The 72,089-nt window shown below is 39.6% G+C and overlaps 1 long non-coding RNA gene across 1 annotated transcript; it reads right to left on the bottom strand.

Annotated features, from left to right (window-relative positions):
* Nucleotides 1–53,752: 53,752 nt before the first annotated feature.
* Nucleotides 53,753–58,649, bottom strand: LOC309683094. Its single transcript, XR_014270189.1, has 3 exons — nucleotides 58,623–58,649; nucleotides 56,373–56,463; nucleotides 53,753–53,782 (listed from the first exon to the last, which is right to left on the bottom strand). It is a non-coding gene; the product is annotated as an uncharacterized lncRNA (long non-coding RNA).
* Nucleotides 58,650–72,089: the final 13,440 nt, after the last annotated feature.

Below are 72,089 nucleotides of genomic sequence, written 5' to 3'. Positions count from 1 at the left end.
TCTACAAACTATATCAGAACAGGTTTAGGTGCTACCAGCTGGAAACAAACAAACAAACAACAGACCTCTGTGTGCTGAGCCACTGATGTTAACATCTTCTATTTGCAAGTACTTCTGTGTTTTGGGGTAGTTTACAAGCATCAGCAGAAGTGCAAACAAACTCCACAGTCATATATCTGTGTATACATGAAGAGACCTGAAGTTAAGAGAGCAATTTGTATAGTTTTTCTTTGTTTTCTTTCATTCAGCCAATATCTAACTTAAGTACAGATGCAAAAACGCCCACTGCAGGTTAACCTAAATTTAATTAGTGCCTTGTTCCTGTTCTACAAGTCATTATACTTGGTTATTTATTGGTCACACACAACAACCTAAAAATATTGCCGAACATTTGCATTTCAGTTGCTATGCTATCTACAGTACAGCTATGGTGTTGAGATTTCTCTCCTCCGAATTGTGCATTGAAGGAGCTCTGTGTGTTATAATAGAAAAACAAGCAGCGTCCAATTAGTCTATTAAAATTGATGTTCCAGATTAAAGTAAACTTTTCATGCCTCAGGTATCATTTACAATTCTCTCCAAGAATGTACTGAAACTTCTATCTGTTTGGATGCTTTTTCAGTTCACTCTGAAAATAACAATAAACAAATGAAACTTCACCTGGGAAACAAACAAAGCAACCAATGAGTTCATACGAGCACGTGGTTAATTCTGCACTAAGGCAGCCACTAACACAGATTTAGAAACACAATGAATTTAATGCACAACTTAAGAATCTTACATGAAGTTTAGTCTGTCCCAGGTGAGAAGACAGCTTTCTTAGCATGAACATTTTATTCTTTTTGGCAAAGTGAAGAGTGCACACCCTCTCTAATGAAGGACCAATTGAGATGGCCAATGTGCAGTCAGCTGCGCGCAGTGGGAGAAGCAAGGAAAAAAGAAAGAACTAGCAATAGGAGTTCATACAGGCTTCTCTCCCTTCAGACAAGACAGTGGGAGAAAACATTTACACCTGATGTGTAAAATGTTCTGGATATTTATTTCTTCTGGAGGACACAAAAAAAACCTGGGCACAAACAGGACCCTTAAGAGTGGCAGAACATGAGAAGCTCTAGGCAGTCAAGTCAACCTTTGTCACTGTCTGCTTTAGTTTCAGTGAAGTTAAAGTCCACTTGTTTACTGGAATGAAGAAGCAAATGTGGAAAACCTGTGTTATATTGTGTTAATGGAATATATCTTGATTTATATATAGCCTCCTGGAGTAATCTTGTTTTGGGAGAATCAAAACGTGTCATTTTAAAATAGATTCCAGACCAGTTTCTGCAAATGTATTGATGTGTGAGCAACAGCATATAAGAAAAAAAAAAAAAGGGGTCAACTATGAATTTTATTTTAATGTTTGCTTATTTCCTTTAGATCTTGACTCATGTTTTTCAAGATGCGAGTCTAGTCCAGCATGTTCCTGTCTCTTGATTAGTTTGCAGGTAAATAGCAGAGCTGGACAGAAAACATAGTTTTCTCTTCTGAAAGAAACCAAAACGCAGCTGGGAAATTGTCTCCAGACAGGAACAGAAAAAGGAAAAAAATAGAAGCTACAGCCAAAAATGGGCAAGATTCTGAGAGAGTAAGAAATGAATTCATGGGCCTGCTCCCACACTTTTTGACTCCCTAAGCACCAAATAATCCGGGGTGCTCATGGGTAACTAAGCAACAGAAGACTGGACAGAGAAACTGGCTCTTCTGTTAGTTGGCATGAAATGATGTGTAGACATTGGTGTTCTCCACAGTTTTCAACAGAAAACAAGCCCATTAGAAAATATGTGACCTGCTCTGCTACATAGTGAACACCTTTCTTACCAAGCCTTGAAAACACACTGAGATGAAAATCAGTTTGTCAACTGGTAATAAGCAAAATTCATGGATTCACTCCAGTGTTTAGATGCAAGGCATGTTCAACTCTTGACCCCAGTCAGGGTTTCTTCCCTCCAGAATGTGATTTCAGTCTGTATGTGTATGTTTGAGATGTTTGAGTATATAGCACTAGCTACATTTCAGTGATTGTTAGAAGAACTCCCTGTAGGTCATATCGGTAACAGTAGTTATCTCACTGTAACATCCAGTGAAACTGAAACAATCCATCACTCAAGCAAACTAATAGAAAATGTTTAGAAGTGGATGTTTTGACCACACAGAGCTGACCAGGCTGCAGAGTATCCTAAACAAGTTCCAAACAAGCTGCCAGGTCCTTGAAAAGCATGCGGAGCAAAGTATGGACATCCTAGCATGCATGGACACACCATGAAAACATGATTGTCCTACTGCCCATCTTATAGATTGTGTGTGGTTCCCTATACTGCATGCACTATTTTGTTCTCTTTCCCCACTCTGTAAGCTTCAACATCCTGACCCTCAGCGCAGAATTAAGTAACCAATGAAACTTGTTCTCATATAATGGAGAAGGAAGTGGGTGACAGTCCCATTCTGGGCAATAGGCAGCTGTTAGACATCTTACATAGGGTGTAGAGAGGTAGGTCCACATTCTCCCCCTACCTGTGTGGCTCTGCACTGATAGGCCCATGAAGACTTTACTTCCCCCCGTACTGTGGCAGAACTGTGGCAGAATTGTGTTCCTTCCATCTGTCCTGTTGAACTTCCTCTTTTCCATCTGGAAAAAAAATTTGAATTCAGCCAAAATCAAAAAGAATGACTGTATCACAGTTGTAAAGGCACTTGTTTGAAGAAAAACACAGTTGGAGTTGAATCCATAGCAAGAGGAGAAACGAGCAGTAGCTTGCAATCAGGTATCCCATATCCTGGAGGCCTGGCTAGCTTTCCTGCAGGTAGGTGGTCCCTCAGCATCAGAGCTCTTCAGTGCCTGCATGTCTGGAAAGAAATAGTGTTTGGAAGAGGACTAAAATATCATCTAAGCAGAAATTGCTAAACATCCCTGCTGTAAAGAGTGGAGGTGAGGAGTTCACAAACACCTGCCAACTACAGTGTGTAGGAGAGGCGGAATTTGTCAGCCCCAGAGAGCTTGCATGTGGTTTCGTCTGAGAGGGGGGGAGACTATCCACTGTCCCCTCTAAGCTTTTTTCAGAGGCAAAGCTTTCCAGGATCCTATTCTTCATGAGACAAGCTGTGAAGACCCATATTGACTCCTGGGTGTATGGTGGGTGACAGGAGTTGTTGTCTGGCTCTGCATCATGCTCAACCTAGTCAAACAGTCTGTAACACACTGTATTTCATGCTCATGAAAGGATCTAGGTAAGAATGATGGAAAAACTTGGAGCTTTCCCAACCCTCACATGGTTCTTGGTGCTTTCCAAAAGCCATAATCTTTATGCACTTTGAAGTTCTCATGGTTGCTGAATGGTATTTTCAGAATCTAGAGTTTGGTCCTGAGCACCACAGAGGCAGGTGCTTTTTGGCTAAAAAAGGCTAAAGCCTTTTGCATAGCCTTCAAATGCAGGTTTATGAAATGCTGCCTTGTTCAATCTGTAAGTACTTGCATAACCTGAAATGTTCCAGGATAGGCTCCAGTACAAGAAACTGGATAAACAGAGCAGTCCTCTGCCTCTAACAAACCAACAAACGAACAGCAGTGGAGATTACAGAACTGCCCTGTTGGTGCCAAACACAGTGTTGGAGGTTCATGCCCAATCTTGTACTGCATTTAATTCATTGATGAATGATTGGTCACAAGGGAAAGAAGAAACATTATGCTGTCCTTCAGCTGACAAACACTAATGTAATCTTTCAGAAATAAGTGGTACACCTAGTAGGAACAACTTACCCAACCAGGTACAATGAGGCATAAACCATTCTTTCTCATTGGCCCTGGGAGTTCAGCTCTTTCTTGGTGCAGACTCTTCTGAATGACTGAAAAGTTTTCTGTACATGACGATACCCTGTGTGTGTGCTGTAATTGGGGTCAGTGAGCCATTCAGCTGGATCAGTTCTCCTCCTTGTAGATTTCTGTTACTTTTTGGCCTATTTTTAAACCATTCACTCAGGAAATATTTTGGTTCAGATTAAGCCTAAAAGGTAACAAACTCACTGCTTTACATCATCAGGCAGGCAGGTAGACACCCCCTTTACAACGTCAAAATGAAATTCTCCTTATCTTGATGGCTCTCTTTCAAACATAAGCATTAGTGCTTACAGACCTGCACGCAGCAGGGACCCTGCCATCAGTTTTCAGATGTTGGGGTAAGAGCTTCGGTTACATTTGCCTGACTGCTAACACTGTGGCAAAGACAATCATAGAATCATAGAATGGTTTAGGTTGGCAGGGACCTTGAAGATCGTGTAGTTCCAACCCCCCTGCCATGGGCAGGGACACCTCCCACTAGACCAGGTTGCTCAAAGCCCCATCCAACCTGGCCTTGAACACTTCCATGGAGGGGACCTCCACAACTTCTCTGGGCAATCTGTTCCAGTGCTGTACCACCCTCAGAGTGAAAATTTTTTTCCTAATATCTAATCTAAATCTACCCTCTTCCATCTTGTCCTATCACTACATGCCTTTGTAAATTAGTAAATTAAACAGAAAACCATAAGACTGATTTGATACTGATGCGTTTTAGTCTATCCTCACATGTACCTGCTTGTGACCACCACAGTAAAAGTTTCTGCTTTTCCTCACTTCTTTTTCCTGAAGATGAAGGCTGGCCTTTCCACAGGTATGTGGATGTGTGGCTCAAAGTGCAAAGCATCAGCCTGGAGAAAAGAAGGCTCCAAGGAGATCTTATTGCGGCCTTCCAGTACCTAAAGGGGCTACAGAAGAGCTGGGGAAGGACTTTTTACTAGGGCATGTAGCGACAGGACAAGGGGGAATGACTTTAAACTAGAAGAGGGCAGGTTCAGATTGAACATTAGGAAGAAGTTTTTCACTTTGAGGGTGGTAAGGCACTGGAACAGGTTGCCCAGAGAGGTTGTTGAGGCCCCATCCCTGGAGGTGTTCAAGGCCAGACTGGACGTGGTCTTGGGCAACCTGGTCTAGTGGGAGGTGTCCCTGCCTATGGCAGGGGGGTTGGAACTCAATGATCTTCAAGGTCCTTTCCAACCTAAACCATTCTATGATTCTATGATTCTATGAAGACATTCCCATGCAGTGGAACATATTAACCAGACAATTAAATCATTCTGGCCCAGTTCTTGGTGGGATAAAGATTACCCTCTCAGATGATCCCCAGGTACTGGTCAGTAGTTAACACAGAGTCAGACCCAATAAACACACAGTTTGGATGTAGGTACAGTGTCCTGGAGTTTAGTGATATGGACAGAGCCTACGCTGTTGGTGTTGATGCTAGAAAAAAGTCCTGCGTGTGTTTATTTTACTCATACAGATGAGGAAAACAAACCCCAAAGAATATAACACTGTGCTCTGCCTTGTGAATTATTCTATTCTCATCAAGATCTCATGAGGCCCAGAGCTAACTGGCCATGTGTACAGCCAGGAAGGACTGCCAGTGCATTCTAGGACAGCATTAGAAAGCAAAATTATCTGGGTAAATTAAAGTAGTAAGTCCTGAGAAAAGAAGGTCAGATACAACGAACTTATCCGAAATATAAGACTTCTTTTGTCAAAGGGCAATCAACTGTACCAGTTCGAGGTGGAGTACAGTGATCTAGGGAACAGTTTAGAAGAAAAGGGTCTGGGCCATACAATAGGTCATAAACAGATGTGAATCAACAGTGCCGCACTCTTGTGAAAAAGGCAAACAGTGGCTCTATGAACAGGAAGACTGTAAGACTCACAAAGTACTTTTACTTGGCCTTGGTAAAACCCCACCTCAAATATGTTGTATGTATTGGGGAAATATAGGGAATTTCCTTCTTCCTCTTCCCTTCTCCCCTTTTCAAACAACTGTGGAGCAAGAGAAGAAATTCCAGATTAAAAAAAAAAAAAATTCTAGAAAACAAAGATATCTAGAAATATGATCTATGTGCAGAACTTGAAAATGTCAACAGTATTCAGTCTAGAAATGAGAATACCAGAGGACTAAGTGATAACAGTCTTCAGATATGGAAAAGCCAGCAGGAGGGGAATAATCTATTTTCCACATTGACCAGATAGGACCGAGCATCACGAACCTCCTGCAGCACTGGAGCATGTTGTCTATGGAGGCTGATGATGTGCTGAGGAGGGTGCCCATGTTAAGAGGGAATTGGGTAGTAGCTGCAGGGAGCAGCATGAGCACACTGTTTTGGGCTTGGAATTGACCTCTTGAGAGATCATGACTTATTTTTTACGATTTCCATATGTACTTCCACCCCATTGGTGTGTGCCTGGAATAAAGCTAGAACTAACACCTGACTCTCTGCAGCCCCACTTGGAGCACCTCTCTACTCAGTGATGATCCCTTAACAACAATTTTTTTACATTTTCAGTTGACCTAGTACTCACTTTTCTCTATATTGCATAGTGTGTGGTTCAAATTACGCACATTACAAAACCTCTAGTATATAGCATCCATACAGTTACATTTCAGTTTAACATTTGGCTTCCCCAGATAGTGCAGTCATGTCTAAAGAAAAGATTCTTATGCTTTAATCCTTGAGTAATCAGAACTCTTTCTTCCTCATGAGAATTTAAGACTTGTCCTCTGTACAGCGCTTAGAAAGCTGCCTGTGTAAAGCATGACCCAAATCCACCAGGCGTTTATCAACTGCCATTTGACAGGTAAAATGGTTTGAAAATGATGAGAACATCCTAAATACTGAAGCATGAGAAAAACAATAGCATCTCAGGCTTTGCTTTAATCCTGTTATTTAACCCAGTAAGGCAAGACAATCAAATACATTCATTCAAATACGTGCCATTCAAATACAGAGAACTATTCTTAACCCAGGATTTCTATTACATTTTCTGTTAAATCACCAGATAAGAGATAAACCTGCTGCTTTGTTCAGGCTCTTCACAGATCGGGTTTCAGTTTTAGTTTCATATAGACATATAGGGGACAGGAAGGACTGAGAATACCAGAGAGAGAGAGAGAGAGAGAGTTATATATATATATAAATATATGTATGTTTCATTAGAAACAGAGAGACTTTAACTGTCAGCTACAGACTGCACTGCACAGACTTCATCTATTCCCCAGGAGGAAGCTGGTGTCCCCCTTGCTCTGGGATTTTATCAAGCACAGGAACTGTAAGTCACGTGCCAGGGTCTTTCTCTTCTTTAAGAAACAGTAATATGGAGGAAACCACTGAGAAATAGGTGGACTGCAAATAACAACTTTTACTAACCATACCGCATTTGGTCATATTTGTTGCTATTCTGATTGACTGCTGACAGCTTCTAAAAATAAACTGTTGGTTTATAAACTAATAAAACTGCAGTCTGCTCTTATACAGACAAGCTGGCAGATGTAGGTCTGACGTGGACCAGCCTCCGGTGCAGGAAACTCATTGCGTGTCAGATACAGTGGCTCACTTTGCATTTCCTCGTGTTTCAGTACCCACTCTATCGCTTCCATGACAAATTACTGTCCTTTTTAAAGAGCACTTTGTGCTGTTACAGGCTCTTTCAAGCAAACTTTTTGCACCGAGGAAGAGTAGAATGATTGATTTATGTCAAAGCACTCAGGACAGATAGCAAGGCTCTCCGCTTCTTGATGACTTGCTTTCACATATGCTGTGTGAGTTTGGCTAGATCATATAACCTGTGATATCTGTAAAACAAGAATAATGGTAAATCTTATTGCCAAAGTGGATTTGTGGGGATAAATTTATTAGTCTGATGTAGTCCTGAGACACTACTGACCTTACAGCATTATAAATATCTAAACAGAAATTTTGCAACAGAAACTGACCAACTCCCCATGTAAATCTATTCTTGTATGAACTAAAGGACAGAAATACCTTTTTTGATTGCCATTGAAACAATGGTCTTTTAAGTCAAGCAGCAACAAAGTTCATTGTTGCTAACGTCTGTTTCTTCCTTTATCCTCTCTAGTTTTTAAGTCAGTCAACAAGTTTATCCACCTTTATTTGGACTTGCTTTCATGAGCTTTTCCATGAGATTTTCTAGTGAAGAGGCAGGAAGCATTTTGTGCTAACCAGAAACAATCCTCTGTTAACAGTGTTGCTAATTAGGCTAAAATAACAGCCTTGGTGTTGAATCATGAAGGAACTATTCTCAACAAACCCCACAAATCTCTGAAAACAACATTTCTTTTTAGTTAGCGTGCTTGACTCCGATATTATCCTGATCAAAAAGGACAGATACAGCAAACCACAGGAAAGCTTTTCAAGTTATCTATCTTCCTTGCTTTATAAATCAGCACAGAATAAGAAAGATAATTTATACCTGGCCTCATTCTCATGATGTCACTGCTACTTTCTCTGTTACCTTCTCCCAACAGGAGTCTCACTTGCCCCTTCCTTATACCTTCTTCAGTATGTTCATGCAAAATGAGCAGGTACTAACCTATGCTGCAGGTAATTCCCTTCTCAAAAGCTGCTTGCCCACTTTCAACAGTAGAGAAGCTTGGCATGAGAAACGCAACCCCAAGCTGGTTCCACTAAGTGCCAAATGGGACAAAGGGAATTTTTTACAAAGGCCTAACAGGAACGGGATGGAGATCACTGAGGTCACTTCACAGCAGTCATTGCACAATCCTTACATGGTAGCTATTTCAGCTATATCCTCAATGTAATAGGAGAACATCAGGCTTCTGAGACTCTGATAAACAGACCTCACCACATCCTGATTTGTATCCAAACTCCAAAGTTAAGCTCCATTCATTGCTTTTTGCTGTGGTTCCTTTATACAGTGCTTGGAGGAAAAAAAAAGTTGTTCAACTGACCTGATATTTTGCAGGTCAAGTCCCCAAATTACAAGAAGTTGAGCAACATTTTGGCAAAGATTTGGCATTTTGTTTCCTTCTTTCTTGCATTTATCTTCAGTCAAAGCAGAATTTCTCTATGATTCCTGCCTCTGCACAAACTTCTGTTTGCTAAAGGAGTCTTCACCTTCTTTTAACCCTACCTGAACTTTGCAGCTTGCTTTTTGTTTAGTTCTCTCTTCTAGCCAATGTCTTGTCTTTTTTTGACCAATGATCTTCTGCTCTCTTTTTGGAGCTGTTCTTTTTTTTTTTTTTTTTTCTCTCAAGAACTGTCATATCTCCTTCATCCTTCTAAAGGATTTAACATTTTTTTGTGTACTTTTTCCTCCTTAGAATGTCTTCTAAGACGGACTTTTACAAGTAAATGACTGTGTTAATCAAGCACATCTGGAGAAGACACTCCTAACTAAAACTAGATTCCAGTTTTTCATGTAAATAATCTGCATTTCTGCGTAGTTCTGAGAGTGCAAGGGGTGACTTCCATATCCACTATCCTTTGACAATTACATCAGTGAAGAGCAATCTGAATTCCTCAGAAACTGTGTGGGAGCAATCCAGATAGAGACAGGAGTAGGAACATTGTAGCTATTCTGATCCTTGCCAGTCAGTGCAGGCTGAAATGCTTTGGGGTGAATTCATGCCACAGAAAATGGAAGTCATTCAGTGACACCTGAGTATAAAGAACAGATCTCTTTTCCAGCATGTTTGGACAATGTGAGTAATGGCAACCGTTGAAAATGCAGCTTATGAGAAAAGAACACACTCACTTTCCCAAAGCAGCTAACAAGCTCTCTTCCATTTCCAGCAGGAAAGGAGCAACATCTGACACGTTGTTTGAAATAGAAAGCAAGTTGAAAGGCTCAGTAACCAGGTCTGTAGAAATGAAGCAGATATATTTGTTTTGAGATTAATGTCAAACAAAGTGCCACACTTCCACAAGAAACATTTGTGCATGCAGATATGCACATCCACACACACTTTTGAACACGCCTGTCTTCAGTCAGGTATGAGGAGTTTGGGCAACAGTGCTCAGAACTTTGCAGGCATTTTGATAGTCTGGCTTCATATCAGATACTCTTAGTAAAATACTGGGCAAACTGGGATTTTTTTATTACATCAAGCAGACACTTTAACTACTAACATTTAGTTTGGGAAGATCATAAATCTTACAGGTTTTCTACACTCCTTATACATACCTTCATCCAGAAGATGTATGCTGAGATATCTGCTCTGTAGACTGGAAGCAGTTTAAACTGCCCCATAACGCTGCATCACAACAGGTTTTGGTATAACGTAAAAACTTGTGGTTAATTATTTCGCTAGATAGCTATTTACCTGTGATAGATCACAGATGACGCAACTATAATTCAGTCTGTTTATTCTCCTACCAAGCTTTGTGGTAAGTTTTAAAAAGACCGTGGCATGAGTAAACAATTCCAAGTGCTCTAATGTTATTTCACTTTGAAACTCAACTGAATTTGGCTATATGTGTTTTAAACATTCTTTCATCAGAAAATATGAAATTGTCTTCATTGTTTGTTGGATTTTCCATGGAAGTGACCCAAATGAGCATTTGGAATAATCAGAAATACCAGTAAAATCAAAATCATGTTCTTTGACCTTACTGAAACAGTAAGTTTCAGCAATTTTTCAAAAAATAGTCCATGGAAACATTGCTTTTTTAAACCCATTTGAATCAGAAGGGAATTTCTTATTCCAAGATTCGGCTATTTGTTATCAACCAGTACCCTATTAGCATGATATAAATACTCAGAAATCCCATATTTCAAAAGCTTGTAGTACATAGCAGCTTGAATGACATGATTTAAAGGGAGTTCCATGGCTATTTTTACCCTCGCATTTATCTTCTTTAGACCCGATGCATCCTATGCAAGGCCTTCAAACATGTCACTAGGGAATTACACCATCAACAAATTCCTGACAGTACGTGCTGTGCAGCAATACCTAGTAGCTAAGAGTTCCAAGACACACAGCATACACCCTGAAGAGCCAAAGAGGCAAACACTGGTAGTGATGAAAGTTGGTACCAGTCCTCCAGGATATTATACTGCTAAGACAGGGTTGGGCTAAATGGGAACCAAGGCAACCTTGTGATCTGGTCTTTAGCAGCATTTAGCATTATTTGCTCATCTTTTTCACAGCAAGGAGTATGGATTACATGATAGTCCCTGAGGAACACTGCTTCCTGATGCTCAGGGGCTTCCTAATTCATAGAAATTGTATTCAGTCTGATCATAAGCCATAAGTGGCAGCCCCAGTGAGTACCCTCCGGCAATGGCTATATATATTTGTATGCACATATACATATGTTCTGCCATGTAAGGAGTAGTAGAGTCTGAGTTATTAGGCAATGCAACTGAACAGCTACAGAAGAGCCCAAGGACCCATGAAATATCCTGATTTATGTCTGAAGTAGTGTTCAACCAACAAAAGACTCCCAACAGAAAGTCTTTCTTACAAAAGCTAATCAATACCCCTCTGGAGCTCCCCAGAGCTTGCTCTGTTTGCTGAAAGATAATAACTGTGTCTTATTTGTCTCTGGGATCTACTCATCACTCGTTAATATTTGTATATAGTATTTTAACCTATTATCTAGTAAATTAACTAAAAATCACAAATGACTTTACTGCGGGGCATTCTTATCCCTCAGTGGAGGGACAAGAAAGATAGTGCGCCTGAGAAGTGTCACTGAGGTTCACCCTCATCACCCTACCAGGGGACACTTATCATCTCTTAATATACTGCCAATCAACAGAAAACATGACTATCCTCTTAATCTAACCTCAGCTCTGATAATAATGCCATGCCTTCTCCTTTCTAAAGCTCAGAGTCTTTCATCTAACAAAAGCAGCCTTTATCGTCAGTAGTTGCTGCTCAAACAAGTGCAGAGAGAAAAAGAGCAACATTCTCATAACTAGAGATAAATTCATAGAAGGAAAAGGTGATATAGCTCTGCTTTCCAGCACACTGTGTTCTTCTTTTAACTTTGCTCCCTGAATCCCACTTCTGGCAGCTCTGTTTCTTACCAAAGGTTGGAAACAAGATACCCAGAGAAATTATCCACCCTGCGTAATGTATTAACTAATTACAGATCCCTATATTATTATTTTTTTTATGCTTTTTTAAGCTTTGCTGCTACGTCTGCTTGTAGTTTTGGGGAAACCTTTAGCTGGAAAATTGCATATCTTTGATTTTAGAGTGAAAGGCTACATTTTCCTTCTACCTCTGCACCTTCAGAGCAGTATTTGCACTAGCCAGAAGTATCATCACATCATGCCTCCTCACCTTTTACTTTTTTCCAATTTAACGGGTTGGTTGAAAAAACTACCAGTACTTAAGGCAATACTATCCGAAGTACAGGGTGAAAGAAATGATAACTAACAAGTCCACGCAGACCAGGCCTGGGTTCTGCATATCGTTAAAGCTTCATCAGCCCTCAACACACAAGAAGAGTTAATAAGGTCTTGTCTGCTGACATTTGTACAGAGAAAGGGCAAGAGGTCATGGTCACAAGTGGCAGCAAGTGAAATTCCAGCCAGATAGAAGGAAAAAATGTTTCACAGTAGGAGTAGTTCAGCACTGGAACCAGCTGCTCACAGAAGCTGCAGACACTCCATCCCCTGAGATTTTCAAAACCAGACAAGGCAGTAGACAGCCCTAAATGGGGTGGATTAGAGCCCACCCGAATTACTCCATTCCCACCTGAATTACACTTTGATCCCATTATTTCACAATCAGTCTGTGCAGGTGAGCAGGACGGAGTACAGAGCAAAAGCAAAGACTGAGTGAGAATGTGTGCGAGAATAAGGCAGGTACATTCAACTGCTACTGTAGGATGATAGGTAATATTGCAAAAGAGGCTCGGGACTTGAAAGAGCTTGGGGTGGAGGAAGGTGGAGGGAGAGAAGGGGGAAGCACATAGTCTTCCCACCACTTTGCCTAAAACCCTGGGGCATCAGACCCCAGCACGGTGGGAGCAAGGCCAATGGCAGTAGAGATTAACCCCAGTGCAGGAACCAGCATGCATACTAACTACACGTATAAAATTGTCTCTGTCTCAAGACCTCTAGAGATGCATGAGAGATTGGTGGTTTCTTGGCAAAATTAGGAATGGAAGTGCAAACTACCAATCACAGAGAAAATGTGGGAAGCATAGCAAGAGAAAATCTTTCCACCTAAAGCTCAAGTTAAAGAATGCAGGTTTTCAGACAGGGCATTGGTTATTAAAACTTATTATGAACTGTGCACAAGGCAGAAAATAAACCCCAAACTTATTGACATGTCCAAACAGAAGTTTCATATCTGAGGCAGAGGGAATAATCCTTTCACTTCACAGGCTGCAGACAAGCTCTCAGCCGTTTCTCAAGGGAAATGCAGATTGAGTGGAAACAGTGCGGAAGAGAGCTAGAAACAGGTCAGAGGTCAAGAGAACATGACCCGTGAGGACAGAACGGCATTTTTTCATTCTTAAAGAGAAGAAAGACTGTGGGGAGACGTGATAACAGCCTTTAAATATGCAAAAGGCTGTTGCAAAAGAGGAGGTAATAACGTCTACTGTGGACAGAGCAAAATAATGGGCTTAAATTGCCAACTAGTGCATCTAAGTTAGACACAAAGACATATTCTGTAGCAGTGAAGATAGCAACAGGTTGTATCAGGACTTTGTGCCAAACTTATCTGTCAACAGCTGTAACAACAGAATCGGGGCTGTTTTATGACTATATCAGGAATGGTTTAGAAACAGCTGATCCTGCCTCAGGACAGAAAGAGGACTTCTTAGGTCTTCCTCAGCCTTTTCACACCTTTGTTTTCTCTTTCTGTAAGAGAATCATACAACTACTAATAAACATCTTCAACAGACACTTTAATTTGTAAAAGAGATAATAACAAGAGGGAACAAGGGCAGTGCCATTATTTGTTTGAAACCTGAGTCCATAAAAAAATGAAATGCAAAAGGTTTTACTTGCCTAAAATGTTGGGATATCTTTTAGGAATGATGTCTCCTTAAGTGTTCCCTCAATCTCTTGTAATTTTGAGACATGTCCTAAGTCTGGGTATACCCTACAGTTCCGAGCAACTGTCAGATGTTGCAGAGCCAAGGACAAGATCATTTAAACGGGACACAGTATTGACCCCCTTTGTTGTACTAAGTCAGGTATCAAAAAAGAGATAATCTGGCCAATTTGTCCTTGTACAAGTTGCTTCATTTCTCTGAATGCCTTTTTATGCCACTGATCAGCAGGGATAATTATGCTCAATGTCTCCAAACTTTGTGCCATCAGCTGAAAGGTAAAAATACTTCTCTCACCACTAATGAGAAGAAATAAAACAGTTCTTAGAAGCAGTGTGGTCTGTGGTCTGAGAAAACAGTGAAACCCGAGCTACCTTCCTGCCAAAGTAAAAAGTTACCCCTTAAGCACTGTGGTTATGTTGCAGAAGGCTTATTTTAAAAATATATGCCTTCAGATTTACAGCTAAACCCAGTGAGTAACAAACTGTGTTTTTAATGAGTCCACTTACTGGGGGCTTCTCTACCATGGAAAAATACCCTGCATGCCTGTGTTGAACTATTAAAACTGTAATTTAAAATCAAATACCTGACTGCTTGCAGGGTTATCCATAATCGCAGTATCATGGCTTTTCCTGAGCCCACTTGTGTGCACACAGATAAGCATATCTTGCAAAAACTTGCAGAATCATGCCCAATGTAAGGAAACATGATTGTTAGATGTAGCATAGAGATTCTGATAGTTTAGATGGTTGTAATTGATAATAAGTACTCGTTAACACAAAAACCACTGTCAGCTCTGCAAATATTTTCTGGGTCAGTAATTCATTGCTTCTAACTGTGGTCTGTGGTTTTTGCTGAATTTTTTAACTGTGCAGAGGCCTCATTTTTCAGGCAAGAGAAATGAGGGACAGCCTGTTTCTCTCTGTCAGTTTTGCAAGTGGAAGGCAACTCAGATGAGTTTGTAAGACCGAAAAAAATCAATGCCATAGTAATAAAGTCTGTCATTTTAACAGTGGGACTTTGTGGTTTTGCTCTGTTGTTGTGGATTCGTTGCTGACAACAGTGAATTCATGCCTTCAAATCTCTCCCCCACCAAGGTCTTCAGTTAGAAACCTTGAATTGCAGTTAGGTTAAATAGCAGCTGGTTGGAGACTTATGGAAGGAGGAGCTGGAACTCTGTCCTGGCCTTCATCCACAAAGGCAGGCACCTGCAGACAAAAAAAAATCCCAAGTACCCGCTGGGAGAATGAGCAAAGACAAGCAAGAGGTCTAAGTACCCCCTTCCTCCTGCAGCCTTGAGCACACCTTCTGCAAACCCTGAGAGGACAGATGGTTCCCCTAAGGGCTACAGTCCCCATCCTGTTGAATCCAAAAGGAAATCCTCATGGACATCAAAAAGAGAAGGCTGAGCCCCATAAATAAACAGACGTTACCTTTTTTGTGTGTGTGTGTGATAGAATTGTTTATGCTTTAGAAAAATGGGATTATTGAGGCGAAGACTACATAGGTTCAAAGAATTACTAGATAGCTGATGTCCATACTTATGATGAAACCTTAAACTTTTTAGAAATGAAAGTATTTTTTCAAGTTTTCCTTAAAAGAAAATTAAATAATGAATAGTTACATATTTTTTGACTGCTATCTGATCACTCTTTTTGAAGACTTGCTCCTAGATGAGCAGACAGGTGGAGATTTGCTGGGAGTGGGAGAGAGGGAAAGAAGAATCCAGTACCCCTCTCAGTAGGGCCCTGCCAAGATCACAGTTTTTAGTCTGGGGTTTCACTGAGCCATAGAGCACTTACCACCAGTTCAGCTCTACATGGAATATGGTCTATTGCTACTCCAGGAGGAGAGTTCATTTCTTCTACTAGCTTAGGTCTAGAGGTCCTGCTCCAAACCCCGGCACATTAGCCAAGGTAATGGTTGTTTCAGACGAAGAAACCTTCCGACGGATTCTATGTGTAAAGCCAAGATGCAAGAAGCCTACTACTCACAAGCAACGTGCCGCAAGTAACAGCCATCAGCCCTCCAAAGAAAATGCTCTGGTTCCTACCATCATCACTTTCAAGGGGGACCCTGCAAATTTGAACATTCTTTGCACCACAGCTGTAGCAAGGGGAGGTAGTGGGGTCCATTTTTCACCCCTGTCATCTCCAAGTCTGTCACCTGTGGCTGAAGAGGGCACCTGGCCCTTTTAACAAGCAAACATTTTAAAATGTGACATTGTTAATCTTTAAAGTAAAACCTTATTAAACACTGCAGAACTGTTATGAAAAATGTTATCCTATTTAGTTCTAGGGTTCAAATACTTTGCAGGTGGTTGTTTACAGACAGGCATGTATCGAAACCAAAGCAGAGGCAGGCAAAGGACGTTTCCCAAATCATCCTCATATATAGAAGTGCTTTGCTCTTCTAAAGTTTCTCCCTTCTGAGTATCTCAGAGCATTTTATAAACAAGCATTAATATAACTTCAAGCCAGCTCCTGTGTTAGTTATGTACTCTCCTTACATTAGCCTGGGTAAGTACATGGGTAGAAGAAATAAATGTTCTTCACCACTGACCGAGTATATATGCATTACAGACGGAAACTCTCTGCTAAGAGACTGCTGAACCATCACGTTTGTTGCCTTGTACTGAAATCATGTATTTCTCAAATTGTAGTAAAGTTTCTAATTTCATTCTAGCCTGATTTTTTCACAGCTCTATCAATAACGCTTCCATTATATCACTTAGTAACACCCTAAACCAAAACCTTGATTTTTGATTCACAGGTTTCTGCTAAAGTACTTTTTAGTAGAAGTCAGTCCCTGCTGAAGTACAGCCTTTCTGTTGTCAGGAGCTGAACTTCCCATGCTTTGTCACTGAGCTCTCCTTGAAGAAAACGGTTTTGTGGCCACCTGACTGGGCTATTTCTGTGTTATCATATCAATCAGAATGTCATGGGTAAATAAATGAAAGAACAAACAGTGAAAAGAAAAGCTGGTTTAGTACAAAAAGGAGGGGGGGGTAGTTTTCTATTTAAGTAATGATTTATTAATTGAAAACTTTATCAATGGGAGCCTTGAACTTCAGCCTATTGCTGACGTTTTCCAGCATCTGTGTAATTGTGATAAGGTGGTATGCAGCTACCTTTGCATAGTATTTTGCTCAATAACCAGATGCCTGTCAGCAGTTGCTGATCTGAATACCTGAGCTGTATCACACTGTACTAGTTATTATGTCTTCCTCAACACAGAAAATCAAACTCGCCTGGAAATTATCCAGTGTTTGTAGGCAAGATATTTTAAATCAGCTTCTTGGCAGATGTTAAAGCCCAGTTCTAAAAAAAATGAAGGTGCTTCACTTATCTGAATATTGTGTTATGCGTGGAAGATGCAGTTTAATGTACACATTAAAGAATTTAAACCATGCAAACCCCAGAAATATTAAAATTAGGCTGTCATACACGGTGTCTTTAGTTAGTTCAATAGGAACTAGGCATTATCTAGTGCTACTACATAATTCGCTGGGAAGGGAGTGGCAATTTGAAATATATTTAATGAAGGGATGTTACTGTGATCTGCACAGATTACCAGCATGTCATCTGATACTTCTGCTGTTACATATACAACGTTCCCCTGTATTTTCAGATCTCCCTTGTGTCTGTGAAAGAGCTGTTTCTGCATCAGGTTTCTAAGAGCTGGGCAAGGCAAACGTCCTGGCTTGGTTACATACACATTCTGCCTACCAGCTTCAATGAGGCAGCAGATGTAAAGACTTGAAAGAAAAGCTAATAGTGGTTTTATCTTTCTTTCTAAACAGCAAGGATGTTAACAAAATGATCAGGATGCAAAAAGGACTAAAAAAAAATCTTGCTGGAAAAGCATCATGGTGGGCTTTGTTCTACGAAATCATCATTTCCTGTCATCCCAGCTATCATTTTGGATTCCCTTGGTTTTGGAAACTTCAGTATTAAGTATACTGGAATAAATTCTTGGCAATAACTGCTATTAAGAAAACAACACATTAGCATAACAGCAACTTCGTTTCTGATGATTTTACAAATGACAAAGTAAAAAGCAAAATAAAAAAAAAAAAAACAAAAAACAAAAAGAATTTCAATTTGAAATACATATCTCCCAACCACAGAAATAAAATCATTTGGAACTACGACGATAAGAGCTTCCTGTTGTAGGCATATTAAACATAATTTTTTGTTTCAATTAAGAACATCTTGTGCTGAAGTAGCAGAAGTTTTTGTGTCAATGATAATAACTCTCCTTTTTCCAGTCCCATAGAGAAAGGCAGAAGCATTCTGCTTCCTGATCTTAACCACGGGGGCACAGAGGCTACCCTGCTAGAGAGATTTTTCCCACAAACAACCCTCATCCTAAAAACATTTTAATGGCTTATGGTAAATCAGACTGTTTTGATGATTAGCACATCGCTTTTAGACTGATTGCTTTCTACTTGGTTTTCTGGCTTGTTACTTCACAGGACTTTCTTTCTTGTGAGGTAACTAAATATATGTCTGGCTGGTGAAAAAGTTGGCTGTCAGGATAATGCCAGATTAGGTTAAAATTATCACGCTGAGGATCATATCTTGCACCCTACCTGCTCTTTTTTCATCCATGAATCACTCTTTGTTTCAAAAACTTCAGAACCCTTTTATTTGTTTAAGAATAATAACTTGCCCAATAACAAGGTGCTTGTTCAAGTCTTCGGTAAACAGGCACTAACATTAATACCAAACATGATATAAGGAAGTGAATATATTTTAATGAGGTTTCACATAAGAACATTAGAAACTGGAGGAGCAAGAAAAATTCCCACCATTTGTCCCCTCTTCATGGTTTACCTTGTTTTCCTTTCTTTTTTTTTTTTTTTTTTTAAGTTCTCCAGAGTTCTCCAATGTCAAATTAATTTCTTTTTTATTTTTTGCTGTATTTTAAGCAGTCAATGTATGTTATATATTAAAATACATAACCTGGGAATCTTTATTTCATGTGTTAACTGAAGAACTTGAAACTAGATCTCATAAGTAAACCTCCAGAACTTTTTGAGAGGTGATTATTTAACTCGTATTAAAAATGTCATAATGGTAAACAAAATATAAATCAGCTAATTTCTCAAACAAAAGGTTTGTTTCATGGCCTGGATGAACAATATTTAATTTCAAATTTTCCAGTAGGTAATTTCTTTTCTAATGTGAATAAATACCATTTTCTATCCAAGTATTCACAGCTTTGCTGCTTTTTTATAAATCCTTTAATAGAAAACAAAATCACCTCACTTAAGCTCTAAATCTTGTCATTGTAGGATGCCAAGATGCGATATGCTGTGCTGAGTCCATATGATATCTGTTAAGCAGGCTGTCCTTGCCCAGACCCATTTATGGTCTAAGTATACCAAGAGATTCAGTGTCAGGTGAGAAAGGGTTTTGGAGTAAGGGGATTGCAAGAAAAAAACATGGGTTTATGATCCTCTAGACAAAATTATCTGGAAAAAAAAGGGGGAAGTCACTGAAATGCCTGCAATTCTCTCCTAGGCTGTTTTCAGAGTGGCTTCCACTTGCTCACTCTGGCTGTTTCTGGCAGATGTTCGTTCAGGGATTGACAGGATGAGCATGTATTTGTTCTTTGCACCCATTGAATAACAGTGATGGGATTTCCTGGACATTTATGGACTGAGGAATACCCTATGGGAACCAGGAATGTTCCCCAACATTACAGATGGACTCAAAGTATTTGCAACCACAAAAATCTCAGCTAATTTAAGCTATATACTTAGTTGCCTGCTTGTATGGTTAGGAAAGTTTCAGATATTTTTCTTAAAAAAAACCCTCTGCCTCCTTTTTCTGAATACTCTTTGATTGACCTCATCTCCTCTAGCTCTGAGATTATGTGGCGTAATGTTTACACTTCACCCAGTCACCAAAATAATCTATGCTCTTTTGAACTCACTTGCCTTACATTTCCTCATTTATTTCATAAGGTTAATATCTGTGAACGGACGTCTTGCCATCACCAGTCAGACCATTTATTTGTGCCATCTGGGATCAATTTAGTACATTACTCTGAAATGGCTGAAGTCCATTATGAATAACAAAATATCCTATAATAGACTTACTCTAGAAGGTCTGTAATCAAATATATTTCTGATAAGCAAATACTATATTGAGGTGACTCCATGGAAAGATTTGATCTTTTTATTAAATAGTTCTTTGACAGTGATAGAATTTGAAATAAATGATGGGCTGTTTTTCATTGCCCAGTCTAACAGGAACATTTGTCAAAAGCTTTACACAGCCTGGTACAACAGATGAGAATATAATGTCTGTATCTTCAAGTAGATATAAATGCTTTCAGAATGAAGTAGTGTGATCCTGATGTAATATGTTTTTTCACATCGTCGATACACATTTCTGAAAGTCATGCCTTGCAAAAACAAATTTTTACGGGGTTTCCCATTTTGCCCTTCTCATGGAGCATCCACTCCCTGGTGCTATGGCAAGCTTTATGCAAGGTGTAGGAAGAACCTCAAAATGAGCTTCATGACAGCTGTTGTAGGGCTCTTAAGATCTGTTCAGAGAGAGTACATTCTGCCCAGGCCCTGCACAAGAGGAGAGGCACTGGGTCTCTCCAGGGCTTTGGCATCTCACTCCAGGCAGGGTGTCTCTCTGTCCTGGAACTTTTCCTGAAAATGGATGCCTTTCTCTTCATTGCATCCAGATGTGACAAAAAATGTGTTGATTCGGGTAGTCAGTCTAATGAAGCTCTAAGAAAATTTGGTTTGCATTAATATGCCTCAAGCATCAGCTACAAACTGGACATAGCCCCCTGCTCCTGCTGTTGAGAAGTCCTTGCTCAGAGGGTGGGCTCCAGCTTCAAGCAATGAGGGCTGAGAGCTGGGCTTACATATCCGTCCAGCTGTGAGAGACTGTGACTCTGGCTTCCCTCTTGCCAGGCAAGCATTTTTACTTGACGTTTATTATGTTAGACATGGCCCCTCACACTGCTACTGCTTCTTGGAAAAGGGTGGGCCCAGCCTGGGTCTTTCGAAAGTCACCAGCAAAGCTTACTGTCTGGGATGAGTTGGAAGCAAAAATCCTAATGGATGCCATTGGGACACCCATTATAGCTATAGCTCAGACAGATAGTGCTGAGAGGTGGGATGTGTTGTTTCCTGCAATCTCACTGTAACCAGATGCCTTCACAGCACTGGATTTCTTATACTACATTCTTAGGCCACCCTGTCATATTTAGGCACTTTTTATAGAATCAAAGCTCCTGAATGCTGAGTTTTGTATTCTCTGTTTGGAGTCCAGGTTTGTAAAATGTATGCACTGAAGCATTTACAATTGCACAGAGCCATGCTACCACCATGCCTTGCCAAGGGCTGCCTCAAGTCTGAGCCAGCTCTGGCTAGGCTTGCAACCAGCTATGTCACTGTGGCACCGTGTCCAGGAAATTCAGCTTTCTTTAGAAGTGAGGTGTATTAACCTGGGAACAGCAGTGCCCTGGCTTTTGGCACTCAACCTTTGCTGACTTGATGGTATGCTGTATAAATCAGCTTTGAACCTTAATCAAAGTTGTGCAAGGGGTAAAGGCACAAAGTACATTCAAAGGCCAGCTCTAGTGTTGCTCCACAGCCTCTCTATATAAAAGCTTTTATTTACCATAGTTAAAACTCCTTACCATGATTTTACTATAGGGGACAGTGCCTGCTTGTTCCTACTGCAAGCCCTTCCCAGAGAACTTTGAAAGGCACACTATGCCAGCTGCATTCAATAAAAACACGTGCCTTCTAAGCAGTCTTGCTATTATTTAGAAATGAAGTAGCTTCTACTTGCTTGGAAATGCCAATAAGCCTTTTAGAGAAGACAGATGGAAAAAAATCATCTGGACTTTATGTTGCGCTGATCGTATACAAAGGAGGGAGTGACCTGGGGACCCCATGTTGTGCTTCTCACAGACAGTCTTTCTGCTGATGTTGAACAGAGCTCTCCCTGCGCTGGGACTGCAAGGCAAGTGGAGGCAGCAGGGTTGGCTTTCCACAGCACTCAGGGAGGGGTGACACATGCTCCTGGTGAACTGGCACAGTCCTGTTGCAGGAGGAAATGGCCAGCTTGCAGTTGTCGCCACTCCTCCTTGCCTCAGGGATAAATTAAGGCTGGGACATGGGACAGCAGTGGAGGAGAAAAAGTGGAAGCCTTGGTTATTCAGTGCTCTAGTTCCCTCTTTTGGAAGGTGAAATCAAATATACTCATGGGAACATTTGTGTTCGATGGCAATTGTAGTTTAAGTCATATATATAGACAGCATCTTCTAAGCAATAGAGCCTACATGTATCAGCAAGATTTCCATAAAACACTCATCTAATATGCTCAATTCCAAGTATTCTGAAAATAATTTGATTTAAAAAAACAATAGTACATTTAAGGACTGTCTGGTACATTTAAGGACTGTCATGTTGTGAACTTTTATTTTGAATATTTGGAGTGCACATAGAGCTCTCAGTCTTGTAACAGCAAGAGCTGGAAACACTTAAGCAAACAAACCTAGATTCTCTCATGATCACCTGACTACAGATGTGTATTAAGAAAAATCCCAAGTAAAATATGTCTTAAGCTCAGAGCCCTCCATTAATCAAAACTGACTACCCTGTCTCAGTGTCTATATATATAGCAGATCTCTCTGCCAAACTTGCACTCTAAACACTTCTTGCAAAATGCAGTGTACTCTAAGCACTGCCCTAGCAGTACTGTTTCTTCTCTCCAGTTGTTATTAAAGGAGAACATTTTTGTTTAAGTTTGAAAATAAATTAGCTGATTCTCTCGTTCCCTGTTGACTCCCTCGTATGCTAGGACCCACTGGAGGGCAAAGGAGAGAAGTTTTACAACACCTAAAAAAGTCTGAACAACCACCAAAAAAAAAGCAAAGAAATGTGTATTCAAAGAGCTAAGCATAACCTTCTATTTGACTTATCTGTCTTCAGAACTTATCAATTCCTTTTAATTTCTAAAGGTTAGGGAATGGGGAAAGTTTCAAACTTAATTCTCCAGAGTTTGATACGTGAACTTTATCACAAGATAAGCCCCCAAGAAGTTGTTTATCACATCTGATACCTACTGCTTTTCTCTGATTCATTTGTAATGTTAAGACTGAAAAGAGAACGATTATCTACTCTCTTTAAATGCACAAAAAGAAATGCATGTAGCATAACAAATATTATACAAGACATCCTTTAACTCGCTAATGAAACCTGAATGAAAAAACAAGCATTAACATGTATTGAACTGCTTGCCAAGGTATCAACCCAACTGGACAAATACACACAGCCTCAGAATATTAATAGGATTTTCCTGTGAAGTTTTATGCCCAAAGACTTTGGATAAAGTGCTGGCAGGATGCCTTTCAGAAACACCACAGACTGCAGAGAAAAAACAAGTAGCTAGTTTTTAACTCATTTCCACCTTCCATACAGGAGGGAACCTGCCAACGAACTGCTGTGTATAGGACAAAACCACTGGCAAGGCACTCTGGGATGCAGCCTGACCCTGAGCCTGACATGATCTTGACCCACCAAAGGCAATTAACACCAGGGAATTGTCTGTTTGGTAGCTCTTTGTGATTGCTTCCTGCAATAACTTTACAGAAATAGAATTCAGACATACACTTGTCAACTTATCATTTTTAGAGCTGAACATGAAGGGCCTCGCTCTGTCCTCTGAATTTGCTTCCCTTCCTACTGAATTAATCTCATTGTCCACAGAGTAAGCTTGTGAGAGCACAAGCATCCCAGACAGCACACATCAACTAATGCAAAGGCTGCATGCAAGTAGGCAACAGGCAGTTTGGTTTGCAATCCCCTTCAGTCACTTCTGCAAATGTCTCAAGATGTCCATCTGTCTAATGCTGTAGGGGACATACTAGAGGAGGCAGCACTAACCCTCCAGGGATCACCTTAAATGAAGTGATTCCAGGCCAGAGTCCATCCCCTTCGTACTTCCAGAGTGATATAAGTCCTCAAATCTCTCTCTTAGGACTTTTAGATGATAGTAGTTTTATCTATAAACACAAGCCCACTACTTTTTGACACTCTAAAATATTCCACAGTTGTCTCTGGGGTTGTTCTACGTATGCTTATGCAAACCCAACCTGGCTAAAGAAAACAGTCTCTGCCACTCACTGCAGACTGTAAAGAAACTTTTAAGTAACGAGTCAGACCTGAGGCTCACATCACTCCCACTTCCCAGCCCCTATCCGAATCAGCTTCAGCTTCTCTAAATCACTTTGGTTCAGTACCAGTTGCCAAGCATCCTGATAGCTGGGAGATTTCTACATTTCCTCACAGATCTGCTTTTGCTTCCTCAAGGAAGTGAGAGGCAAAGGCTGGTGTTTAAGAAGGGATATAAAGACAGCATCCTTCCAGCTTCAATGTAATTACTGGTGCAAAAATGTCGTTGTATCTAAGTGGAGAAGCTAGAGATATCTGGTATTAAAGCATAAAACGAGCATATTTGATGGCAACTGAGTTGTTGAGCTTGATCTGTAGCTCTTCGGTTTCTCTGTAGCTTAGCTATTTGAAAAACGACTTTGCCTTTTTGAGGCACCACAGCAACTATGGTTAGTCAGGTTTTCTCAGGCTAATGCCTGTGCAGTGAGCTACGTGCAACTGGGAAGCAAAGGACTGACAGTAGCATTCCCTTAACCTGGGATTCACTGGAGCCAAAATTTGGCAGACACAAAATTTACTGATTCTCTGGTTGCGGTGCAAGCCTTGACTATTGGCTCATGTTTCTGTACACAGCTGGATAGGACTAGGTCTTCTCAATACTTGTTTTTAGTCTCTCTGTGTGATTTTAGCATGTGTTCTGAGGGTCCAAAGCAAAAGATCTAAATGCTCTGCTTTCCCAGAGCCTTGTCCTCCTTGCTCTTTCCTTAGTTGATTGCCACAGCTGAGGCTATCTTTATCTCATGGCTGAAAAAAAGACTCTTCCTTAATATACTACAGGAAAGAGCACTGAAAATAAATCAGTAAATCAATAAGGCTAAAATCTCTCAGTATTGTTCAGACCACATCAACATAAGGAGCCTGGGAGGCTGAATAAAAATCTACTTCTGAAATAGGACTAGGAGGACATATCTTAGGTCTTAGCATGGGCATCTCTGTGCTTTATGAGATTTTATGAGTTAAAAGGAGTAGTTCCTTTCTGGAGTCTCTGAAACTCACAAACTCAGAGACTGGCGCCTGTGAAAATCCCTTTGGGATTTAGAAGTGCTTGGAGGTTGTCCTTTTTTTAAAATTATTTTTTATTTTGTCCAGGACATTTTGAAAGTTTTAGGTTTATCTTTTTTGGGGTTGGGGTGAGATGCAGAGATAGAGTAAGTTTTGGCATGTGAGGGACAGCAGCATGCCAAGAAATTTCTCCAGAGACGTTTTCCCCACAGAGAACCCTGCCAGTCTTATGAGCAACATAGGCTTTACCTAGCAGCTTGGTGTCACCTCTCTCCTCCTCCTCTCTGCTTTGGGTTAGCATAGTACAGGAAAGCTTTGATCTAGACTAGCAGCAAGGTGTTGACAAGAAAGCTGACCTAATCACAGTTTCCAAGAGTTCTATTTTTGATTCTTGGATCTGTCATGTCCATACACAGTCAGGGAAGTAATTTAGGGAGAGGTTTTCTGAAGCAGACATGGAGAGAAAATAGTCAGGTTTCATTGGCTATCATTGACAGCTGGAGACACGCCTATTTTTTGCACCTCTGAAAAGCTGATTCTACCTCTGTCTACTTCCCTATTTTGAAGACAGAGATGATAATCAAATTTTAATTTCTGTGTCTTTTAACTTAACTTTCAAGATCTGAAATAAAATGGTTGCTCTTCATTTTCAACACTGAAAAGCACAATGCCTCCCTTTGCCCTTCCCAGTTTTCCCTCGAATCATGTAAAGCATGTCAATGTTTTAAATATCTGTTGGTGTCTTAGTTTTCATGATCTATCTGAAGATATAATATATGGCACCAAGCTCCCAGAAAACATTTGAGCATAGGAGCAGACCACAACAACAAATGACTTTTTCACTGGACAGGTACTATGTAATCTTCACTTGCAATTTAAAATACTTAAGAGACAAAGTCTATGGCGACAGCCCTGTTACAGCTCACCCTTGTTCTCAGTTGGAAGTAAAAAAGTAGACTGAAAAAAAGAAGGTGGTCAGACATGGCCTGTCTCTGTCATTTAAACCATGAGCCCATGCCTAATACATCTCCTTGTGACACTTAAAAATTACTTCTCATTTTGTATCAGTTCATTCAAAGCAGAAAACCATAAATGGAATTTTCAGGTTACCACATTAACCTTTTTGCTGCAAACTTACAAAGTCATGATTGATTTGAGGAGGCTGAACAAGAAGGGTAGGCTTATAAACGCAACTTTAACAGGCAACAGGGTAAAACAAATGCATGCCCTGTAAAAAAATCTATTTATTTAAAGGGATCACAGAACTAATGACAGGGAGCACCATACTGCCTAGCAGTTCTGCTCATTGCCTGAAACTTTATCCCCATGCAGTCCCACTGACATCTGCTTGTGGAGTAAGATTCTGAATGGTGTGAACAAAGTACAGAATCTGATGCTTCCTAATTAAGACATAAATAAGGAGGAGACACAGAGAACCTTTTCCTCCTGACACACAAATTTTCAGTGTCTCATGTTCTGTGTCACTGGGCACAAATCTGTTAGCAACTCAGCAATGATGCGGCAGGCCAGCCCTGAGGACTGTTACTCATCAGATGGTACTTCTTTCCCTAGCTGATCCTCATTCTGGGAATTCAGTTTATCAGTCAGATGTTATAGAAAAAACATCCTAAGCCCTCATGATCTGTCCGATACACAATGTAATTCTCTGTTAGTACTTGTCTGTACATTTCCAACCTTCCCTGCTGCCTTTCTCCCTTTTCTTTTTTTTTTTTTTTTTTTTTTTTTTTGTGTGTGTGTCAGTTTTACATAATCTGCCATGGGACCTGTGAGACTTCTGCACCAATTAGAAATTCTGCCTCTCAATTGAATTAAGCACTTCCTAGCAGAGATTTCCTCATTATTTCATTTATAAAAGCTGTATTATGTTGGCAACTTTTGCCACTCAAGTGTCCCTAAAAAATTATACCACCATTTAGCATGATTCCCTGGTTGTCTCAGTCGTAAACAGTCATGTTTCATTGTTTTTTAGATGAACACTGCTAATTCAAATCAAGTTTTTGTTGGACCCACATACCAAAGCATCATTTACAACAATAAACAACTACAATATTACTTTTTTTCATGGGCACTAGCCAGCACAACCTAGCTTTACCTTAATTACCTGGACTTTTTGTGGTTTTCCTTCACTCCCCCAAAATGTAGGTACGGAGGTTCAAAGAGTCCCAATCCATTGCAGTCGTCCTTCATGGGAAGGAAAGAAGATTTCTATGCCTTCAACTGTGCCTCCCCATTTTCACCCCCATCTGCTCCCCAGCTCGGTAACTGAACGAATTGCTAACTCTTGTCTATCATAAAGACAGGGACTTTTCAATGGTTTGGGTAACAGAGAAATTTTTACTTTGCTGCTCAATATTATCACAGAATCACAGAATTTTCAGAGCTGGAAGGGACCTCTAGAGATCATCTAGTCCAACTCCCCTGCTAAAGCAGGATTGCCCAGAGCACATTACTCAGGACTGCATCCAGGTGGGTCTTGAAAATCTCCTGAGAAGGGGACTCCACAGCCTCCCTGGGCAGCCTGTGCCGGTGCTCTGTCACCTGAACCGTAAAGAAGTGTTTCCGTGTATTTGAACAGAACTTCCTGTGTTCCAACTTGTGCCTGTTACCCCTCGTCCTGTTACTTGGAACCACTGAAAAGAGCCTGGCTCCATCCTCCTTCAACCCACTCTTTAGATACTTGTACGCCATAATGAGGTCTCCCCTCAGCCTTCTCTTCTCCAGGCTAAAGAGTCCCAGCTCTCTCAGCCTTTCCTCATAAGGGAGATGCTCCAATCCCACAGTCATCTTAGTTGCCCTTCGCTGGACTCTCTCCAGCAGTTCCCTGTCCCTCTTGAACTGTGGAGCCCAAAACTGGACGGTTATGCTACAGCAAATACGTCAAGAGAAGCACCCAAGTATTTAGAAGTTTACTTTGACTCATCTGTCAGCTAGTCAGCTAAAAGCTAACACTAAACAAGATAGCCTTTTGTTCCACTCTCCATCTGCAATCTTGATAACCTCGAGTGTTGATTCTCGGCTGGTTTCCATGCAGAGACAATCTCAAGGATTTCAAGGGAATCAGTTTTGCTTTGTTTCCATGTAAAGAAGATCAGATTGATGTATACATACAGTAACACGGGACAGTACTTTGGTCCTTTAAAATCATAAAGTGATTCAGAAAGCTGCAAAAACCAAATACTATCTTGCTTATGGAGAAATAGAAAATGAAGGTAATGTTGCCTACACTACTGGAAATCCCCAGTTCAGAGTAGTGTAAGATTAACTCTGGAACATTACACCGGTGTTTCTTAAGGCAATTTTCCACTGTCTTGTCATAACTGTGTCTCTAATAGAGATAAACTAATCTCCCTGAATAAAAATAAAAGCAGGAAGAACTGATCTAATTCTTCAGACAAAAAATAAATTAAGTGGTTTCAAGGTATGAGAAGAACTGTAGCATCTAAAATCATTGTCAAGTTCAATGCTTACATTCCTTTAACTACAATCAGAAACACTACTGAAACAGGTTAAACAAGGGTGTTTTCCTGTGATTTTTTAGCCCAGATTTCAAAGCAAAGTAGTCATATTAGCATTACAATTCCTTAAAATGAGACAAACAGAATTAGCAGTCTACTGCCAAGAAAACGCTAAGCCCCTGCTTCTGCCTTTCATCCCTGCTTTCTCACTGGGAAAACCTCCAGAGCAAGCAAAACTCTGGTTTTACGGTACATCATTGTACTACACTTACTAAGATATCACAGAAATACAAGTTTGAAGCTGACTTCCCAAACTGAGCCTGTGAATTGCAGCTTTGCGTAGAGCTCACTGTTCCCTTTGGCTGCAGAAGCAGAGGATATGCCCTCAAGAAGGAAGCTTTTCTCCCCCAGCCAGAGGTATGCTAGTTGGTCAGTGCTGTGGGTAGGGAACCTGCCTGCGGTTTCAATCATCTGTGAGGCACACGGACTGACGTGGTCCTATACTGTGCATGCACTGCCCAGCATGGTTTCTCAACTTCTCCTCTTTGTGAATTTTGGCCATTGAGAGGGGAAAAAAAAAAAACCCAAAGAAGGACGGTGCTAGAGTGAAGATAATGCTCATAAAATGGCAGAAGAAAGAAATGAAACCGTTTCCTGTGTAAACTGCTTGATGAGTTCAGAGCCTGGGGTGTTTGGTGCCGAGCTCGAAAAACAGAAGTGGGCAGTGGTGAGGAGATATAACATCCTCATCCTGCACTCCTGGCTGCTCAGTACAAATTAAGCTGTCTTGGCTAGTATCTGAATACTTCAGAAATGAAAAATAATTTCTAACATGTCTTCACAGTAGTTTTGGGTAATTTTAGAGTTGCTATAACCTCAGGAAGAACTCTGAATGCTTTAGTTTGCATTATTCACAATTTTATTTGCACTCAGGAGTATAAAGCCTTAAACACAAAGACCAAATACAAAATGTAGGCTCAGACAGTAAAAATTGACTCTGACTGTTATCTGTAATTCTTGGGGAAAGGCTAAAGAGCGAAAGGTTGTTTTAAATAAGTTACGTTTAATAAAAAAAATATCCCATTCTTTTAGGTCCATGACTTCTCAGTAAACCTATGCCTTCAACCTGGAGGACTGATCAATTCTCTGAGAGAAAAATCAGATAAATATTCATAGCATTGGTTATGAAATTCTTACAGAAGCAAATTAAGCAAGTTGGCAATTAACTCGCTGTTCTCAGTAAAGCACTCGCTCTGAGGAACTGCCGGTCTAATCCAATACTCAATTGATTAATATATTAGTAGCTGCTAAATGTCCTTTCTCAAAGCACTGGGACTTTCTGGGTATGTACCCAGTCTGGAACGAACATGTATACGAGCTTAGCATCTCAGCTTCAGTAATGAGAGGGAAAGTCTGGGAAAGAAACCAGCTTTGTTCTCATCTGTTCTAGAGATTTAATACATCCACTTGTGATTTTGAGAATTCACTCACGGGAATTGACCATCTGCAGTAAATACATGGTTACATTTACATGTCTGGAAATTCATTGGTTTGTGCTCACAAAATATAGCAATTAATTTATTGACAAGTTGTCTGTAGCAGTCACCAAACAGACATATTTGATATGAAAATGCTGTCCCTTGAGGATAAAGCTTAGCAAGGTTAGACTGTATCTGTGAAGATAATAAACTAAATTGTGCTTTGTACAATAGTCATTCACTTCATGTTTTCATCACGAAATGGGGCTGTGATCTCATGATCACAGACTTAAGAAGTAATAAAAAATTAAGAAAGTAAACATTTTTATAAGACAATCTACCTGGGTCAATGTTCTATTCTACATATATACCTGAAAAATCTTAAAACCAAGATTAGGTAACATGAAAAAAATAGATGTCATTACTGTTTCCCTTCCCCCTTTCCCATTTTAAGGATGTTAGAGAATATAGATATAGGATTTACTTTCTAAATTTAATTTTTAGTTTACACAGACAGTGTAGATGAAAACTTTTTGTTTTACCTGGTTATGGTCCTTTGTAAACTGTCAAACTTTTCAGAAAGTTGTTATTTAAAAAAAAAATTCCAAACCAGGTAGATTCTTCCTGCCTATGGTCTCTGTTAAAAAGAAATCATACAGTAGAAGGAAAATGGATAAACCTGTATTTCTATACCATTACCACTTTCCCTCTGATACCAGCTTAAAAGTCCCTTTGTATATTTTTAACTTCTTTTTTCCTCTCTTTTGGGGTTTTGTTCCACCCACTGCACTAGTTAGTTTATGCATCAGAATTTCTCTGTTATCTGAAAGATCTAAACATCTGCGTTTTCTTTCTTTTCCAACTCTATACTGGAAAGGAGTTATTTACTCAACTAAATGTTATGTTTCCAAATGCTTATACGAGACCTAAACGATTGGTCTGATTTCACTCTTCCCCTGAATACAATGTTTGTAATTATTCCAAAATAACTGTCATTAGCCATGTGGAAAGAGCAGAGTAAATGTATATACACCACCGCTTTCTCACTCAGCCCTCTAATTGCATCTATCTGTAGAGTTCTGCAGTTTGCAGCCCTTGACTGTGAAGGCAGCACCAGAAACCACAATATATTGCAGTGAGACGAAAAGAAACTGTATGCTATACATCAGCCAGGAGTGAACGGTTGAATTATTAATTAAGTTCAACTCTGGTGGCAGGAAAACAAAAGAAAGGGAGAAACATAAACAATAGTCTTTCTTTTACATAACTTTCATTGTTAATATTTGATGTTAGCCTCCATCTACAAAGCAACTTTCCTGCGTGTTTCCTTTTTCTTATCTTGAATTATGAACTCGTTAATGCATTTGAAAATTAAAAAGCCATCTCTCAACAAAGGGAGACAGTGCAAGTCACCGGCTTGAAGAAACACCTGGCTTAGGTCCATATACGAAAAGACCTTGTTTCAGGCACTCAAACACTGAGTGTACAAGTCCATCCAGGCCTTTACAATCCTCACCTGCCCTCTATAGTTTGGAACAAGGTTTCACAGTGCAGTGGGCTGAATGGCATGAGATGTGAATTTGCAAGCAGCTTTGTGTGACTGTGGAGACACTGTTTAGCCATTTGGAGCATATTTCTAAATGAACGCCTGTTGTATGAAAATACAAATGAACTTTTCAGGCAGGAAAAACTGATCATAAAATTTGGCAGATTTTTCTTTGATGGGGCACAGGCCACTGGAATGTATATTATTTCTGATGCATAATGAAGAGGGCAATTAATTTTTAAGCATCTAACAGATAAAATAAGCTTTATAATCAATTCCAAGTCTGACTTGGTTTCACAGGAGCTGTACTGCAAACTCTTGTGAACATCATCCACCTCATTACAAACTCCTTCCTAGAATGATTTGCAGCCAGAAGGATTTGTGCATGGCAGGTCATTTATTCCTAATGAATACGAATAGTTCAGTTTGTGCCCATTCATTTCCACTGTTAGTGAGGCCTTTTGATTTTCCATGCTCTTTTGGTCTGTGTTAAGTATTATTTACCACTTGCATATCTGAATGCATCTGTGTGCTTTCTCTGGGTCACTTCTGAGTTTTCATGTGGTTACGACAATTTTCAGCATATGAGTCATTGCAAGAAGTACAGCGTGTGCACTGGAGGCAAGTTGGGAAAGGACAGCTGCAACTGATACGAGAGGAAGATACCAATTCTCATGACACTAAATGAACTAATGTGGGGACTGTTCAGTTAATTACATAAAGATAAACAGAAAACAGCCAACATATGCAAAGATTAAGGCATCAGGCATGCTCCATCTCACTGAAAACAGGGTTACCGTGGCTCTGTCTGGGATTTCCTGTGCTTGCTTGAAGTCGAGGCCTGTCGGGAGGGCTCTGCGTATGCAAACATGTTCAGCGCTCGGGCTGCAGAGCCAGCGTTTCCTGGAAGCATCCAACTCACTCCACTTCTATGTAAGCTGAGTTGCCAAACTCATGTGGATGTATGTGACAACAGCGGATATTTGGCAGCTAGGGAAAAGTTACTGCTCTGACACAACCACTGTGCACTTCAGTAATTAAGTGAAAACTTCAAAGTCTTCCAGGGAAAAAGGTCTTGGGAAACTCAGATAAGTGAAATGCTACTTGGGAAAAGAGTAATCCCGTGTGAAGGAAGCAATGTTAGCGGGAAGTATGTACAGAGCACTTTCCCCTTTTTCAATAGATATGATTATTCTGCTGCAACGTAAGTCACTTTGGATATATCTATGCTGGTCAGTGTGAAACACTGAGCCTTGCTTGTCCACGCTGATTAGCTGGTCGCCCTTTTTGTTCCCTCCCTTGCAAAGGCTGGAAAGGTTTCTGATAACAGCTCGCCCTCAGGACTGCTTCCAAGACTGTGTGGAGTCTGAGAGATTGGTTCCCTCTACCACAATATCCACAATCCTTCAGCTCTATCTGGGCAGACTTTGAACCCTCAAAGCTCCCTTGCTCCCTTATGCCGCAGCCCAGAGGTATGCAATATGTGTAGCCTTTTTTTTTTTGCTGTAACACCACTGCTCTGGTGGCCTGCAACCTGCAACACAGTTCTCAACGTTCTCTCAGACAGCTTGAACTGGAAAAGCACACATTAAATAGTGCCTTGGGCTGCAAAGCTGTCACACAGGGCCCAGAAGAGATACAGAGGTTGTGTTGCATGGACATAGGTATGAGCTGCAGAAGGTGGTGTCTCTGTGTAATCCTTAAACTGCCATGGGTACATGGCAGTAGCACCACTCGGCCTCAGGGTCGGGGACTGCTTCCCGGCACCCTTCAGGATGCTTTAGGCAGAGATGTGCACCTTCATACAGTTCACCTACACCGCCAGACTAATTCTGAACAAAACTCCGACCAGCTGATGTCCATATGGCTAAGCTCTCTCCCTGACCCAAACGTATGGCCCCTTTTCCATTCGGGGAATTGCCTGGGCTTAGGCTATCCCACAAACAGTATGCCAACGTCGTCAGGGAAAGCTGTACCGGGCAGTGCTGTTCCAGGCAGCACGTTAATGGCAAGAACAACATCGTTGCGGTGCTCGTGCTCTGACCCTGCGGAGTTTGCCATGTATCCTGCGAGGGTATTTAGCAAACCGGTGCGAGTGTACTGCTAGGGAGAAGCCAGGAAATCCTGTGTGCTCGGTCTTTTTTGAAGCCAGCTGGTAGTTTTTATTCTATCTGCAGGCAGATAAGGGTGTGCAAATTGATTAAGCTAAAAAATCTCATTTAGCCTTTACCTCTGCCAGTGGTGGGTTATGTGGGATGCACTCGCCAGAGAAAATTACAGCTCTAACTCCATCAGTCATTGTTGACAGACAAAATATTTGGAAACTTCACAATTGGAAAACCATCTGGAATGTGTTGATTTGTACTTGCTTATTTTTAAGTTTTACTTTGAATTGCTAACAGCTAATGTTATCTGTGCAGTGGAGTGCTGCGCAGATTTCACCATGTGACTGAATCAAGCTATTTCTGAGCCTGGGATATCCTCTCAAAGCACAATAGAAAATAATCTACCATCTTATCATTTAAGATTTTGTGTGCAGATTCTGAACGCTGAAAAATTATTTTAAGTGATATTAACAAAATGCTATAGAGGAAAGGCAAGAATATATCAAAGTCAATATTCTGTTTTAATTTTTGCAAAAAATTCAACATATTTTAAGGGTATTTGAACTGTCATACTAACAAACAATTAAAGCAGCTTTAAAATTTGAGACAGAAAAATACAAAGATATAGGGCAGGAAAGGGGCCATAGGTAAACATACAGGATGTATTTTGTGGTATTTTGCAAGAAAATCATGATCATTTAATAACCCTCCTACATAGCATTGATAAAAATCTTCACCTGAATTATCTTTGTATAGGATAAAGAAATACAAAATCTCTCTTCATCACTGTACCATATATTACAAGTAGTCATAACAACCATGTGAGCTTTCACTCTGTAACAGTTATGAATATTGCTGTTACGACGATTTCCTTAAATCATGTAACTTCGGGCTGTCCAGTTGACAGCCATTTCTGTATGATCTATAACCTAATAATTTTCAGTATTTCTTCTGCAATTGATGTTTTTATGTATTCTTCCCTATATTCTTCAGAGAACCACTGCTACAAGTTTATGCTATTGTATTTCAGTATAAAATTTGTCCTGATCTTGCTACGGTTCTACAAATAGGTACTTCTCAGATAGATGTAGTCACAGTGTCTCTATCTGCTTTTATGTTTTCTCATTTTACAGGGATTAAGTACAGGTGGCATTTCTCTAGAAGATATTAATTAATCATTCAGGTTATGGATGATATGATAGATTTAGAAATTGTCCTGGATATTATCCTTATTCACACACAGTATTTTATAAATAAATGTTCATAGATATTCCTTATAGAGAGGGGTCTGATGCCATTTATTTACCATATGAAATTTAGTTCTCAATTAGCTCACTTTTTAGGGTACCATTCCACACTAAAAAGCCTTCAGAAGCAGAACTAATGTACAGTCTTGTATTTACTTCCATTCTCTTTCCCTGTTCAGTCATATTAATTGACCGGTTTTCTTGGCCATATTCTGAACCAGAAATTCTGTAGTTCAAAATCACACACTTTTTGGAGTTATTTTTTTGAAAATAAGTTTCATTGGTCTGAGATGAATACACAGCAGTAGATTTAAATAATTTCTGCTTTGGAGTGGAAGTGTTGTACCTGTTCTTTACTTTGCTCTAGGGAACACAGGCCAATTACAATGTGTTCACCCTCTTTCTATACATATATTCTTGTCAGCTGGATAACGAGAGACCCGTCTTTAAAAGTTTATGTAGCGTGTTAACTAGAGAAACGGTTACTGACAACCTTATTCTTCAGCACCTTGTGCAATGGGAACTTTGCTACGGACAGGAGCGAGGACGGAACTTGGCTGGCAAGATCACTCTGTCACTATTAACAGGAGAGAGACACTCAGAAACTCAGGTCCACTCCGTCCACAAATGATGACAGAAACAATGATTATATGACTGGAAAAATAAAATGGAGAATTCTTTTCTTTTCTAGAATCCCTATTTTCTAAATAGCCACCACTGAGGGAGGACTAAAAAATGTTGCACCTTTCTGAGTTCAGGATGTTTCCTACATCACTGAAGAGCAGCCGTGTTTTCCTGATTCCATGCATGAATCAACAGTTATTTACTTCATACCTCCACCCCACTGGAGTTTTTCAGAACTTATCTCTGGTCTTTTAAGGTATTTTTATTGTAATATTAGAACTGTGACATGCTCTTGCATTTACTTGGTAGATATGGGGTTCCCTAGCACAGGGGCTGCTCTGGTCCAAATTTCTTCCCTGCCTGCAGAGGACTATACTCACTTTTGAGATTTAGAGTTCGGCCCTTTTGAAAAGAAAATTCTCTGTTATTTAACTTGCCTGTCACCACTTGAATTAAGTCTCATCCAAACAATTACCAAAATCACTAATTGTTAAAAGAATATTCTCTTAAGCAATCTCATCAGTTGTCATGAAGGACAAATCACAATTTTCCTGTCACCATCACTAGGCTTTTCTATTTTTAAAAAGAAAATGCATAGGGTTTGGGCTGGTTTTTTTTTGGTTGGGTCTTTGTTTCTTTTTTTTTCCATCTAAAAGTTGTACTGCTGCTGAAGTATTCTGTTCTAATTAGGAAATATTTTGTCAGTACGTTTGCACTAAAGACAGTGTGTTCCAGACAGTGTTTTCTGTGTCTTGAAATAACAGTCAGTAGATAACAAAACTGCAATGAAAGAAATTAAAAAAACTGAAGAATATTTTAAAAGACATGTATGCAATACCAACAACCAATCTTTTTACTCTCCATAAAAGGATATCAAGTTCTACTCTACACCAGTTCAAAAGTTATATATACACTATACAGCTCCATTTTATTAACCTTTAACTACACGATATGTATCTGTCTTTATATTTTTAGAAGAAAAGATTCAGATTCTTTTTCAACATGCCCATCTTTTCTGAATAATATAGATGGATGTAAATGGCTGTAGATGTAGCCCTGGTGCCAGATGAGTCACGCAGAGAGCATCTGTGGAGGAGGTGAAACAGAAGCTTCACCCACTTGGCATCTTCCCAGCCTGAGGAGAGCTCCAGCCAGCCTGTGTCTACTTGCATAAGTGCCACAGGGAATAACATCCCAATGGTACCACACAGGCGTGTTAATCCTATGGCTTCCTAGAGGCCACCAGAAGCAGTTGTGGAAGACAGCGCCTACCAGTGGACCATTAGTCATCTAGTTGTTTTCCGGATTTCCTATCATTTGTCACCAAAGAGTGTCATTAAAGAAAAAAAAAAAAGAAAAAGACATCCATGAAAAAAACCCTCCACCTCCAAGAAAAACAAACAACAATACCAAAACCCAAACGGGAATCATAGCAAATTCTGGATTGTAGAACTGGATTTTCCTCTCTAGAGCTGAAGAGAAAATTATCATAGCCACCTTCCACAGGTCTGAAATAAAATCTTTCCTTCAGGAATAATGTGCTTTCCTCAAGACCAGATGTAAATCCCTCTTAAAATATTTTGATTTTGGATCCACAAAAATGAAACCAACAACAGCCTCTTCTGTGTTCACCAATCTTCTCATGTACGAAAACTCATCTTGTATTGCCCCATCCTTTATCAAACTATTGGGAAAGCATTGGAGGTGTACCCAAGCAAATTACAGAGCTGGAGTCTTTCCTTAACTCCCACTCTAACATAGCCTGTGGTGTACTCTGGCCTTCTCACTTGTAACTGAGGCTATGACAGAGTTGTTGTCTTTTTGTTAAATCCAGTGTCATTCCACTCCTAGACCTATGCAAAACTGAGTAAAAACATTTTCAAGGGCTATATTTGAATACATAGTGATAATGGGAACAGGGATCAGTCTACCAATAGGAGAGATTACAGCTAGCATTCAGATGTCAATAAGTTAAAGGTAACTGGCTAAAAGAATATTCAAAATATGTGGCATAGCCAATTTGGCTTGAGTATTCTTCCTTCTGCACCAGATGAAACCAGCAAAGTGCTAAAGTATGGACAGAAAGGACAGAAATGCTGAAGATACTCATTGAGACAGGGCAATGTCTGCTTCAGTGACCATAATCTCAAGAAAGTTTTCAAAAGTAGAGTGGGACACTTTGGAGTCTTCCCTTGTGATTTTTCATTCTGGAGTACTACACAGCTTTGGCTCTTGATTCTGGTTAGAATAAAGTCTGAGGTGAAACCTCACTGCAAACTCAAATAATATTGGGTTAACATTCTGCATATTGGGTCTGTGAGAGGAAAAAAGGAGCAGACAAAGGACAGATAAAAACATAGGTGGGAGGGAAGTGATAAGTGAAGAAAAAGGTAAGAAATCAAAAAGAAAGGAGGAAAGTAGAGACTGCAGAGACAAAGCTTCATCAATGTTTGGGCTGCAACTAGCAGAGTCCATCGTGGGCAATTCTGGCATTGCCACAAACACGGATCAGGTTCAGAGTGTTTATTTAACTTACATTCCCATGTGCCCAACACTATCCAGGTTCTCAGCAGAGCTTACTGCCTCCAGCACTGTGCCACACTAACCTTGTGATGTTGCTTCTAGATTTAAACTGATTCATTTTCAATTGTATCACAGAATGAGCAGTTGAAATTTCAGTCTGTCTGAATGGGTGACAAACCCATAGCTAACACCCAACTTTTATCCTCTATTTAGTTTAAACTAAATTAGTTCATATTCACTCGGCCCAAGATTCCTAGGACAAGATAAGGTTTTCTTTACTTACCTAAGCCAAGTGTAAGTGAGCAGGTTGTTCCAATGAATACATATGCCAGGGTTAGTTTTGACCTCCCAAAGTGACATTTCTAATCATTGCCTTCCTTCCACGAATCTGATGAGTATTTTGAGCCATCTCTCTGAGTCCAGAGACATTTATTCCAGCAGAAATTCTTCTACATCCCTGCTAAAGCAATTTTGACTGATTCAGTTTTACCGACATTTTTTCCCTTCATAGCCCTAGCTGCCGATACTATTCCATCAGTATGACCATTATTTCCATATCTCCTGAAAAACATACCCACTTCAGTATCAGCATGTAAGTGATTGCTGGTATTTTGCCATTCTGTTTTGCCAGACAGTCACGTCTCTGCCTGAGCTTGGCTGCATGGGTCACAAAAAGGAAAAAAACCCAAAAGATAATCAAGCTTTTATTGTATCGGACATAACACGTAACAACATTTATTATACAGTGCATCTCAAACCAGAGACAGCCAGTCATAGTTTTACAATTTGAAGTCCTCCAGACCACAGCATTTTGAAAAATGTCTTCAAAATATCTTCAACACTTCTCTGAATTTAGTGTTATCCTGGCTCAGGATGAATTTTTCTGGCTGTGTTTCCATCATACCGAAGAGAATGGATAGTTTTAAGAAAGTAATTGAAATTTCAACACCTAAAGGTTATTTTGAACTTTTTAATCTGACTGCCTGCTACACAATTAGGTGCAGTTAACATGCAAATGTTGATTAATCATACCGCAAACATAGTAATACAAGCAGTTTCTGAAAATAGGTTGGTTTGTTTGTTTTCCCCCCAGTACTCCCTTGTTAATTTTCAGACATTCTCAACAGCAGAAGACAGGCCACGAAAACTCTGTTCAACAGCAGAAACCCAGTTCTGGAGGTGACTGCCCAACTTGAATTGAGCACTGTGTTGGAATATTTTAGTCAACAGAGAAATGAGAAAACAGGAAAAATGCAGCCCAGCATACTACAGAGAGGGCATTCAGTATCTCACATTGAATGACACAATTTTAGAAACCTGGTTGTTGGTTGTTTTTACTTGAAACTCAGAAGACCTTTCTCAGGTCTTTCTCAGGTCAGATGGCAACATCCTCTTAACAAACTGGCCTGTGATGGACACTCAAAGCTGTTGCATGAGTAGATTCATAAATTCAGCTGAAAAATCACAAATTTTAGATTAAGGGGGACAAAATTGCACCACTGTTATTACCTCAGTCTTAAGCTAACTTACAGACCTTTGTCCAGGTGTTGATTTAAACCACTCTACCCTCATTTCTCCAGTGTTTATTTTTCAGTTAATTTCATGCAGACACACACTTTCAAATGCACTTGATATTAAGGACTCAGACAAAAAAGTCTAACAAGTAAGACATTATATTACAGTTCAAAGTCGCACAGTGGTCTGACTGCAGCTCCTAGTTTGACTATTTCAGTGAATATGACAGCTAGAAAATTCAATTTATGAAGAAATATTATGAAATGCATATTTTTATTTAATGCCATTACTGTGTTTAATTTAACAGAGAAAGCAAATTAATTATTTTTCTTTCAACACCTTTCAGATCTCCGTGTATTCATACAGCAGTCATCTTTACAGAAAATGTTTTTCTATCTGAATCATTCTCCATTTTGAAAACACACGCAGTGTTTTTAATGCATATTTGCTACCAGCTGTACCAAATTCTTCAATTATTTTTTATCATTGAGACATATTTAGTATATGGAAGAAAAATGCAGTTCCTCTGCACCAAATGGTGGAGAAAATGTGGCTTCATCAACACCTCTACTACCAAAATGGAGTAGTGTTGTGCTCAAGAGATAAGCAGCAAGACAAACCAGTGCAGGCGCTGCTAAGTAAACCTTATGATGTGGCCTGAAATTAGCCTCTGTATTTGGCTGTCTCCATTTTTCTTCCTATCTTTGGGAAGACCTAAGGAGCCTGCACTAAGCTCAGGAGATGCTGGGTGTTCAGTTTCCAAATCCCTGTTTGGCCCCATCTGGAGCTCTAAGCAACTCCATGGTCTGCTTTTTGAGAAGTACTTGGAATAAATACGCAGGATATTTACCCCAGAAGATTGTTGGTAGATGTAAATGTACTGGGGCAAACTCACCCCTTGCATCATCCTGAAGTGATTAGCCAACAGAGGACTGTGGCCCAGTGGGTCCAAGGCAACTGTCACTTCAGGGTTAGAGTGCTTGAGCTTCTCTGCTGTCAAAGTCCATTCTGGATGTAGTTTCTGGAGGACAAGACTGGTAATATTTTACCTTGGCATATTTACAATGGCAATCAAAATGCCTTGCCACTCAAGACAAAACAAAGAAAAACAGGTAAAATTCCAGAAAGCTCCATTTGGCTTTGGTAGGCCTGTGACTCTACTACAGATTCTGGTTCTGGTTTTGCCACTTCACCTCTCTGCCATTGTGTTAAGTGTCTAGTGTAAATGATTCATAGCTGAATATCATGGCTGAATAGCTGGCAGTATATTAAATATAAAGTTTTCCCTCTCCACCTTTAAAGTGTGTGCATTTCTGTAGTAGCACTCTACAAGCAGAATAAAATAAATTCAGCCTGGGATTTAAAAAACATGTCTGTTGACTGATGTTTTAAATCATATTAGGTATCACTGTCTGTACAATGTTGCCACAAAGTAGAATATCTTACAAGCCCTACTTTGACATCTTTCTTTTCAATGTAATAATCTAATCTGTAAACTGAAGTTATAAATTAGTGATGTTCTACATAAATGGAAGTAATTTAGAGAAGTACACCGATTGAATACAGGAGAAAAATATTTGTGATGAGTCTGATATTTCCTACTTTGAAAGACCAAACTGTCATACTTTAAAGATGAATTTTACTTTTCTAATTTAAGCATAAAACAGTATCAATAGCTTTAATAAATTTTATTTTAAAAAGGGAAGGCTCTGATGTAAGCAACAATGTTTTATATAATGACTTTTCTACAGAAAATGATGAATTCTCAAGATATTAATGCATGTTCTTTTACTTATTTAGGCTTATTTTATCAAGATAAAGGACTGAGAAAAAGACGATGTCACGACTGAATAATTCATATATTCTGGCTTCATATAAGCGAAACAAAAAGGTGAGTGAAAAGACTAGAACCAGGGAATTGATTGGTAAAATTGGGCTGTGTATGGCTATATGGTACAAAAACGTGATCCAGGTTTCATGCATGACTCCAAGCTCTACCATGTAGTATGGGACATGAACAAAAATATCCTGTCTGACAAACAATAAATATTGGGGGTTTAAAAATCAGATCCAAATTCATCGGGCCAATTTCTATTTGAGTCACAGTAATTTTAATATGCTAATGAAATTAATTTACTGACGGAATGTAGTTAATTTGATGTATTTCCTTTGCTACCAGTATCTTGTCTTTGTGCCTATTCCTTCCACAGCATAGCCAGCAGGGAATTCAGGGTAAACACTCATTACCACAGCAAAGTGCCAAGACAAACTGAGAAAATAATTAGTATCAGGCAAAACACAGACAATCTTCAGACCCTGTACATTCAAAGAACAGCCTCCAGCTTTGTACGAATTATTTCAGGATTAAAGCATCTACTTGTTCCAATAGAAATAAAGAACACAACAGGAATGAGGTTACGAGTCCCTGCAGAGAACCAACACCTGCTCCCAACTGCTGGAGTGCAAGAAACAGGAAAACGATGTTTATTTAAATCACTAGGATGAGACTGAATTGTGGCTAAGCTTCTAAATGTTATTCTAATGATTTAATACGAATCTCTTCATCAGTCTGGCTTGTACAATATGACATTTAAAAACAATGAAAAGACTGGAATGCAAAGAAACTGGCTTGGCTCAGGTGCACTGAATACTGAAATGGGTAGATGGTCATCTGGGACCCCCCTGATCTCTCTGAAGCACAACAGCCCTTCTCTGAGACATGTTCTGATGTAGCAGTCTGTAAAGCCCTTGGTTGCAGTGGTATCTACATGGCTGCACAAGCTCTTAGAACAACAGTTCTCCTGCTTTAACAGTATAAATTCCGCCCTATAGGCCTTTTTCCCTTATAGACTGTGAATGCTGATCAAGATTTAACTGGTTACGTTGAGAGGGGTAATTGATTGTTTACCAGCCTAACAAATACACCCTGGTATATCTATTTGGCAGTCTTAAAATTTTTTCTTCCCTTTTACCACCAGATCATTACTTCTGGCATGATTTCCTCCAGAATTAATTCTTTCAGGAATTTCCAAAATATTGGCATAAAGATCAGGTGCTTTAAAGCAACAAACGTGCCTTTTTGGCTCATAGTCTTGATAGAGAGATGCACTTCCACTGTGATTTCTGGACTAACAATCAACCTTCCTGGAATACAAATGACTGACTACAGGAATTATTTTCAGTAGCTATCCAGGTCCTTTTATTGGAGTCTGGATATTAGAACATAATTGTTCTGATTAATAATCAAATCTGACCTTCCCCAACATGTGACTTCCTTAAATTCAAGAGAGGTTCATTTTCACCATCTGAACATCTTACATTCCCATAGTGTTTCTAACAGTTTTGAAAGCTAATTACCAAGTACTAAGTGGAAATTTTCATCTTCTATAATAGTTATGAAGTAAAACTAAACCAGAGAAGGGTGAGGGGAGAACTTATTGCATACAAGTACCTAAAGGGTGGGTTGAAGGAGGATGGAGCCAGGCTCTTTTCAGTGGGTCCCAGTGACAGTACGAGGGGCAATGGGCACAAGTTGGAACATAGGAAGTTCCATTCAAACACAAGAAAAGACTTCCTTACGGTTCAGGTGACAGAGCACTGGCACAGGCTGCCCAGGGAGGCTGTGGAGTCCCCTTCTCTGGAGATTTTCAAGACCCGCCTGGATGCAGTGCTGAGTAATGTGCTCTAGGCAATCCTGCTTTAGCAGGGGAGTTGGACTAGGTGATCTCTAGAGGTTCCTTCCAACTCTGAAAATGCCATGATTCCGTGATTCCTTCTCTCATATTCTCCATAAAATCTTGCATTCTTGCTGAAGGGATTATATTCTGAGTAATAAAAAGAAAAAAAAAAAAACAACCACTCTATCTTGTAAGGAACCTTTGTACACATTGTAGAATGCTTTACAAAGATTATTTCATTCTGTTTTACAGGGACAGTATGTAGTAGAGAAAACAACATGAAACTGAAGTAAAAAAAATAACTTGACTTACCTAAAATACCAGCCTCCTAAAGCCAAAGACACAACCCAGCTCGCAGTGAAGTACCCAAAACAACCGTAACAACATTTTACAAATCACGCTAGGAATTTAACAGGTGATGAATCTTCTTGTCCTGGTTTGAAGTAAAACAGAACCAACTTTCTGTTCAGCAGCTTCACTTTTTAGCTAGGCCTCTTCTAAATACTGAAATTAACAACATATTGTGCAGAAAATGTTCACTCTTAGAGTTGCTGCTGCAACATGGAAGTTGACATTATGCTTTCCCAGTCTCGCATCTAGCAAGCTTGAGTTTGATTTAGTCTGCTCTCTCATATCTTCATTGTTTTTCTTTCATATGTGCTTAAAAACTGACCTCTGCATCAAAATCTGTCTCTGACTGGGCCTTGTCTTGTTTTCTAGGAGGCTGAAGAGCTAGACTGAGAACAGGGAAAGAGAAAGTCCTCAGCACTTTTGACATTCCTAAAGTCAGGAGAAGCCACCCCTATAGTCTGGAATCACAGTTACAGATGGAGGCAAGGAATGGAAGTGTCCTGCAGAGGCCACCTGGTCCTCTCCACGGCATCTGGCCAGACGTCTGCCCAACGTGTTCTTACAAACCTTCAATCACAGAATCTCTGCAGTTTCCTCACAAAAAGCTTTCCGCTGCTTTGCTCTGTTCTCCAAAAGCTTTTCCCAGTGTGTCATATGAATGTTCTTTGCTGCAGTTTAGGCCTATCATGTACAATCAGGTCCCCAAGGCTACTTAGAACAGTGTACATCCTCTCCCATATCCCCCCACCCCCAATCTTCTACATATTTCAGAACACTTCATATATTTTCTCTCAGTCTTCTCTTTCCTACATTAAACAATTCCACTTCCTTCCATTTTTTCCTCATATTTAAGCTTTTTTCATAACTCAAATGATGTGAGGGTGATCTCTTTGGGCGTGTCCACGTTGATCATATATATATTTCTAAGAACAAAGCCCTAATGGGAATGAAATGGCTCCTTCTTCTCACTAGATTTGAGATGAAGAACAATAAAAAATATGTTTTTGTAGGGCTAAAAGGCACACTTCTCTGGGGCTTCAGGAGATTGGCTGTGTTAACAGTCATTTCATGTCTTTTGTCCCCTGTTTTCTTCTACTCAAGGTGTATTCTAGTTTGTGATCTGATACATTTGTGAATTGTATTAATGTGTTCCCGTTTTTAAGATAAGATAATTATTTGAGTTTTGAAAGGTAGACCACTAAGTTAATGTTTTCTTAACTTTCCTGCAGAAACCCACAACTTTGACCAAGCAATGTAATTGGAAGATTTTCAACCTAGCGCAAGCTCTAAATGGTAATAGTAAAATAGCTACAGAAAGACTGTTAAATCCCCTGCTTTGGAGCATTGCTCCTTTTGGCAGTGTCTGTCGCAGGGAACACACGTTAGTGAATGCTCCAGCTGCTTTCTGCTATGTACACAGATGGTCAGAAATTCAGTGAAACAGTTTCTCCCCATAGGACAATGCAGTTTGTTTGAAAATGAAACATTTCACTGGAACACGCTGACTGACATTTTTAATCTGATCATATCACAATAATGTTTCTGCTTCAGTAAAGGAAAATATATCAGTCTGACAATATAAGTACTTTCAGTTGACTATTGATTAATATTTGTATTGCCTTAATATTGCAAAAAACCCACAGAGTATAATTTAATTCATCTGAACAATGAACATGAACAGCTTTTATCCTCTTGAAAATTTATTGTTCAGCATAATTATCATCATCTGATATTCTCAACATCAAATGCTCCATGAGTCACAAATTTTAAAGTTTGAAAGGTTTTGCTTCACTGAAGCTTTACTTTCTGTTCCAATTTAAATTGAAACAAATATTTTTTTAGTGTCTATATTATCCACAGAATGGAAATTCTAGTTTCCAACCACCTCAAGTACTGTACTTTCATAAGCACCTCATTAGAAAAATCTTTATATTGCCTCTTGAAGGTTTAGTGTCAGTTACAAGGCTCGATATACATTTTTTTCACATTCACTGTGCGTTATTAATTCAACGTACATCCAAATACATTTCTACATTTCTGAAATTTATCTTTCTATCTCTGCAGATGATCATGATGCTATGAGTATCTGTTATTTCGACCACGTTTGTCACCAAAGCTATTGCCATTACAGAACAGTCTATGCCAAGCTAAGCCTGGGCTGCCGTATGGCCGCACCCTCCCTGCATGTCAGCAACAGCATTCATGCAGTTGCAACATAAACCAAGTTAAGGTGTTGATTTTATTCCCTTTTTATTGTTGTTGGGCTACTTTTCAGCCACTTGAACTACCTGAACAAGCTGACTGTGTAGTTGCATGAGACCATACCTGGTGTTACTCTTTGTGTGTTTACTATTCCTATCATACACATCCAGTCTGGCATGTAAGCTCTTCCCCCATCAAACAACTGAGCCAACGCCCCAGAAATCAAATGTGTCCTAAATACCAGGGAAGCTAGTCAAGTTTTGTTCTCATTAAAATTTGCAGTAAATTTATTCTATGGAAATAAAACTATAAATATACTTCCCCTTTCAACACAGTCTATCTTAATGCAATGCAGATAAAAAGTGAGTTGTCAGCATTCTCTTATCTGCCACAGGAGTGTCTGTCAATCTGCTTCCTTTCCCATCAGTCTGATCATTTGTACTTTGTCACACATACAGCATCATTTATTCAGACACAAGCAACTCCATGTTTACATTCACAGTTCATGTTGCATGGTTGTACAAGTAGTTTCCCAGTCACTTCCTCAACACTCATTCCTTCTTAGATCAGAGCTACATTCAGCTTGGCTCTGCATCAGCCAAATCTCAGTTTACTCTCTGTCCCCTCTTGAGTTTTCTTCCTGATTGCTCCTGTCTTTTTTCATAACCATTTTATTGAAGATCTCATTTGTGCAAGTTGCCTGAGCTCTGTGGATGCTCTGTCCTGCTCATCAGGATGGTTAAGCTACATCAATGAACCTACTCCTCAGCTTGACTGCGGGCACGTAACTGAAACAAGCCCAGAGTGCTCAGCAGCTCTCAGGGCAATCCCTTCAGCACTACAATTAATACCTAATGACGGTTGCATATCAATAATTGTGGACGGGAATAAATGAGGGGGCTCTTTCTTGTAGCCCTCATGTACCAAACCTTGCCCAAAGCCATTGCAGGGAATCCAACATGCAAGGCAGCACAGTACTCAAAGCCCTTGCACCAGTACTGTGAAGTGTTCCAACATCCATTTGTGATTATCCAACTTTTTCATATAATGCAACAGAGTAAGATATATACTTGTTCTTTCCCTTATAACCTGAGGGGAAATTGGCATTCTTAGGTTGATGCTCGGACTAGATGATCTTAAAGGTCCCTTCCAACCTAGACAATTCTATGATTCTATGATTTATTATAGTAATTTATGTCAGTCACGTATGCATTTAAACCAATAAAATATCCTGCCAAATATTCCTACAAAGCCAAAGCAGTGTTCCTGAGGAGTGATAAAAGATTGCTTTAAACACATATATAATATATACTTTTTAAACAAAGCCTCGGTTGAAGACTCCAGACACTCCTTTTGATGTTATATAATGACTGAGAGTTAAATATAATGATACTTGGCTCTATCAGTGTTTGTTATTAAGCCCCTTACCCAAGGCTTATAACTTGACAGAATTTACATTGGACAGGAGCCTGACACAACATATTAGCTCAAATGTAAAGAACTTGTTTGGGTTTGGTGGGGATGGGTGGGGGAATTGTTTCTTAAAAACAGAGATTTTTTAAAACCTGGTTATGATCAGTAAAAATTCACATTTAGATTTCTTGGAACGTTTTCATTCTAAAAGAGAATCAACCAAACATTATGATGCCTATCTCAATTTTCTAACATACTACTTTTAACTCAGAGCTAGTGTTTAGTGCCTGCTGTTTTTCAAAACATATCTGATATCAGAGAAGTCTCATCACCCAAAATGATGCAAAATAAAATATTAAAAGCAAGTTTACAGATTGAAATATCCTACTTTGCCATAAAGCGTAAAATCTCTTAATCATTGAAGAGACACTTTAGAATATATCGGGCAAAATTCTAGGTGTTTACATTTCTCATTGTTTGATTTTCCTATCATTTAAAGAAAATTGTTAGCAGTACTAGTGTTTTCTGATAGCTTTTCTTTGTTTTGGCAGTTCTCATTGTGCAGGATCAAAAGAACATCTGTTACAGTGACTCAGTGTCTAAGGGCTAAATCCATTCCAACATGCAAAATTCAAATAAACGAGTCCAACACAGGAGAGCTTCCTTATAATCTAGGGGAAGAAAATTATTTCTTCATTGCTTGGATACGAGTGACCCATGAATTTAATTCCTACGGAAAGAATCTCACCAATGAGTCTCTTCTCTCAGATTTTGCTATTCCCAAAGTCTCCACCATGCTTTTGTTATGGTTGCCATGATGGTCAACACCCTAGGAACTGGTCTTGAAATCTCCAGAGTTCTCAGTACCAGCTGCTTGGATGGAGCCTGTGCATCTGGAGAGTCTCATCTGCTATTCTTTTTGGCATGGAGAGGGACTTTATAAAGCACTCAAAGGCAGTTTTGCTATTGTAGGTAATTTATACAAAACCCGTCATCTGCCAATTCTATAAGTATTGTTTGCTCATATTTACCCTCTTTGTCAGAAAAATCCTTACTTGCATAGACAAACTCAGTGATCACTTATGTGAATGGCAAGGAGGAGTTGGAGTTTTGTAAACTACTACCACCATGAATTATTGTTATCTATATTAACTTTTGGCTGCACCTAGGTAGATATTTTGGTGCATTATCTCATGTGCCCAGGGACTCTTCCCCCTCATCACCTGTACAGGCACCTTTCCAGTGCACCCCCTACTCCCTCATTTGATGTACAATAAAAAGCTGAGAGAAAAGGCTGGGTTTGTTCAGCCTGAGCTAATCTAATGGCTCTCTTCAGCCAGCTAGCTGGTCATTATAGAGAAGACTGTGTCAGACTCTTCTCAGGTGTGCATGGTGAAAGGACGGGAAATGGACATAAGTTGCAGCATGGGAAATTCCTGTTAGACATATTTGGAAAAAAAAATCTTCATTAAGGGTGATTAAATGCTGGAAATTATTGTTTTCCAGTAATAATTTGCTGTCTGTTTGTTACTAATGCATTCATTTTCTTAGGGTAGAAGACGCTGATCAACTTCATTGAACATATGTTTGCTTGAGAAGAAGCAGGTAGGTATTTTCCTAGTAAGCACAACTATAAAACAACAGCACCTATAATCTATACCTCTGTTTTTGAGATGAAAAGCTGCAAATTTTCTTGATAAGATGGAGCTTTCCACAGGAAGATGGAAGTTCTTATTGCAGTGCATCACAACTGTTGCAACGTAGCCAAGATGTGATGGAAGCGAGAATAAATGAGGAGGGATCACTGAGAGCCAGAATGGGATTGTCTAACCAGGGAAAGATGCCATTTCACTCTGCTTGTTGATAGAGTTATACAAGTGCTTCATGTCTTGCAATAGTCCCAGAGAATTTGTGAACTCTGTGTTGAACAGACCAAGCAGGGACAAGCACTTCCTCCAAAGGGTACTGCTATGTGGCTGTAATTCTTCTCTATGTTTTCCCTGCCCAGTCCACCAATGTAATACAATTTGCTCAGGCTCAGCTCACCCAGTTCTTTCCATTCATGAACTGATTTTAACACAGCAGTAAAGACAGCGGTGTGATAGGAGGAGCTGTGCAGTGACTATAATGGCTACATAATCGATTACATAGTTGCTTTTTTATTTAAAATGAACAAATAGATCATTAACAGAGCAAAACTTTCACTGATTTGTTAGCAAACAACACATATGCATGTTTCTCTCAGTGACTATTTTGTTTACTTAATGAAAACAGAATATGAACTTTTTATTCGAGTCCGGTATTTCTTTGATTTAGTTGCAAAAATGAGCTTCAAGGTTCACTTTCAGAATAATCATTTCAAAGAGAAGAAATTACCTGCAAGATTCAGCTTTATACAAGACCTGGCATTTGGTAACTTGTGCTTCGTTTTTTCTTTGATCATAGTAACTGGCAAGAGGAGAACTCAGAGTGCCTTTGGATAAGCATGCTAATGCACTCATGTTTTCTTCCAGGTAACTTCTTTAAATTGTGCCTTAGGGGACAACTACTTTTACAAAAAAAAAAAAAAAAGTTCTTCTGACATCCAGTAAACTCTAAATTTATAACAGTAGTATAAAAACTAAAAAAATCTACTTGGTTCTGTCTTGATAGATGATACACAATAACACCCTACACTGCAAGATAGAACACATATACTATACAGAGGAATTTGAGCACTAAGCAGACCATGTTTGAACTACTGTATCAAAAAATTATACTTTTCCTGTTCCAGTTGGGTTCAGAACTAGCTGTATGCTCCAAAGGCATGCCAGAAGTGATAGCGCATTACAAAACCAGCAGTAACAACAAAAATTCCCGGACCCCAAATCCATCTGAATGGATAGACACCATGGACCCCATGAACTACTTAGCTGCAACTTCCCTTTCATGAGTTTGTACTTGGAAGAGCTAACCACAAAAGGTGTTCGTGTTGCTCTTTTCTACAGGCAATGGAAACATACCCCAGCTTCACGCTAGGAGACTTCTCTACAGCATTTTAAACCATTGGTCATCCACTACTAATATCACCTATGCACCTTAGATTTGCTTTTCCTGATTGGTGATGGGAAATAGGGAATTATACTATTTTCCATTCTCCCAGACCAGTAGATACCATTTTCCTTGTTCTGCATCATAATGTCAACGTTGACCTCACAGCTCAAATATAACCAAGTACGAGTTCATGAGATGCAAAGACTAAGTATGAACAATTACACCTCAAATCAGAATGTTCGGAAATCTATCAGCATTCATGTTTTCTGATCATAATTGCAGAAACACCCTTGAAAAGTGATATGAAGGCTATATATTTACTGTTTATCTACTAGTATCTTGGGTCGTATTCTGGGAACAATATGGAGATATCTGCAGAATGCCTGTGCTCCTCTTACATGTTGCTGTGACATGTGGGAACATTTCTAATGAGTTTTATTGCTATCATTTTTCACTTCACTAAAACACACCTTAATGCAGAAATCTTTCAGGGCACGAGAGCAGACACAGCTCACAAACATTCCTGCTAGACTGGAGACCCATTTGTGAACCACGTTTTCCATTCCCCAAAACAAGTTGGATGGTTGGATGTTCTACAAAGGGTTGCACAGGAATGAGTGAATTATGTTCTGAAAATGAAGAGGAGTTCAAGAAACTGAAGGGGCCAGACTCTTCTCTGGGAAGAGAGCAGAAGGTGATCCTCTTAGAATGTAATTTGTTCCTATCCGGAATATCTGTAAAATGAACTCACAGTGTAGGGTCCCTGTTGGTAACATCTCATGCTCTGGGCTATAGTAGGTCCCCCTCCCCACCCAGACAACATGAATATGCTCTAGCAGCTGAGAAGAGAGCCTTCTAGCTTAGACACCTTCCAGTCTTCTGCCTATCAACCTCCTTAAAGTATTGTGTACCATAAGAATATACACAGAAATGTGGTTTCATCTATTGCATGCATTAAAGAATGTCTTATGCTTTTCCAGAGCTCATTTTCTTTACTTATACCCCTCCTACTTCTGCTGTTCTTAAAGCCTCTGTTCCAACTCATATATACCTGACGAACAACCCCCTCAATCTCAAAGTGTCCTACTCAGTAGTACAATCTGTTATTACTACCCTGAACCAAGCAGAGATTGTCCACTATTCTCTTGTGCTTGCCTGGAATGGCTGCATTGTTATCTCCTGATCAGAGGTATAAACTGGGTACAGCAGAAGACTAGGTTTGAAAACTACTCTCAAGCCTTAATTTATGTAGAGTGGTCCCAAGGTCACTGTTTCCAAGCCAAAATGCAATTCTCTGATACAGAGTAATTTATTAGGCTGCTCAGATATAATGAAAGAACTGTTTTCAAAGAGTCAAAGGTTACTTTTAATGCTTATTTTCTCAGCATGGGCATAGCTAGTATAAAGTCTTATACATTATAACTTTTTATTTAAAAAGCTAACAATTGTATGACAGTGGGGAGAGGATAACGGAGAAGGAGATTGTAAAAAGATGCACCAATGTAAATATTTTGTCTTTTTTTTTTGGTTATTTGTTGCAACTGTGTTAAGCCTGCTGCATTCTACAGATTCAGCCATGCAGAATATTGCCCAGGAGACACATACCAAATCAGTCTCTTCATATTTTCCTTGGAGGCTCTAGTGTGAAGTGTATGAATTTCTTTTGCCACCTCAAAATACCTCCTGTGCATCTTTATCAAAGTGCTTTAAAGGCATATCAGAAACATCCTGGGAAGATTCTAAAACCAGCAATATTCAGCACTCCTCGAAAAAAACTTCAGCAGGGTGGAGAAGGCATGTGGATATCAAATTTCTTCATGTAGAGTCAATGGGTAGTGGTTGAACTGTCTAGAAGGCAATTGGGACAGTTAGGTGGTCAGATCTGCTTGAATCACTTGATGGAGCCCATTTGGATCTGGTACGTACTCGGGTAACTAAGGAATCCTCTTCTTAACTTCGTCCTTTAAGTTAAACACTGTAAATTCCCTTCACTGGCTAAGAATGTGTCTCTTCACTCTCCCCCAACCTCCATGAACACTGGTCTCATGCTGTTTCTTTGGCACCTCTTCCCACCAAAAATATATCTGTGGTAAAATAAATCTGTGATTTGGATTGTGGTAGACCACAAAACAAGAAACTGATGGCGGAAAGAGCTGCTTTCCATGCCTGGGAGCTTTTATGTATATGGAAATCAGGATATTTGCATACATCTTCCCCAGAACTTTCTATAGGATGGAAGCAGAAGTGCTGATGTGCTAAATTTACCAAAACACATTCTTGTTTTAAAGCTAGGACGTTATAAGGTAGGAGAAGTGTTTGATTTACATTTTCGCTACCCGACTTTATTCTGAAGAGCTTAACAGCAAACATGAAATTCCAGTCTACTGCTGCAGTTCTTTAACATTCTTATTTGATAGAAATGCATTTGAACAACATTTTCAATGATTAATATAGCCACATTATGCCTCTTTCGTCTTAGAGGATGCTGATGTATTTTAATTAGGTCAACATATTATGAAGGGGTTAGCTCTGTAATAAATCATTTCATGATTTTTGCATTAGGCAGCAGTCAGTTATTTTTAGAGGTCTGAAAAATTTTATAGAGGTTTTTATTACACTAGAAGTTTTCTGAGGGTGAAAGGGAATATAATTCATTCTCCAAGAACACAGTGTAAATTCCATTTTGCTCCAAGCCCCAACACTGTGAGAAAAAATTAGGTTCAAAACATTACCTACTGGACTCATACGTATGCGACTTAGGCAACAGTTACATGAGCACAGCTGGATCCTTCTGTCAGCAAAATAAGTTTATTTTCAAGTACTGTCAAAAGATCACCTACCTTAGTTTTCTGTCTGCAGATAACCATGACAGGACAACCATATTTTGGCACGTAAACATTGATATTCAGAAATGCAGCTTCCATTTATCTTAGTGCGATCAGGAGCCTCTCAGCACTTTGAATGTGAGTACGCTTACGAAAACATCAAAACAGAGATGAGAATGTGTCTAACTTTAGAACCCTGCATATGCAGTTTTGTCCTTCACTTACCAGACAGCTCGCAGCAGTTTTAGATGGTATCACCATTTACATTTCAGTTCCTCCCCTTAAAATAAAGGGCCAACGCCTTTTTGAGGTTCATGCTGTGATAAAAAAAAACACTAATAAAAGAATCTATTCAAAATACCACCGCCAACGCAGAAAGATTTCCCTCCATCACAGCAATTTGTATTTCCATATATAAAGCCAAGTTCTGCTATTTTTAATCTACTGCTCGGAAGCCATACTAGGCATTAAGCAAGCCAGCACCATGGTTCCATGAGCCAGATTTTTTTACATTAGTGTGGAACTGTCAAAACAACGCTAAATCTATTCCTCCAGCAGAAACACCCCTCCAAAACGGGGCCCAACAAAGGCTGCAGTTGATTGTCTGATTCCGATCTGGCAAACTCATCTTGCCTCTTGCGAATCCCATAATATGCAACCTGATTGTGAGAGAAAAAAAAATTTATTGAATATTGAGCAACAGTCAGTTTGCCAAAAATTATTTCAAAGATGATTTAGAGTTTGTTAGCATATAACATTATAAATAAAAGTGTCTAAAATTCCACTTCTTATTTCTGTTTTTTCTGTAGGACTCATCTGTTTTAAGTGATGGATCTCTGCAGACTGGTTGTAGTTCAGCTATTTATCAACAATAAAAAGTGGGGAAACAACAGCATTTGCTGAGCACATGCTACTCTGTGCTAGGACTGTGAACGGTGTACAATACCACAACACCCAAGCTGATTACAGTGACCCACTTTATTCTGGACTTTCATATATTTAAGTGACATGAACATCAATCAATTCAAGAAATTTTTGAGATTATAATTACGGAAATGCTTTTCTGAAAGGGCTTCTTTAGGTTCTAGTTCACATTTTCTTTTTCCAAAGTCATAAAAATCTGAACTCTGATTCACCTAAAGGCAGCTGAAGATATAAAAAATATTCATCACTTTTTAAAGATGCTGTTATAATCACAGAATCACAGAATTTTCAGAGTTGGAAGGAACTTCTAGAGATCATCTAGTCCAACTCCCCTGCTAAAGCAGGATTGCCCAGAGCACATTACTCAGCACTGCATCCAGGCGGGTCTTGAAAATCTCCAGAGAAGGGGACTCGACAGCCTCCCTGGGCAGCCTGTGCCAGTGCTCTGTCACCCTCACCGTAAAGAACTGTTTCCGTGTATTTGAACGGAACTTCCTGTGTTCTAACTTGTGCCCATTGCCCCTCGTCCTGTCACTTGGAACCATTGAAAAGAGCCTGGCTCCATCCTCCTTCAGCCCACACTTTAGATACTTGTATGCCATAATAAGGTCTCCCCTCAGCCTTCTCTTCTCCAGGCTAAAGAGTCCCAGCTCTCTCAGCCCTTCCTCATAAGGGAGATGCTCCAAGCCCTTAATCATCTTAGTTGCCCTTCGCTGGACTTGCTCCAGCAGTTCCCTGTCCCTCTTGAACTGGGGAGCCCAAAACTGGACACAGTATTCCAGTTGTGGCCTCACCAGTGCAGAGTAGAGGGGGAGAATGACCTCCCTCGACCTACTGGCCACACTCTTCCCTATGCAGGAAATACCTCTTTATAAAACTAAATTAAATTTCACTACAGTGCTCAGCTTTTATTGGTTTGTATTTTTGTATAAGAATATCAGTTTAAGAATATTTTCCTAGATATACTTTGTTTGGAGGTGATCAGAAGCTATCAGACTATATTATGACTGTGAGAGTTCAATTTTCATCCTGTTTTACACAGTGGGAGATGATTGTCTTGAAGGAAAAATCTGGTTTCACTGGAGTCAATGCAGAGACCTGAACACAAGGACAGAGAGTTCAAAAAGTCTGAGTTCCTGCAATTCTGTAAGCCAGTACGGACAGCCACAGGGTAAAATGTGCATGAATATACATCTGTCTCACTGACCAGACCACTTGCTGTGTTGTAAACAGTTTCAGTTTGACTTCTGGTACTAGGAGTTTCAAAGGCCAGTTTGACAGTCACTGATGCTGAGGACACCATAACCAGGGCTCTGCCTGAGTAGGGTGCACCCCATCACCATTGTATAAATGCAGCATTTTTGCTCATGTGACTCTTCAGGGGTCTTGTAGGAGTTTTCTGTAATATTCCTATAAATCTTTAACCAATGGAAAGAGGTATCAAGAAAACAAATTTTTCAGATTGCTCTGTTACCTAGGAAGGTAAATTCATATCTATTGTGTGATGCACAGCCAAGGTGGATACCTGTGCTTGTTCTGCAACTGGAATTACTGCAAGTATACACACTTCTTTTCCCCTTTCTGAGAAGTATCTAACCCATTTCCAGTCCCTTCTTGGGCTGTGGGATTCAGGACACTTACACGCTGCTAGTGATTCTTCCCATTCTTGATCAGTTTTGTGACTTTGAACAAAACCTCTGTTTCTCTTCTCTTCTCTCTCCTTCCCCCATTTAGAAAAAAGAAAATACAGGATGAGCTTTATTTGCTCCCTGCCTTTATGAAATATATTGGCTTCTTCAGCTAGACTCCTGTGGTTGGAAAATCACAGAATCACAGAATGCTTTGGGTTGGAAGGGACCTTTAAAGGACATCTAGTCCACCCCCCCTGCAATAAGCAGGGACATCCTCAATGAGATCAGGTTGCTCAGAGCCCCATCTAAGCTGACCTTGAATGTTTCCAGGGATGGCACATCTACCACTTTTCTGAGGAACCTGTGCCAGTGTTTCACCACCCTCATCATAAAAAATGTCATCCTTACATCCAGTCTGAATTTACCCTCCTTTAGTTTAAAAACATTACCCCTTGTACTATTGCTAAAAAATCTGTGAATGGACTTTGAAAACTCAGAAATCCTTGAGGTTATGATACAGAAACTATCAAATTAATTTACATGCAGCTCCAGCATCCTTATTTGGCAAAGACTCAATATTTAATGGAATTGAATAGTTTAAATGATGTAATTAAATTAAGGTTCGTCATGGAAAAGTGCTCAACACAGCAACAACTCAGAGGAAGTGGGCAATTGTTTTGAAAAATTCACTCACCAGCAAGAAAACCCTCTTCCACATTCTCCACTTAGCCTCAGCTGATATCACATGAAACTGTGACATTTACAGAGGTAGTTCCAGAATTGTGCTAGGAAAAAAATGAACTGTCAAGCAAGCTTGAAGGCCACGACTTGTAATGCCCACGTCCCTTCTACTGCATATGAACCCCTCTACAATGATGACAAAAATATTAAGACCCACTGTTTGGCTCTGAACCACTAGTTCTGATATTTTAACTTGGCATCTGAATTCTCTGTCGGCTTTATTGTGTCTGTGCTCAGCTTCACAAAGTTGAAAGAGATTTTCAATTTCTTAAAGAAAAAAAAAAAACAAAAACAAAACAAATGCAATTTTCGTGCCAGGCGGATTTTTCCCCACTGAGTTCCCACAGCTCTAATTTTAAATGCTACAATATATCCCTGCAGAAATTTTATGGATTATTGTGTTAAACCAATTCAAAAGTGGTGATGAATGATGTCCTGTGCAGCCATCCTCACCCCCTATAAAGAATTTTGCACTGCTGTCGTCTGTCCCCCTCCTGCAAAAACTCTTTGGCTGCAGCGTGCTGTGACAGGGATCAAGTTCCCCTCTGTCCTTCATTCTGTGCTTGGAAAGTCATGCAGACTTAGCAGCTTTTTCAACACACACAGCAGACATGAAGCCCTGCTTTTCACCATGTAGGCTGCCCTGGCTTCACAGCTGTTTGTCTCAAACATATGGTCCTATGGTAAACCTTTGTTATGGCAACAGTAGTTTTTGAAACTGAAACTGACGGCCTAAATGATCTGGCTTGAGCCTAATGAACATGTTAATCTGCTTCTAGGCTCTAAAACTTTTTTTTAGAGTTTATTTGTCCAAGCACTATACAGGTCAAAGGGAAAATTAAGTAATCCTTGGAGAACTAAACCCTACAAGACTTCTACTGCTTGTTCTTTAATCTTCTCCTCCCCCACTCCAGAAAAACCCACAAGTATCCTGTCTTCATTAGGGAAGCCATATAAAATACTCACTATCCAGGCAGGCTCTGGGTAAATTCTCAAAAGCTAAGGCAGACAAATATTTTTGTGCTATTGCTGCAGCCTCACAGAGCAGTGGTTCTTCAAGCAAAACAAAACAACAACTTCAATTGCAGTGAATGTAAGGCCAGGCCATGGGAAAGTTTAACTGCCTGGAAAGCAGACAAACTAAAGTCTTTGAAGCCAATCAAACTCATGTTAAAAATAAAAATAAATAAATAAATAATCTATAGTATAAAACCAACTCTTGCAAGCCTGGGAAGTACAGTAAAGGCAGTCGTCCCTCCTCCCCTGTCCTGGGGCTCTCCTGCAATGCCCTAGGTTCCCAGCCAGACCCCCCATATCTCCAGACATTGGCAGCCTCCAAAATGCTGTCTCATAGGTCTGCATGATTTTGTTTAATACTACCCTTGTTTTGCAGTATTCATGTGATCATTTGGACTTCTATTGAAGTGTAGCGGTAGGCATCAGATTCAAATATGCAGTCAAGAAGCCTACAATCCCCCAACAGGTCCAAATATCAGTGTTCCCTAAACAAAATGCTGGATAGCAAACCAGGAATAGACATGCTCCTTTTAAACGATAGATCCTGAAGAAAGCTCCTTCCTGCCCATCCCTCCCCACCGAGAACACAGAGAGAGCACTAGACCTGCAGTGAGAAAAAGCTGTGAGTAACATTTCAGTCACAGTTCTTCAAAGAACTGATCACAGTTTCTGCCTGGCTGCGTATTAAGGGCTGGCGACTCCTAGTTCCCTGCTAGAGACTCAAGCGTTTCCTTTTTAGGTGAAAAATATCAGAAGGCATGACTCTAGATGGCATAATCTCAAAAGAAGATTGCAGAGTGACAGAGATATCTGGGTATACCTTTACCCTCAAAGAGCAATAAATGTTGGTATCCATGATGGCAGTTACTTGTTGCCTCAACAACAACATGTAGGATATTTCCTACATGGACTATTTACCCATGCATACTTGGCCTTTAAATTTATTCATTAATTTATTAATTATTCATTATCTGATCTTGGAAGATTATGATAATATGCTTTGACCCCAAATTTGGAAATAATACTAAATTCCTGAAGGACCTTCTCATGCTTTATATATATTACACTTGCTTGAACATTCATATATTTAGAATATGGTCTCAAACAAAGTCCCACCCTTTTATCATAAACCTGAAGTGGATACAAATTGAGGCTTTGAAAATTAACTGGGAGAATTTACACTTACCTGAGATCTGCTAGTAGAGAAAAATCATAATGGAGTTGATGTGGAATCTGGAATCTTAATACTAGAGAAAAAAGCTAGAAAAGCTAGGACTATGTTTTCCAAAGCTGGACACAAACCAGAGGCTTTGGGAAAAATTGTGGAGACATGTTCAGCCTACATTTTTTCAGCCCCTTAGGACAGTGTCTAACCATTCTATTTTTAAAAGCTTAGACAAGATCTTTATATAGACAGGGGACTGTCTGGCTACTTGAAGAAGCTTCAGCTGTATCAGAAGGTAGCGCCTCATACTCAGAAACCTTATGTAACCTCTACCATGTTTCCAAGACAGTTATGGGTAAGCATCATAAGCAAAACTGATTATTTTCTTCAGTCTTTTGGAGCCTTTTCACCACGCTGAAAAGAAACTCTAACCCACTTCCATTCCTGCAAAACACATAGCTAGTCACTAAGACAATAGGGATCATTTTCATCTTTATTTCAGCAACAGATCGCATTTTCAACTCTAATATCTTAAACAAGCCACTAGCAAAGATCTGCACCTTTCTCTTAGATGATGCAGGCAGAGAAGGTTGAAACCAGGTATATGACTTACATATCAGCCTTATTTCTCTGTCATGACAGTACATTGCTATGTTCAGCAAAAACATCTGTTCATTTTTATTAGCAACTGAGCAGGCAGGTTGTCTGACTACGATACTGAAATATGTTACTGATCTTGCGGGAAGGTCCATGAAGTTTGGAGTCACAATATCTATTTATATAAATTTGATAAAACCAGCTTCCTGATCCTGAATGTAATACAGTTTCAGAATAATATGAGCACCTTGAAAATGTTTGAATTGCACTATACAACATAAAGCATGATCCTGCAGTTGGGTGTCTATCTTCCTTGTTTGTTTGGTTGTTTTTTTTACATCACATGGATACTACATAAGGTCAAATTTCTTTAGGACTTTGGTTGATGTTGCGGCAAAGATAAGTGTACACTTCTATCTACATATTATATCTACATGTTAAGTGGCAGACAGAAGGTAACTAGACCACAATTTGAAAATCACTGCTGTGGAGCTATTGGTCTGTTCCCTCAATTCTAATACCATCAGTGGTTGCAAACAGGGCTTTACATATTAAGGCACACACAGTATTCTAAATAGCTCTTTGTTACCACTGTTCTCTATGGTATTGGAAAGCAAGAATTCATTATAAAAAGAAGAGAAGGAAATAACTCATACTTTCGAGAAACCTGGTTTTAAGCAGGTTAGGGCTGTAACTCATTTCCCATCAACCTAATAAAGGTTTCTTGCCTCCCTCCATTCTGTAGCTCCTTATCTGTCCAATTACCCTTTTCATGTTTCAGCACTTATCACCCTTCACATCTCATCAGTCTCACAGGTCTGTCCTTTAGTAGTTTGCCACGTGGAGGAGCCTGGCTACTTCTGGACACAGGTTTACATTTTCAGACCTGCTCATCACACTGCTGGCTGCTGGCTGTAGTGTTGTGCAGGGATCTAGCAGCTTTTTAGAAGTTTGACAGTTCAAACACCCACCGTATATGCATACAGCATCCCTCTGGTGAACATGCTGTGAGGTTCAGTGAGGCCCATGTCAGTCACTTTGTCTGCAACACAGATCTCACTCACGTATCAGCTGTTCTGGAATAGCAAAGAGACTGTCTTGGAGAGCACCTATCAACAAAACTGAATAGAAGAGCTGATAAAAAGGAATGGAAAATTCCACATGAGTTTTTGTTGAAATTTCATTTTCAGCTAACCTTTCAAAATGTAGTAAAAAGTAATTGCACGGGCACAGTATGTATAAATTTTCCAGCCAATTCTAAACAGGTTCTCACAGGACTGGTATTTGCCTTATAGCTGCAGGAAATATTTCTGTTCTAAGTGTGTTTCTATCTACTTCGCCTATGGGGTAGAACTAAAAATATTTATCAAAGACAGTTTGTTAAGGTAAAATTGATTGCTTCAGACTTATTCCTGAGTGTTCACATTTTTTTGCTCTTCTTTTCCCAATAAAAGTCATTCAGTTACCTCTCCATTGTTCATTCACTAGACAATTCTATGTAAAACAAAATAACTTTGTGAAAAGAACTCATCCACAAGATCTTGATCTTTGAGTTGAAGCTCTCACTATGACGTGAAAAAGATGAAGAGATCAGTTTGTACAAGAGCATGCATAACTTTCAGCTAAAAGCTTAAACTATGATTCTGTCTGAAAACTGAGGGTGCATCTTGAAGCCAGAGAGTCGTAGTCAATGGGGCAGAGTCCAGTTGGAGGCCGGTAACCAGCGGAGTGCCTCAAGGGTCGGTACTGGGGCCCATATTATTCAATATATTCATTAATGATTTAGATGAGGGAATTGAGTGTACTATCAGCAAGTTTGCTGATGACACTAAGCTAGGAGGAGTGGCTGACACGCCAGAGGGCTGTGCTGCCATCCAGAGAGACTTGGACAGGCTGGAGATTTGGGCAGGGAATAACTTAATGAAATACAACAAGGGAAAGTGTAGGGTCCTACATCTGGGCAGAAACAACCCCAGGTTCCAGTATAGGATGGGGAGCTACCTGTTAGAGAGCAGTGTAGAGGAAAGGGACCTGGGGGTCCTGGTGGACAGCAGGATGACCATGAGCCAGCACTGTGCCCTTGTGGCCAAGAAGGCCAATGGCATCCTGGGCTGTATTAGAAGGGGGGTGGTTAGCAGATCGAGAGAGGTCCTCCTTCCCCTCTACTCTGCCCTGGTGAGACCGCATCTGGAATATTGTGTCCAGTTCTGGGCCCCTCAGTTCAAGAAGGACAGAGAGCTGCTGGAGAGAGTCCAGCGTAGGGCAACTAAGATGATTAAGGGAGTGGAGCATCTCCCTTATGAGGAAAGACTGAGGGAGCTGGGTCTCTTTAGTTTGGAGAAGAGGAGACTGAGGGGTGATCTTATTAGCGTTTATAAATATATAAAGGGGGAATGTCATGAGGATGGAGCCAGGCTCTTCTCAGTGGCGACCAGTGATAGGACAAGGGGTAATGGATTCAAGCTGGAACACAAGAGGTTCCACTTAAATTTGAGAAGAAACTTCTTCTCAGTGAGGGTGACAGAGCACTGGAACAGGCTGCCCAGGGAGGTTGTGGAGTCTCCTTCTCTGGAGACATTCAAAACTCGCCTGGACGCCTTCCTGTGCAACCTCGTCTAGGTGTTCCTGCTCCGACAGGGGGATTGGACTAGATGATCTTTTGAGGTCCCTTCCAATCCCTAGCATACTGTGATACTGTGTGATACTGTGATCTTAACCATTGACAGCAGCATTGTCTGGAGTCACCAAAGCCAGTATTAAAAATGATAGTACAGATATCAAAAGCAGCTTAATTTCAACAACAGATTCATCTGGAGCAAGGTTATAAATGAGTCAGCAGTGAACTCCATATTCTTGCCATGAGCTTGCTTGGTTCTCAAGTATCTGCCAAAGAACATTTTACACACAATACAGTGAAATTACCTGAGATTACAATTTTCATGCGACCGTGATTTCCTCCCATGTCACTCATTTATTCCCCTGCGTCGATATTCAGCATTGACACAAAATCAAAGCAAGAAATGTTCTCACTGGTGTAAATGTATAGTCAGTGGCACTTCAAACCACTGTAATTTTCAACTTTCAGGAGCTCCACATTTTAAGACCTCTATTTTCTAGTGGAAGATGTCCAAACACTTTCTCATTCAATAAAACATGCTTCAACAAAGAATGGAGCACAGCTCGAGCCAGCTTTCCATCAGTTTTGCTTGTAATTGTTTAAGAAATTATCATGTGGTAAACATTAAGCATCCACTTTTGCTCTTAAAATCAAACCAAATCATCTTGAAGACATTTTCTTGGCTCAAGAAAGTTTAGGCCACCAAGTGTGTTCTGGGTTAGGAGCACAGACTATAAAATGGCCTTTAATTCAGCAGGAATGATAAAGACCATTGCCATTAAACAGTACAGTCCATCAAGCATTTTTCTTGTATTAATTCTCTGGCAAAAGAGCAACTGTATTACTCAGAACTGAACTAATGCTGTGTTTATTAGGTTTTGTTTCAGATTCAGGTATACATTAACAGTGAAGTTTCATTGAAAAGCTTAATTTTAGAGAGATATTTATGGATGTATTATCTGGAATAAATAAAAAAAATACTGAGAATCATACACATGGAAAAAAATGTGATTTCAATAGTCCTGGAACTGTTTGCAATATTGCAAAGTATTTGTCATAGGAAACTGGAAACATACTCCTCCACATGGATCTCTTACAAGGTGAGACACATAGGTTGATATGCCTCAACTGAGGACAGAGCAGGGAAGGAAGTCCCAGCTTCAACTGGTCAAAATTAAATGAGCTCTTGAGTTCATTCACTTTCTTATTGGAAGTTGGATGTCTTCCATTCAAATAATTTTTTTTTTCCTAATAAATGTTTGAAGGAGATAATGCGGTTTGCCAGTTTTACAGTTTTTGCACCTTTCTTGCTAATCAGTACAATATTTGAAAGATCGCTGTGATGGTGAAAAGGACTTAAAAAACAGGAGTGCTACTCCAGTAGGAAAATATGGATCCAAGCCAAACGGCAGGGCAACATGATTAAATATGGTATGACTGACAATCGCTTTCATGGAAGAATAAAAACAGAAGTAACCTTTGTATGGAACTTTTAAAATATTTATCTGAAATCTGAGTTTCACATGTGTGTGAGGAGATATTGTAAATTTGCCCCAGCCTCAACATGGACAACATAGAATCATGAATGATTAGAGTTGGAAGGGACCTTAAAGATCATTGAGTTTCAACCCCCCTGCTATGGGCAGGGAAACCTCCCACTAGACCAGGTTGCTCAAAGCCGCATCCAACCTGGCCTTGAACACTTCCAGGGATGGGGCATCTACAGCTTCTCTGGGCAACCTGTTCCAATGTGTCACCATCCTCAGAGTAAAGAATTTCTTCCTTATATCTAATCTAAATCTACCCTCCTTCAGTTTAAAACCATTAACCCTCGTCCTATCACTACACTCCCTGATAAAGAGTCTCTCCGCAAGACCCTTCCCTCCATAATTTTACATCGAAAAAAAACGTTTTTGATCTTTCTCTGTTCAGGAAGTATATTCTTACAGATAACAATTTGGAAAGTATCTTATAAAGACAGGGAAACTGAGATATCAGATAAAAATGTGCACCCTCCCACAAAGTGATTGTCGCAGCCTGATTTTTAAGTTCCTATCCCATACAGCCAACTACAGTCTTGGTTCAATTCCCGTCATAAGAAACATCTTATTATGTCAGATCAATGATCTGTTTACATCCAATGTTCTCCCTCTGACAGTGACAATAGGAGATGCTATTTAGGAAAAACATATGAGCCTCATTGCTCCCAGTGATCCGTTCCCTCGTACTTCCCCAGGAGTATGATTAGGGATGTTAAAGGGAAAATTCCTATTGAACTTATTGTCCAGGATTTTCTCTCATTTCTTTACAGACTTAAAAAAAAAAAAATGTTCTAAGTTATGCTTTATAATGTTTGTGTCATTACAGAGCTGTTTTTAGACAACCTTGCATACATATATATGCACACATTTATTTATATATATACATGTGTTTATATGTGCAGTACATCCTGAAGAGACCTCCACTGTATCCACATATCTAGGAATGATATATTAGAAAAACAAGTCATTTGTTCTTTGGCCAGTTTCCATTATAGGTACCATACTATTTAAAGCTGAGAGAGCAGAATTTTTTTAAAAGGTGCATAACATTTCACAGGTACTGCTGCCTCCAGCAATATATCAATCACTTTTAGGATAATAAAAGGGCATGTGTCACAACTGGCACTTCTTCATTCGAATGTCTTTGAAATGAGATCTGAAACTGTACTGCTGCTTTAGTGGTTGCAATTCCCAACTTGACAAGGCAGCTGAAAATAAACCCTCAAAGAGCAGTGATTAGTACATACTCTCTTTTTATCAACCTATTTTAAAGGTCACTCAAATGTTTACAAGTGTGTTTTTCTTATTTCTTGAAGTGAAAAGTCCATCTCCAAGGCTGTCATCTATACTTAGAGGATTGTCTTTGAGGAAAAATATAGGGAGGAAGGAAAATGTTAAGTGTTGAACTAAAATAGATAAAGAGTTTCTATATATGACAGAGTTTTTGCCTGGGAGCATGTAAAATCTATGGCTAATTTTCTTTTACTTTGCATGAATAATCTTGTTTCGAAATGAAGTCTTGGCACTGCAAGATGTTTCCTTAGACTTCCCTTTTTAGTACCTACACATCTTTTTTTTTGAGCAGAACTCTTTTTTTATGGGAACAAGCACTAACCACCCTACAGAAAGTTTCTCGCAATAATTTAACTAATTATACAAGTACCATGAAAGCTGTATATAGAAAACACACCAGAAAAGAAAACCATCAAAATATCACAGAGAAACTGCTCAGGAGCTCTGCTAGCAGGTTCACTGAGAAATGTATATGAACAGGCAGAAAAAGCATCAGAAGGCTCACTTCAAAAGAAGAAAATTCAGAAAGAGCCAGAAGCCCCCTAGAGTCCCAAATTACCTATGTCCTTATTACCAGCAGGCATCAAGGGTTTATTAGTCATACTACTCTGTTCAAGCCAGATGACTTCTGCTTCTCAAGGTGAAGTTGGCTGTTACAGGTGAATCTAATGTCTTTCTACCACCAAAATCAGATAGCTCCTTTTCTTACCACTTTATCCCCCAGTTCAAACCAAATGCTCAAGCCTGCTCCCTCACTGGCACCCACTCTTGAACTGGTTGGCCCCGACGGTGAGCCAGTTCAGCTTGCTAACGTGTCGGAAAGCTAATCCAATGCAAAGAGAGTGAAGTCTTTGCCCCTGGTTTAGCAAGCTAAATGAGCTCACAGTGTTGCCAACCACGTGCCAAAATCTGTGCAAAACCAGGGATAGGGCTGCACAGCAGGAGTGAGGGCAGTGGTAAATGGGGAAAGGCCGCGGGGAGCCATGAGGCTGGCCCAGCTGTAACACCTAATCACCTCCCCAGGGGCTTTAACTCTGGAGTTGCACGGTTCAGTAAGGTCAGACCAAACCATATGAAAGTCATACATCGCTTCCTTTACCATGACCCAGAATCACAACAAAGGCTGAAAAATAAAGAGATTTTAAAATCTTGCATTCTTTTATTGGCCTTCTGAGAAAGCGCTTGTCATTCAACCAGTTGTTTTTTTCCTACCGACATCAGGAATGAGCTAATGAACACACAAAACAAAACCAAACCAAGATTTTCACAAGCCTTGAGAAACCAGAGATTTTGTTGGCTTTTTGTCTTTTTTTTTTTTTTTTAGGATCAAGCTAAATATCATGGGACCTATGATAAAACACATAGTTTCTGTTCTACATTGTCTTCCTTTAGATGAAGCGGGCCAAATATTTTTTGGTGCTGCCCTTACATCAGGCTGAAGAAAGTTTTACCTCCTATTACCATTTGGCCAGAACAGATGCTTCTGTAGAAAGCAGTTCAAAAGAGCACAAATGAGGGCTTGGGTTCTGCTCTCTTTGTCGCTTTTCATTTTTCCTCTCTTCTGCACAGCCGGCCTCATACAAGTCACATTCGTATACAAGCATATATTAATATACAATTATGATGAGTATACAGTAGAATTGCTCCTGATTTATAGCAAACAAATGAAAATGAAGGCTATATATTTCAGGGGAAATCAAATACCAGTGTGTTTTTCTTTTAAGATTATCTTTTTTATAGTCTAGTGTCCAGATGGCAAATGATTGTTCGCTAGGTTAAACCGATGTTAGACAACAGCACTAGTTTTTAATTACATCTTTGAACACACAGTGTATTGAAGTGGAGGAAATGAGTTAAAGCTAAAAATTATTTATTGGATGAAGCATTTAGTATGAGACTACAGACAATTACAAGAATGTCTGCTTCTGGACTGAAACACAGAATTGCTCCATTAGCTCAGTGGCAGGGAGATGGTCTGAGAAAAGAGGCAGCAGCAGTTGTCTCTCACAGCACGCTTTCCTCTTTAATTAGTGAGATATCAAGCACAATTGAAGTGTGTCGTTTCAGTGACTTTACCCTAAGTGAACTCTTGGTACTAGCAGTTAAGAAACTTTACCACTGAACACAATACATTTTGCATTGTAATTTACTAAACGGAAAACATATTTTAGAGCCAAGGATTCAATAACGTCCGAGTTTCTAGATTAAATCTGTAGACAGACAGATAGTGAAACTGAAGCTTCATGGTATTTTATGGTTTTCTGCATGTGAAATCTAGTTTTTAAAGTGGTTTTTCAAATTCATGGATTTTTATTTCTGTTTTTGTAATGATTTGAGCACCTCTGGTTCTCAAAATCTGAGGCTGATTCAACAGTGAGGTTAAGGAATGCAAGATAGGAAGCAATACCATGCTATCTTGTTCATACAGCTGTTAAGGCTCCACTTCAAAATTGGCAAATAAATTATCCCCACTCCTTCTGTAGAAAGCTATTTTAGATGCAATGTCTAAAATCACTCTTATTTCCTGGCCACATTTATTCACAGCCAGTTCATAAGCCACATAATTTAAGATTAGATTTGGTTTCCTAATTCCATTTCATAAGTAGTGAAGATGCACAAGCACATGGACAAAGCAAATTTCAATAGTACTAGAGGCAAAAGCTTAAAGAACCAGGAACAACCCTTAAAGAACAAAATATACACTTAAAGAATCAATACACACAGCAAATACAGAGCATGAAGACAAGCAGTCAACAATTCAACTATGAATTTCATTTTTCTTCCAAATATTCTTAGTAATTTTAGGAATGACTGAAACTAATCTTAGTTATTAAATCAGCCTCTTTAAATTAACATAAAGGTGAGCAAATTAACCTTCTTGTAAAAAAATATGGTTTTGAAAATTTTCCCTGATATATTTTAGGTATATGGCTGGTAGATAGGTATGTATAGAATGAGGTCCAAAACAGAGTAGATGTCATCTGAACCCTTTTGAATGTCAGAGGGAGAAGGATGGGTGTGGGTTGTAGGCATTCTCCCCCTTTAGCAGCTCATGTGGAATATCTGTTCCCTTGTATGACCAGGCAAGGTGCTTTATCCAACCCAGGGAAAAGGCATTTGTATTGATGGGAGTAAGGCCAAGCTTGTCCCAGTTGTCTTCTGTTTCAGAATAGGTTGGGAAAGAGAAGATTAAGAATTTGTTTATCGTAATGAACTGGAAGCTGTATATCACTCCCTCCTCCGGGAGTGATTAATGGGCTCTGCTGACCTTGCCATACACGTGCACAGGCACAACTGATCTCATCAGACCCATGGCACACACTCCCAGGGCATTGCGCAGGCAAGCATGACAGGGTCACCTCTCTCCTTCTTCCCCAGGGACTGAGCTGTTGACCTCTCCTTTTTTTTTTTTTTTTTTTTTTTTTTGTTCTTTTTCAACATTAGACTTCTTTCTCTGCTGCTCAGTGGTTTGGGCAAGGAGAAATCCCCTCTTTTCAACAGTTCCCAACATCCTAAGCAGCCTGAGCTCAAAGTCAAGGTAGATAAGATTTCATCACTTTTCCTCTTTTAGTAAGACATTGAGAGGAGCACTTGTTCCCAGCATCCCTTCTTCAGGGACACTAGGGCTAAGGCTCTCTCTCTACTTTCTGCTTGTTGTGTGTTTGAGAGGAGAAGACTAGCTGATAAGCAGGCATGCACACCATGGTTTTACAAAAGAAAAAAGTAAGCAAAAAATTACACTAATCCAAAAAATTCTGAAAGTTTTGGTGTTTTTTTTTCTCCATTTCTTGTACACTGACTCAGTTTGCCCAGCTCTGCTTGATGTCCTCCCCTTTTAGAAACTATTTCTAGAGTTAAGGAAATGAAGAGGAGGTAGAGATGGAAATTCCCTTTTCTAAATGATCATAAACTGGCTAATTATAGAAACTGTCATTTGGGCAAAGGAACTCCATCTTCCAGAGCAATTTTATAATACATATCTATTCCAAACTTTAACTTAAAGTTGCTGTTAAAAACAAAACAAAACAAAACAAAAAAAAAAACTAAAAAAACAACAAGAACAAAACTCAGAAACAAAACCCCAACAAAACCAAACAATTCAATTACCTTTGAATTTATATGCTTTTTCTGATTAGTTATGTCCACTTTCTGATACCTGCAAGCTGGTGAGAATTCTGGTGGGAAAAACCACGCAGCAGCAGCAGCAACGGGTCTGCACAGCAGGGAAGTGTGTCAAAGCAATATAAAGCAAAGAAAACACTTAAACAGCTTTACCCAATACCAGGGACTAACCAGAGTACCTTTTCTTGTACTGCTGCTTGTAGTCCCATGCCTGCTAACTCCTGGGCAGGACAATCCTTCCCTTATTCCCTGGAAACTAGGGAGAGCCCTTAAGCAGTAACCTACACTTCTACATGTCAATGTAACAAACATTATTGGAGTTGTCACTAGAACACTTGATAATTTTATTTCCATATAATATACCCCTAACAGATTTGAGGATTACTTTCTCATAGCTGTCACTGTACCAGTATGTCTGTGCCAAACACTGAAAAAATCATACTTCATATCCCAAAGAATCATAAGGTCATCGCTATATATAAAAAATGGTAAAATTTGGAAACTTTTTATTTGCTGTCTGTTTGTGCCGTGTAAATGTGATTCCAATTTTTATTTTAAAATCATAAAGGCCAACAACTTCCATCATTAAAAGTAAATGCTGAGTTCCTCAAATAACGAAAAACTTGACTCTGGAAACAGACAGAACTTTAAGAAAATCCACACTGAATATCAATAGAATAGTGAGTGTGGGACACACCGCTAAAGTGACTCACAGAAGAAATATTGCTGAGGTCAGTTTCATCTCTGATCCTGGCTTCCTCCTGGCAAGCTCCGACGCACTTCTCTGCCTCAGTTTATCTAATTGCAATATGGAGAAGGTAGTCTGAGACTGATGAAAACTGATGTGGGCAATGCAAAATGTTGGCAGTGCCTTTGGCACATCCTGGAGAAATCAAAGAACATGAAACCTTCTGCAGGGGACTTGCAGTCTAACTGAGGTGCCAGTCAAAGCGATCAATCAGCATACAAAGAACACTGTAAACTTGAATACACCAGATACAATGCAGGAACCATACCGTGGCATGTTTTTTTGTAATGATCCATGAAAAAATTACTTAAGGAAGCTGCATCATACACGACCCAGAATTATTAAAAATAATTTAAAATACAGCAAAAACTGCTTCCTCCTATTCCAGGCCTCACTGCATGTCTCATTCTCCAGCTTCAGCCAGGAAGCTGCATAATAGGTTGGAGTGCCTGCAACCGGCCCCCATCGACATGCTTGTAGATGACATGACTGTAATGAGGTGAAGTGGGGACAGCATGCAGTTTTTTCCATTCTACTTAGTTTTTACATAAAAATAAAATGTAAAATGTTTTTTTGTCCATACAGACTAAACTAGAATAACTCTGAGATCATTTCATTCCCTGGTGTCATATTAAAAAAATAAAATATCATTTTGCATGCACTTCTAAGGAGACTTTGACTTTACTGTGTTTCTTATTGGTATCTGGGTAAACTTTCCTGTGACAGTTATAAATGTGGTTAACGAGATTTTAAAACATGTTTCTGAGTAGTTCGTTTAATTACATTACACTGGCTTAAAGTGACCTTTAAAGGCCACCACCTTCTGACTCTTTTCTTTACAATTACTTGAGAGATATCTACCATGTTAAAAAGAGAAAACCTTATACTGAGTAATAATGAGGAAATAATGGTCCGTGTCCCCCCTTTTAATGAACATTACAGTGGGATTTCAGACTCTACCCTTTATTGAAGGGGTAAAACTGAGAGGTGAGGAGAGAGAAAGAGTTTTCTACAGGTCCCCATTAAGAAAGAACAAAAACTTTCATCTCATCAATATCTGCAGCCAGACTTGGTGGTCTTTTCTTTCATTAACATTTAAAAACACCTTTACTCTCAGCCATAGAGTCCAAATTTTTCAAAAGTATTGATCAGGTGGGCCCAATTGCTCACCTACATAATTTTAATTAATTTTGCTATTTAATCTGTGTTCAAGAGTGAGTGCAAAGTAAAAGGCGCTCTTTCACTGGAGCACTAAGCATCGCCCAGGCATGATGGGGGAAGGTTCTGCTACACTTTCCCAGGAACCCTGGCATCCAAACTCATAGAGGTGAAAATGGGTCCCCTGTAGCCTTGATATAACATAGGATATAGGAGAAAATAGGCGAGAAAAAATGGCAACAACAGTTAAGTTATTTTTGTGGTATTTCCATTTGCATGGTTAGAAAGGTTCATGGAGGTTGCCCCAAACACCAGGCTAGGTAAATACTACTGAACAAGAGACAACCAAGGAACAAGCTGGAGTACTGTAATCACGATGGCCTGTCTGGCTGGTTATCATAGTTGTTAGCAGAATTTTGGCCCATGCCAACTGGCAGTCACCAAGAAAATGCCCAGGAAAGTTTTGAAGGACAGCATCCACAGGGGATCATTTCCAATAGATGGTATAGACAAGACTGAAACAGGTTTTTCTTCCTCTAAATCAGTCCCCCAAAAGTATCTGAGCCCCAGGAAGTATTGCACTGAATGAAAGGATGGCAAGTTTCCTCATTGATCTGCCTTACCCTGGACTGCAATAAAAGTATATGGCAGTCTGGGCACCTTCGGCTCTGACGCAGACAAGCTGTTAATTGAATAGTGCATAACCTTTAAAAATAATTTGCTTCAAGTTGATGAAGTCATTCATGGGGAGTTATTTTTCTCTTCAGAGCATCTGTCATCCCAAATACAATTAGTGGCAATGCTTCATCTGTTCCTACCACTTTTCTCCACATCTTTCATCAGCTGAGCTTGAGACTAGTAGACTAATGGACAGTGCACATGTGGGAGAGCAGTGATTCTGAGCAACTGAGCTACTGATTGGGTAATTTGCATTTCTTCCCTTAAAAGCAGATGGGCAGATTCCACCTTTTTAGGGCATCAGCTCCTATTAGCCTTAGTGGTATTTGGATTCATTTGCATCAGGACTGCATTTAATATGAAAACATATATCATCTGTGTTTGATTATCTGTTGATGATCTGTTGACTCCAGCGGAATACCCTTGCTGGGTTTATTCTTCCCACGTGTATTTTCTGGATGTTCTTCCCTTAGCAATTGCATAAATATGCATTACTGAACAATCTGTATAGATCATCATTATTCACATTTACTGCAAGTGGGATACCGTAAGAGGCTAATAGAATCAAGTCTTTCATAGATCTTTCATTCAGTCTCATAGACTTCATTAAGAATAGCAGGGATGAGCAAATACAGAAGTTTTTGTCCTCTCAAAATCCATGATAACTTAAAAAAATGGAGACTGTCAGGCTGAACAAACCGATCAGATGACGATCCCTCATTAAGGCTGTACTA

The sequence above is a fragment of the Vanellus vanellus genome (genome assembly GCF_965231255.1).
Source record: "Vanellus vanellus genome assembly, chromosome: Z".
Classification (NCBI taxonomy): Eukaryota; Metazoa; Chordata; class Aves; order Charadriiformes; family Charadriidae; genus Vanellus; species Vanellus vanellus.
The sequence above is the reverse complement of the archived record's forward strand: the minus strand, read 5'-3'. Positions and strand labels throughout refer to the sequence as shown.